The sequence below is a fragment of the Pelobates fuscus genome, chromosome 11 (genome assembly GCF_036172605.1).
Source record: "Pelobates fuscus isolate aPelFus1 chromosome 11, aPelFus1.pri, whole genome shotgun sequence".
Taxonomy (NCBI): Eukaryota; Metazoa; Chordata; class Amphibia; order Anura; family Pelobatidae; genus Pelobates; species Pelobates fuscus.
In genome coordinates, this window is record NC_086327.1 from 45,940,397 (window position 1) to 46,012,485 (window position 72,089).

The window sequence follows — 72,089 nt, forward strand, 5'->3', positions numbered from 1 at the left end:
TTATTAGGACAGTCATTTAATTGCATGTCATATCACCTTTTATTGTAAAGCGCTGTGGAATAAGCTGGCGCTATATAAATACCAATAATAATAATAATAATATCAATTAAAAGTCGCTACAGATAAATTCTTTGGTCTAAAGAAAAAATTTGGATGTACAATAAAGAAACAGCTTGTGACTGCAGCAAAATTACTAATCAGAGAAAGTTGATTCACAACAGGAAATTAGGGTGGTGACACATGGGAAAAAATGGGATTACAGCTGTGATTCAACTTTTTAGTTGCTCCTAGTAAAATGTATTAGTGTTTAGTTGAAGAAGGCTGCTAATGAAACATCAGAAGTGCATATTGAATGGATATATTGTCTTATTCTGGATTTTTCCTTTCAATAAAAATGAGACTCTACATTATAGATGGTTTAATGCGGTAAATGGTACACTGAAAACAAGTGCACAGTATATATTATAAAAAAATATATGTAGCATGCTATTGCAAACAGTTGCTTAAATATATAAATAGAACATAGAAATCTAAACTCGATGCATATAGTAAAAATTCTCGGTCTGTTAATTCCAACCAATCATGGCATATAAGTGGCAATCACATACACGAACTATGTTGGCTTGGTGCATGTGAAGAAAGGAGGACAGCCACATTTTATAATGACAAGACATAACTTAGTAACTAACAGGGTTATTCACTAAAGTGAGGATTCAAAATGAATTTACATTTTAAGGCCAAGTAGCTGAACTGGAAGCATACCTGAATTAAAGAAATTTTCAAGTTCAGCTATTTAGACCTTAAATTTCAAATTCACTGTAAATTCTTATTCTTGTGAATAACTCTGTAGGAGAGCAGTTCCGTCACAAAAGTAGATGGTACTAGCAATATGTATGTAGAACCCCTTGGGTTCATCGGAGTGGGTGGAGCAAAACACTCTCCGCAGCCAGAGAATATTTCTGGAGGACCGGTAACAGCTGTCATACCCAGAGCTTAAGGACCACATCCAAACAATTCTGAGACGAATATCCATGAATAAAGATATATTGGAATAGCATTACTACAAAATAGGCCTTGCATTGTTATGCACCTATTTACCCACGTGCTGTATTTTAAAAATTAATCTGTTATCAACTACATACACAATTCCATAAAAATAGATATGTAGCAAACAAGCGACAAATAAATAGAACCGTTAAATATTGCCTTTATGCAGCCGGGGTAGGAAAAATACTCATGACTCTCCATAAAGCTACAAATAAAGCAGGAGACATTGATAGTCCAGAAACGTTCGTCATTTTTAAGTAAAAGACACTAACTTATTGCATGGAGATTTATAAAAAGACATTCACATCATAACACAAATTTAACCAGGTATTGCATGTTCCATATAGCCTCACCCTACGCGTTTCATCACAGCAGGACTTCCTCTTAGTAGACACTTGGGTACCCTCAAGTCCTGCCAGGACAAAACATGTACAGTGAGATTATATTGGAACATTCAACACCTGGTTAAATTTGTGATATGCTGTGAATGCATTTTATTAAGGTACGTTATCTGCAAAAAATCGGTGTCTTTTACTTAATGGTGAGCGTGTCTACCCTTCCCCTTTTGATACCTACAAAAGGAATCTGAAATCTTCAGAATTTTGTATAAGAATGATTTATCAATTTCCTACACATTCAGAGCAAATTAACAAATTATATAAAGTTCACTATTACAGCACCCTTTAAATGGAACATATAGTCCCAAAAATAATAATAGTTATTTCGGCCTATAGGTTTCCTTCCTATGTCCACCTTCCTTTGTGGTGTCAACATTAGAGTTATATAAATATTACTCACCTTGTTCCCAGCACCGTGACCGAGTTTTACTCTAAAACGCCTGTAGTGATTGTAAAAACTAAATATTTTGAGATACTAACCCAGTGGTTGCCAAAACAATCCTCAAGGCACCCCTGAAGGTCCAGGATTTTGGAATTACCCAGTTGTAAAAACAACACCTTAGACACAACTGGGTAATACCAAAATTCTGGACTGGTAGGGGTGCCTTGATGGTTTGAGAACCACCATACTTACCAAACAAATGTGCATCAAACATCATGGTCATCAAATATATATATTTTTTAAAGTTTTTGCATCAATACCTTACAGCAGTTGCTACACAAAGGATATTTTTTCTTTTATAAGGAGTTACTACATAAATATAAACGCACAGTGGCAACCATAAACATAAGCACAAGAACAGATATATACATATTTCAAGAGTTCTTTGACCTGTGGACAAGCATCAGAAGAAGAGACAGTCACCGAACAATCATAAGAAATATTTCTTAAAGTTTACATTATGATTAACACACAAGAACAGCAGCAGCATGGTTCATTCCAACAAAATAAGTGCAATAAACTTTTTGATCAACAGTATTCAACAGTTGTGACCACAATCCTTGAAACACAATGTCTCATTTGTGCTTTCTTGTAATGTTGATGATCGCCTTCTACTGTGTCTTATTCAACAGCTTAAGGTTTTGGAGAGCTCGTTCTGCAGGAAAATATATTTCCAGTCCTGTTTTTGCTTGCAACCAGGCCTCCGCCCTCTCTTTGATTTGATCAACTGTTCTAGGATCTTGAAAGAATATTAAGAAAAATCTGTGAGAGATTTGATTTACAAATGTTATGATCAATTACAAGTGAAATTAGTTATCATTAGCAACCTATGACATTATGAAAAAGTATTGTTGGAGCTGTGGCTCAATTCCAGACAAAAGAAAACTCTCACCGACACAAAGGACAAGAACGAGCAATAAGTTGCTCCACGAGCTTTAGCAAGTTTATAGGTATGTTTATAACTTTTTTTTATTGAATTTTTCTCTTATACAAAAACACACACACAAAATAATACGTGCAAGTGGCCTTTTATCTCCTATATAACAGTAACTTCTATATTTCTTCCCTTTTTTCTTTTCTTTCCCCATTTTTTTCCTTTCCTTTTTCTTTTTTTTTACCGGTTTACTTTCAGAATTATAAAGTACAGATTATTAAATCATTATAGTGTCAGTAATAAATTACTAATTTTCATTACATTTACACACATAAAGTCACCTAACTATCCCTTGAGAGAGAGTCACACATTGAAATCTATTTATTAACCTTATCTGATTATAATCATACATGCTTCTAGAGGGTTTTAATGTTTTTTTTTGCCAATATTCCCAGGTGATCTTTCTCTTTGTTTGTTCTTTTTTTTGGCAGCCCTTTTCCATTGCCAGATGATTTGCTCGATTAATGATGTCTCCAGTTTAGGAATGTTACTTGTTTTCCAGTTTTTTCCGCAATCATTAGTTTTACTGCAGCTAGTATATGTAAAGTTATAGGAAGGATATCTTTCTGTGTATTTTTCATCTTTAAATGTAGTAGAGCCAGTTCTGGGCTTCTTTCTAGTTTCCTATTACTTATATCTTCTATAAATGTGAATACATTTTCCCACAGCTTCTTATTAATGGACAATTCCACCACATATGCATCATACTTCCTTTGTCTTTTCCGCACCTCCAACAGTAAATATCTGAATCTCTGCTAATATCTTTCAATTTCTCTGGTCTTGCCGGTACCCAGTACCATCTGTTCTGTACCTTATACTGTGTTTCTCTTAAGTTAATGGTATATATTTGTATGTGATGTCAAGGGATCTTTCCCATTCATATTGATCAATCTTGATCTTAAGATCTTGCTCCCACTTTTTTATGACTGTAGGTTCAGTTCTAGATTACATTTGTCATCTATGTTTATAACCTTTTTTTTTTTTTTTTAATTTTTATTTTAGTTGTGCATGTTGTATACAGGTTACCTGCATTGCCACAATAGCTGATGCAGGCGTTTCATTATACATTGAACAGTGGTATGGCAAACATATTTCGGCACATTTTTGTATTTATAGTAGTAGAAAAGTAATTGAGCTGTATTTCGTTTAAGAATGTAAGAAAACAGGCTATCTCTAGCAAGTCTGAGATTAACCCATAGACCGGACTATGTATACTGGGGGTATTGTACCATCAAGTTACAGGTAGGGCGTATGAAAAAGCAACTTTGTATGACAAAACCAGTACAATTTATGATTATTTACTTTGTGGATTACGCCCGGTCTGAGGGAGTTACAGTAAAGATATTCATAAAACAGTAGCTGATCAACTCAGCTAAACTAGGCCGACTACCCTTCTCAGGAGTGGCATCGGTAGGATCCGTTATTTCAATGGGGCAGACACGGCCATGAGCCTCTTGTGAACAACTAGTGAGGGTATGAACATTAGTTAACAAGGTACAAGAGGCGAACACCCGCTCTAGTATGTGACTTAATGCTGAAATCAGTGATCGGGGTGGGGGGGTAGGGAGAGGGGTACGTAGACCCCAAGGCCAGCAAGTGAGAGTTAGAATGTACGTGTCTCTAGGGACGTGTATCAGACCACACATTATGCAGAGTTAAATATCCAAACATTGAGAAAAATAAAAAGTATAACATATTAAACATGAACTTGGATAATAGCATTGGTGTAAACATTGCGTGGTAGTGTAGAATGTTCAAGTTGTCCCGGTGGCATCCGTGTTGTTTCTTTGGGTAGTCGGGACAAACGGGCGGATTGTAGCCAGGTCCCATGTCTGCTTCGACCTAGGCGCTGGTGGCTGCGGCCCCGTCTCGGCGGGGGGGGAGTCCGAGTTGTTGGAGTATATTGCCCATTTCAGAGATGTCGGTAACTTTGAGAGTCCCAGTCCCATGAGGGATCAGAAGGCTTCGTGGTGCCCCCCATCTGTAAGGTTTCTTCTGCTCTAACAGAACTGTGGTTAGCGGTTTTAGGGACCTCCGCCATGTCATGGTGGCCCGGGATATGTCAGGATAGAACAGCAGGGAATGTCCCTCAAATTGGAATGGGGAGGTGGTGCGGACCGCTGATAGGAAAGCCTGCCTGTCCGGGCCGTGCTGGAAACGTACGATTACATCCCTGGTAGTTTGCTGGGAGTTCATCTGCGGTTGTGGTAGCCTGTAGCACCCCTCCAACATCATGGCTTTGGCTTGTTTTGGAGCGAATAGGCTGGAAAGCAGTCGTCGAATGAGGTGGGGGAATTCTGCCATTGTAACACTCTCAGCCAGGCCCCTTATCTTTACATTATTCCACCGCCTGCGATCTTCCATAGCTGCAACTTGGTGCTGGATTTGGGTCAGGTCATTTTTTGTCTTTGTCAGCTCGGTCTCCAGGCTGTTGATGCGAGCCTCGTGTGCTGCTGTGCTGATTTCTGTGTCATGCAGTCTCACTGACACCCCGTGGATTTCCTCTTTGAATGAGTTGATGTCTGCCGCAATATGTCGGCGTAAATCATCAAGGAGGACTTTCAGTCGATCTTCAGTGACTGGGGGGCTGCCCTGTGCCTTAGGCTTGCCTGCTCTCTGTGACTCTATTGTCAGTTCCAGGTTTGAGAGGGAGTCTTCACTGGATGATCTGGACGGTGCGTCGGAGAGCGGCGCCATGACAGGCCTGGAGGATGCTTGCGGCCTCCACAGAAGTTCGCCAATGTCGGCGGTGGATGGGTGTTTTTCCACCCGATATTTTTTGCTTTTTCGCCCCATTACCTTGGTAGGTCGGTGGGGTTGATGTGGGGTCGACGTGGTCTGGGTTTTGGGGCAGTAATTGCTTATTTTTCCCCCGGCTTGAGCGGAGCTCCCAAGGGACACGTCCGTTCCGTGCGGCTGCTGGCTCCGCCCCTCCGTTTATAACCTTTTAATACGTTGTAAAATGCTATCTTGGGGGCCAGTCTGTAGTCATACAGTGTTGGATGAACTAAAACACTCAAAGCCAGGCAACAAAAACACATTTTAAAACTAGCTGGAGTGCTACAGGTTGAGTACTGTAGCATATCTATATAAAACAACTTAAAATCAAAACATTTTTAGATGTAGTTTTACTCTTGCACATACCCATTTTTGCTTCATTATCATGACTATTAAGGTGCTTCAGTATGGTTTGTGCTAAGATCACCTCCTTTGCATGCTCTTCTTGAGCCCTCAATGTGAGCGCCGCAAGCAGCTCAGCATTGTTAGAAGTACTTTTGTAATATAGCATGTGGGCAAGTTCCAGTGAATGAGTTTTACGCCGCTGAGAAAAGACCTGAAAGACATCAACATTAAACACATGACAAAGACTTACAATGGCAAAAATGGTGGTCTGTACAAGTGAAAAACGTCACAGTAAGAACTACTTCAAGGTAATTTGATAAGTTAATTTAACAACTGGTGAAAAATTATTTTGGGGTACCGGTTTTAAATATCCTTGATGGAAAATTGTATAAAAGAGGAAAAACTAACAATTGTATATTTCCTGTTTCACACACACAAACATACTGATCTGAACTCATTGTGCAAACGTAAACATTATCCCAATGGACATTATCCACTGATCCAATTGACCAATTCCAGCTCTCAGAGGTGACAGAGCATTCCGTCCAAACAGGCACTATCCTGCCATCAGTATGAAGATATTGGGGTTATCACTGGGAACTCCTGTTTTATTGTAAGAAAAAAGTTCAACTCAAGCTTTGTTACAGAATAGTGACAAAGCTCTGCACTCAACACAACACTATTTTGACCACCATTTCATATCTCTGGTGTCAGCTCATCTAAACAGCATGTTTAATGAATAAGCTCCATACAGAAACAGCTCTTTTTTACCCGAAAATAAGACCGGGTCTTATATTATTTTTTACCCTGAAAACCACACTAGAGCTTTTTTTCGGGGGATGTCTTGTTTCAGGGAAAAATGGTAGCAAGCATGCACTAGGAGTTCCTCCGAACATAGACCAGTTCAATAGTACATGGAATCCAACGAATCTACGTTCAGGGAAACTTTCCCGAACATAGATTAGCTAACTCACAAAAGGAATCCCGCAAATCTATGTTCGGAGATGTCCCCAAACATAGATTAGCAAACAAGCAACTTGCAACTGGGGCTTATTTTCATTGTAGGGCTTACATTACGAGCATTTTTTGAAAATTAGCTAAAGCTTATTTTTGGGGAAACACAGTACTATGTCAATGTTAAAGATATAAAGCTGTCATACTGAAAATAGCCAATAGATGGCAGCAACATGCCACTCTGTTTTAGTTTCAAATTCCCTTTGCTAATATCGCTACTGATATAAGCAGAGAAAAACCTTTGGGATTAGGATTAAATTGCGGATTAAGATTAGAATACATGTTAGGTTTAGTATTCGGTTTATCGTTACATTTATTTTTAAGATTGGTTTAGAATTAATTTTAGGACAAGGATTCAGATAAGCGTTTGGACTATAAATAGGGCCAGCAAGGGAATCCCTCTGCTGAAATCAGCAAGGGAATGATTCTGTTGACATCACCAGATGGAATCCTTCTAACATTATTTATAGGGTTTTAGATTAGCGTTTGGATTAGGATTAGGGCAAGCAATGGAATCCCTCTGCTGAAATCAGCAAGGGAATTCATCTGTTGACAGCAGGAGAGGAAATTATTTTAACATTATTTATAGGGTTTCAGATTAGCGTTTGGATTAGGATTAGGGCAAGCAATGGAATCCCTCTGCTGAAATCAGCAAGGGAATTCATCTGTTGACAGCAGGAGAGGAAATTATTTTAACATTATTTATAGGGTTAGGATTAAGATTAGAATTAAAGGCACACTCCAGACCCTTAGAGCACTTTAGCTTGCTGAAAAGCTTTATGTGTAAAGTCCTTTTTTTCATTTAGGAAAAAGTGCAGATTTCAATAGAAATTTACACTTTTATAAATTTTACTGTAACATCAAACTACATGTAACATCAAATTAAAATCCATTTTGCCCTTTAAAAACCGGTATATAATATGTGTTGGTAGAATAAAACGTGAAAGCTGTCAACTGAACACACACAGAGCAGAAATGCAAAAATTGCTTTAATCCTTAAGTGAAAAACAAATTAAGCTTGGTCCTTAAGGGGGTTAAATACTTAATTTAATGATCTTACCTTCCAAGTTCGGAAAGTCATAAATCCAACAAAACAGAATAAGAGTAGGGACATGCCAATCTTCAGATCTGTGAGCACCACCATGCCCACATTGACAAAGACAATACATCCGCTGACCACAAGCATGGTGTTAATCAAAGTGCGATCGAAGCTGGATGTGCGGACTTTTATCACAGGGAGAAGCTGTTCCAAGCCTTCAAGCGGTATGTCCTTAAAGCACTTAAGCACCATATGAGAATTCCTAGGACGAGCTGCTACTAAAACACGTTTAAAATAACGCCTATATGGAGCAAAAAGAAAGAAGTTACTTAAGGGAAAAAAGCAATATTAGCAAAAGAATGTTAGGCCAAAATAGCCAAACTGGGAATTTATCCAACTCGGCTCGCTACTTTGGTCTAAAAAAAATGCAATTTCCTTGACAAAAGTACAGTTCCCTGTCAATAATTCAAGGATTATTAGAGAATAAGGTGTAATGGTTAGACACAGACTAAATTTATTAGTAGACAAATATTGTATTTCTATTCTGTGCATACACACACATGGTAGAATTTACTGCTCAGGACTGACCTCTGCCCTGGCAAAAAATTGTCTGCACGTTGATGTAGAGAGGTAAACCAATATTAAAAAAAAAAAAACTCTTACAAAAGAACCCAAGTTAGCAGTTAGTCTGATCTACCTGCAGCTGAAACCTCCTTTCAACAAAAATGCTAAACTAAAAAGTGATGGGGGTCAACATTTATTGGTGAGAGTTTAATATTCAAGAGAAAGCAGTGTAATGATCACATACCTTCTTTCGAGGAGGGCTCCGAGGCACCTGACTATATGCTAAGGGACATAAGAGTTCCCCCTCCTCATCTGCAAAAATCCCTGGATTTTCAAAAGAATGTAAAAGTTGAATGTGCACGGTCTCTCCCATGTTCCCTATATGATAGATGCATTTAAATATATACAAGTGTATACCAATTTGAGTGCAACATAGAGTAAGTTTAATTGTTACCTATTCGGTATATTAAACATCCTGCAAAGCCAACATAAATAAGGATAGTGTAGCTCCCATTACGTTTTGGGAAGGCCTTGGCAAGTATGCCCTAGAAATCGGGGTCAACCACTGCATAATTTAAATTACTTATGAATTACAGTTAACTTTAACGCAACCACACACACACTGTGATACATATAAATGTAATCTTCATGTGTACACTTAATCATATACGCGCATGCAATAATAAAAATTTAAAAACAAGGAGTCCTCTACAACTGCAGGAAAGGTCTATCATTGAACGATTGGAATTCTGTATATGCAAGTATTGGTATAGACAGACCAGATATAGATAGAAACACAGATATATCTATTCTGTTAGAAACTATACTTGCATATACAGAATTCTAAATATATATCGAAATAGAAGTAAATTAATATTACAATATTAATTTCATCTACAAACATAAATGTATGAACGGACACGTCTTGTAACACGTGTAATAAATGTATGAACTGACACGTCTTGTAACAAAATGACATTGTTTAATTCCATAACCAAAACATACCTGAAGTAAGAAAGAGATTACATATTAAGAATCTAAGAAAAGCTCAAGAACTATTACTGTAAGAATAATATATTGTATAGAAAATCTATACAAAGATATAAAAGGAAGGTAATCTTCTATGGCTAGATATTCCAAACATTTTCTATTATATTGTTCTGATATCTTTGGCAAGAAAACAGATAAAAAAAAGTGATACAATTTTCTTTCTAAAAAACAGGAAAGGTGTGTGAACACATCTTTTAACAAAAGAGGAAAGGGAGTATATTACATTCAATTTAAAATGTAATTAGTTCTTCCAATACCTTACATTGTGTTAAATTGACATTTCAAAATATGAAATTTCCCCAACAGATTTGTTGAATGGAAGAACTCTACTTAAACCAAACAGGGTGTACTATTTCAGGGGCACAATACTAGGCTTGTCTGCTACTGTAATAATGATATTATGATATTATAATAATGATAATAATTAATTTCCATCCAAATCCGGCATTATTACACTGATGGCACTGATCTGCCATAACATTAAACCATTGACAGGTGAAGTGAATAACATTGATATCATCACAATAGCAACTGCCAAGGGGTGGGATATATTAGGCAGCAAGTGAACAGTCATTTCTCACATTTCATGTGTTGTTAGCAGGAAAAATGGTCAAGCAAAAAGATTTGAGAGACTTTGACAAGGGCCATATAGTGATGGCTAGACAACTAGGTAAGAGCATCTACAAAAAGGCAGGTCTGTGGTGTGTCCCTGTACGCAGTGGTTAGTACCTACTAAAAGTGGGGCAGGTAAGGACAACTGGGTACCCAAGTCTCATTGATGCACGCGTGGAGGGAAGACTAGTCTGTCTGGTTGTATTACACAGAAGAGCTACTGTAGTTCACATTTCTGAAAAATAGAACGCTGGCCACGATAGAAAGGTGTCAGGATACTAGTGTATCGCACTCAGAACAGTCAGAGTGCCGGAGACGACCCCTGTCCACTGCTGAAAGTTACTTTAATGGGGATGTGAGTGTCAGAACTTGATCATGGAGCAATGGAAGAAAGTTGCCTAGTCTAATAAATCACATTTTCCTATATATAGGATGCTGTATGGGAAGATGGCAGCCTGGGAAACCTTGGGTCCTGACATTCATGTGGATGTTACTTTCAAATGTACCAACTACCTAGAGATTTTTGCAGACCACATACACCCCTTTATGACAATGGTGTTCCCTGATGGCACAGGCCCCCTCCAACAGCATAATACACCCTGCCACACTGCAAAAAATGTTCAGGAATAGTTTGACGAACATGACAAAGAGTTCACGGTGTTGGTTTGGCCTCCAAATTTCCCAGATCTCAATATGAATGAGCATCTGTGGGATGTGCGAGAACAACAATTCAATCCATGGAGGCCTCTCGCAACTTTTTGGACTTAAAGGATCTACTGCAAATATCTTGGTGCCAGATACCACAGGACACATTCAGAGGTTTGGTGGAGACCATGACTTGAGCGTTTTTGCTATTAGGCATAATATTAAGCAGGTGGTTTTAATGTTGTGGACGATCAGTGTAAACTGCCACTGGTTATCAATATTGTTGGAGAAACCATAATCTATCTCCAATGGCACACGTCAAGGTTGTCCCGTTTATCCTTTAATATTCATTCTTGCACTAGAGCCTTTACTTCATCATCTTAAACTTGATTATTCCATCTCTGGCATGTATAATATCTACTTGCAGATGACATCCTTCTCATCCTCACTTGTCCGGCAAACTCACTCCCACACATAATCAGGCCTCTAACGTTTTATGGTGAAGTTACTTTCTACATCAACAATTTGGGGAAATCCCAAGCTTTGCAAATAAGTATTCTTAAAACTAAACTGCATTCCCGTAAACAGTTATATGCCTTATAATGGTAGATTAGAGAAATACATCTTGAACTTATCTGGATATATAGATCAACAAAAGTAGAAGTACTCTTATAATCGAAAACCATCCTAAATTAATTAAACTGCTGATAGCCACCTGCGCCCATGGATGGGGCTGGAGGTGTTGTGGCATGGTGAGCCATTAAATTGTGATCATCCCCATAATCTTGTACTTATTTTGTACTTCTGCCTCTTCTATTTTGTCTATATTTCATAAAGTTTGAAAAATTTACAACTGGAAGAGAAAACCTCCAAGTATTTTCTACAAATCACACTGGCTACCAGTGAGATTGAGTGGCATAGATATGAGCGGTAGCAAAAACACCTTATACAGTATCAGCCCTTTCCCAAGTACTAGCCATGTGGACCCCCGTCTATGGTTTAAACTGAAGGATGCGTTCCTCTCTCTATTTACTATTGCTTTGCAGGTATGGATGCCTGATTCAGGAAATCCCATTCTTCCAAGTATGTTGTTGACTACAAGGTTCTACTTACAGACCTGGTAAAGACAGGCATGCAAGCTGCGCTTTCCCATATACATTTATTGTTGCGAGCCCCATAGGCACTCTAAAAATGTATTCTCCAGACCTACCTCTCTCCACCTGTGATGGAGAATTTATCTTAGGGGTCTCCTCTATCCAACTAGTATGAAATACTTTTCTACACTAGTCAGAATTATCTCTCCCACATAGAGAACTATTTACTAACTTTAGGGTTAAGAACATATTACGTCAGATGGTAACTCAGCTGCAACCAGAGCTGTTAGGTAAAACGTTAAACCTATTTCATTGTGTTATAGATTGCTGGCAAATCTCTCCAGAACTGACAAACTGATGGCCAAATGGGAGCAAAAGTTATGCAAACAATTCTCACAAGAGAATTAGACCTTTCTATTCCTATCTCAATGGGAAGCACGTTGTAAACGGTTAATGAGATTTCACACCTTAATGCTTATTGAGTATGTCTCTTTCATTATTCCTTCTTTACTGGTGTTGTGTTAAAACTATTTGCATACATTTGCATACCTTCTGGACCTGCCCTTACTGCTCTCTGGTCTAGCATCCAAGACACTATTATCTCAGTGACAGGTATTTCCTTAAAGTGGTTGCCAGAAATTGTTATCCTTGATATGTTCCCCCACTTTCAGCTAGGCATGCACAATACTACTATAATAGCATTGAAAACTAGTGTTGCTCAGGCCTGTAAAACTAACATCTCCACCCCCCCTTGTTTCCCAAGAGGAAAGGGTAAATTTTACAAATCAGTCTACAAAAGTATCCCTCTATCTCTTCTACCATTTATCGCGCTTACCTAATAACTGGAGACATTTGCAATAAATGCATATATGTACTCAATGCTTGAACCCTACATTAAACATGATTTATTTAAAGTCTATATAAACTAGATGTCAGAGTTATTATATTAATTTTTAATGTAAATTATCTTAATTACAATCTATATTTACATTGAACATGAAGAGCACCCAGAAATGAGTCTTGCCTTTCTGGAGGGGTGCGAGGAGACCTAGAGAAGATGGAATCCTGGTTCTTGGTAATCAACTGCATTGATAGGGGTCCCAACCGCTGTCCGAGGGCCCAGTATTTGATATATTCATATTTATCAAGATTAACATGAACCTAAAAATAGAATAAGCATTTTAAAACTTTATTTTGTGAGCAATATTAAAAAAAAAAAAAGACATACAAATAATGCTTAAATAAGATAAAGAGATGTGAATGATATATCTGTATAACCCTATTCCATCTGTAAACTTATGTAAAATACAATTTGCATTTTCTCTCAAACTCAAAAAAAAAGTTGTATATGCTCTCATGGTTTAACCCCTTAAGGACACATGACATGTGTGACATGTTATGATTCCCTTTTATTCCAGAAGTTTGGTCCTTAAGGGGTTAATGTAAGAAAAATGACACATACAATATTTTAGCTCTATGTTCAAAGCAGACATGTTCAGAACATAACCAATCCCATCCCCAAACGAAAATAACAGGTGAGAATATTCTCGACAAAGTGTTATATTATGTGCCACAAAAACAAATGAAGCAATCTACAGTCTGTCAACTTTTATTTATTTAGTTTTAAATCTTGTACCTGTACTCCATCCTGAGGATGATGCACTATGAGGGCATAAGCCAGAGCATCCTCTGACAAAACATTGAAATTTGCCTGATCCAGCACTGGCTGCATATGCTCCAAGAGCTCTTTTTCTATGGATAGTTTTTCTGAGTCTGTGAGACTGGATTCCAGCAAAGCATCTCGATCTGGATTAATAGGATCATACAGTGCCTTGAAGGAAGACAATACAAGCAATAGTGAATAACAAACAGAAGAAAGTGTTTCTAATCTGCATCCAGCAGATACAAAAAAAAAAATTAAAACACCATAGAAATGTATGCAACATATGAATTGCGATAATTTGAGGATTTATTGAAAAAAAATTCAACATTCCTTAGTGTATTAGGAAAATGGTATAAAGTTTGTTGTAGTGTGTGCTGGGGATATATAGGGGTGCTGTGTAGGGTATTTATTATGTGATAAGGGATATAGATTGTGTAGAGCAGGGGTACCCAAAAGTTAGACCCCCAGATGTTCTAAAAATACAACTTACACAACCCTTTGTCATTCTAAAGGCATCATGGGAGTTGTAGCTCTACAATATTTAGGTATCTACCTTTTGGACACCTCTGGTGTATAGCAGGTGGGATGGGGCTTACATTTGTTTCTGTATTTAAACTTTTTTTTAACTTACAAACATACACACATAAATATAGTTTAATTCTTTGGTCACCTTTGGGTCAGGAAGGTGGGGGCATCATGCCTATCCCTAGTGATTCAGTGTGGACAACCTGTGGTCTCTCGCTCTGCTGGAAGCAGACCTTGTGTAATGTCTCTCGTAAACTCCATGCTCATAGTATGGTAACGCTTTACATTGCCCGGGGTTCACTTTCGTTATATATCAAGTCTGCACTGAACACAGCGAGATTTTTTCCAGTACTCCAAGGGTAGATTATCAGAGATTAACAACTGTTACAATACTTATTTGCACATTTTACATTTAAAACAAATGTGCCTCTTGCACTGAAAACACATTAAAGCAGCATTGAGAGTGCGCTATAAAGGAAAGTATATAGAGAAATAATTATACTAAATTAACCTGGAAGTGTACATTTCTTTCACAAGTTTTTAAATCATGCATACATCCATCATTATTGAACTGGATGGCACTTCTTTTATTGACTCAAAAGGATGAGAGTTTGACATGACCTTGGGGGGAGTTGCATCTTCCAGAAACTGCAGCTATAGCCAGTGAGTTATAGCAAGGCCAATAAATAAAGATATGCCTAATGCACTTAATTATCCTCAGCTGCAGAGATTGGTATTTAAATAAAAGACTAGATTGAAAGGTTACCTGAAGTTTCTCTAAGATGGAGTGATAAGGTTGAAGGAGTGAAGTCTCCAGCTGATCCACAAATGACAAAAACGAGTTCTTCTCAGATTCAATAGAGTAAAAATCCTAAAAATAATAGGGACAGTTTATTTAGCTTTACCAGTTATCCTTAAAGTTTTTTTTTTTTTTAAAGTTACCTGCCGTAACATGGCAGGTAAGCTTACACTTTAATGGCTATTGGAGTGATACTACAAGCCTTCAGTTATTTATATATGCATAGGGACAGGGAAGAGCCACACTTTCAAGATCTCATATTAAAGCTTTGTCAAAACAAAACGCATAGAGTGTACATGTTTCTGTGCACTAGCATTAAACAACACAAATACAAGGAGCAATACGGATGAGTTCTTCTAACGTCAGCACATTACGTTTGTTGACATTAATTACTGGTATGAGATCCTGTAAGTATTTCCTGGCTTTTTTTGATTGAAAGGGCTACATATTAAAATAACAGCTGTAAATAAAGAATGCAGAGATGGTATCCTACACCACCATAGCCACTAGAATAAGCAATGTACCAAATATACCAACACCCACTGCCATTATCATTCTTGTTACATCATATCTTCTCTGTGGTTGAAGGCCAGGATCATGTCTTGTCCATGGGTATCAAAACAAGTAAAGTGAGTTAACACAGGGTTTTGCCACATTTAAGCTAAAATAGCCAGGGTGTGAATAAAGCAAATTTTGAGAATTTTCTCAATTCACTACAATTCACCCTTTAGCAAAAAAAATGTATAATGCAGCATCGGTTGTGGAACATTATGACACTATTACAGTTAAATATGAAAATAGGTGCACATACATATTGAGGTAAACATTTCACAGCCTAGTTTTTGTTTTACACATCAGTTTATACCCTTAAGTGTATTCATGTGTAGTAGTTGTTAAATGCACAGTCGTAAGTGGTAAAATTAAAGGGACACTATAGTCACGAGAAGCACTACAGCTTAATGTAGTGGTTCTGGTGTTTATAGCCTGTCCCTACAGGCGTTTCAATGTAAACACTGCCTTTTCAGAGAAAAACCTTTTATCTCCACAGAGGGGATCCACGGGATAAACATGTATCCCAGCAGTAGAGAGTCAGGAATACATGTATGTGTATATATATAGTGTTCCTTTAAAAAAATGTTGTTGTTGTTTTTTTTTTTTTAAATTACAGGCTCACAGTTGTCTATTTACCTTTGTGTATGCAATTAATCTCTTACTATATATATTCTGTATAATATAGAAAACCTATTGTAGTTAATGGATTTGTCCAATGACACCTGGGTTCAATTTACATCCAACTAGATTTGCCCTTTAACCTAAGAAGGTCAGCAGCTGTAGGGCAGGATATTTCAACCAATTAATATGTCCAAGAGAAAACACCTAAATGTGAAATATGACAACTGCTTCAAGCCATTCTATTTCAATGATCCCATCCCTATAGGTTTTCTGTAAGAGAACCTAGTTTCTAGGACAGTAAAACTAGATGGTCTTTCTTTAATAATATAACCCCTCAAGGGTTTTATATTTGCACAATGTGCTAGAGCAAAAAATAAATAAAAAAATATATATAATTTTTGAGGGAATAGTAAGACAGCTGTGCAACAGAACCATATCACTTTCATAAAGATATATAATCCTAATAAATCTATAAATACCTCTTATAAGCATAATACATTAATTTCCTTAAACAAGTCACATAAAAAGCTACAGTTTTGCCATTGCTCATTATCAGAAAAGGAATATAACTTTAATTAAGAATTCATTTATTCCGTTCAAAGACATGGTAGCACTTTACTTGGGAAATGCCCAAGCAGATATAAGCAAACTGCTGAAAATATATACATATTTTTAAATCACAAGAAATGGAAAACAAACAGCAGTAGCTAGGAGGTTTCCCAAATTATGCATTTGGCATTCAGACGATATTGATAAATAAAGGTGTTCTGAGAAGACCAAGTCGCTCTCGGCAGACCTTGTTAGGGAAGATGTTAACAATCTACTAACGAGTAGATGAAACTGACGCCTTTTCACAACTTTTATGACTAGCTGGAATCTTGATGCTCCTCCACTAGGGCGCTGGACACTGAAGTAAATGCTGCCACGGAATGGAGTCCTGCACCTCCCGCTACATCAGAGGTTTGTAAAAATTAGCATCTCCAAATTTTCTTTCAGAGAACTGGCATCATCAACAGGAAACATGTTCTTTTGGCCAGCCCTACTATAGCTGCAACTACCTTTGAATGGGTAACCCATGATCTGAATGAGCTTGCTTAAAAGAGCTAAAGTTTAGACACTTCCCCCTGTATAGACACTCTCTTCTTTACTTTAAACAATTCTTCTTGAATAAGGTCTCATGTGAAACGAAAGCAAGCTCTTTCTTTTTTAGGTTAGCAAAATGTTCTCGAGTGTCTTCCTGGCTAGGTTTTCCACACTGCCTTGGTAAGAAACTGTCACAAATACACTACACAACTTGCAATTCTATGGTCAGAGATAGGAAAACAGAAAATAACATATTACTGGAGTTTAGAATGACCGGGTTTAACATATAATGATAAATAGCGAAAATAATAATAATACTATAATGCACTGAATGAGGAACAAAGAGGTATCTACAAAAGGGGAATGACCATGGTGCTAAAACTTCATTTATATATAAAGGTAGACTCTGATTGGTCCACCCATGCGACCCCAAAAAGTGTAGTAAAAAGGTCGCAGTGATGATGTGTATCTCCTATAACTGGAAATGACGATAGGTGTCATATTAGCATATGATTGGCGCATTTGGGAGCACAGATATGCTGGAGCAGCATGTCGATTGGGTAAGTACGGCGACAGTGGCTCCTGATAATCTTCTTCTCTCTGGCATAATCCCTCTCATATTCCTGCTCAGAAATTACTATCTGGTCTTCCAAAGTCCCAGCTGGAGTGTCTTCTGAGACCGGGCTGCCTCTATGACTCCTGCTACTGCTTGGCAAATAAAGACTACAACATCTGGAGATGCTGGGGCAGGATGTTGACCACACAATCTGGATACTATTCTAGAACAGATGGGGATGCCATGAAGGAGACAGCTGATATTTAAAACCAAATTAATCTGCTCATTAGAAAAAAAATACTCCTACAATAGCATCCACAAGAAAGAATGCCCTACCTGAATAATACATACCAAATATACATGAACAGAAAATCTGAAAAATAGATTATAGAATTGAATCAGAAAGAAAATTAAGGAATCTGCAAAATAAAAACCATAAAGTTACAATACTCTTAAAATCCACTGTGTGAGAATTTATCTCAAAATAAAAATCAACAGTAGTACTAGCATAATGACATATTATGGCATTAATGCAGCATAACTATAGCACCAGAAAACATGGCATGAATAGATGAAAAAGAAAGCATGATTGCTAGCTCCCTACCAGCTGCACAGAGTTACCGGGATCCAAACAGAATAGCCTTCAGACTTCAGATATTCCACAGACTGATATACCAACGCAGAATGCCAGAATTGCAGTCTCTTGTTTTAAAGATGTCTAATTTAAGATGCTAATTGCAACGGCTAAGTGTTGACAAAATCCAAACACCTGGTTCTGTATCTGCTCAGAGCACTTTAAAAGGCAGACATAGGAAAATAACTGCACCGAACCTCTAAGTTTCATAATGTGAACCGGTACATGGTAAAGCCGCACAAAAGATAAAAAACAAACAAACATTTTTTTTTTTTTTAAATGCTTCCCTACTCATCACATAGTTTTTAGCAGGCTGACTGAGTTTGGAATCATTAGGAACTGCTCCCACCAATGCATGTGATATAGATAGAGTAGTTCAAAGGTGAACAACCTTTTGACCTATTCCATTAGTGAAATTGTATCACATGACAGGAGGCTTCATATTTTGCACAATCTTCCTTTACTACTTCATAGCAGCAAAGACATATATATTAAAAAAAAAAAAATGGAGACAGGCAGAAAGTATAAGATATGCCTTCCACTCAGTCACTTCCTCTTTCTGCTCCATCACAAGTCAGGTCAGAATATTGTGTGTCTACACTTTGTTGGCTTGTCTTGTTATATTTACTTAATTTTACTTATATACTTGCCTTCTTTTGGATCAACAGCAAAAACATATGTGAGGAAGGCAGAACTTGGACGCAAGTCTCTTTTCAGCTATGTAACTATGTAACTTGATTTCTTTCTTTTCTTACTGTATATGTATTTATGTAGGGTTTTATCTGATAGTGGGGACGCTGTTTTTTTGTTTTTTAGGGTATAGACTTGGGATGTCTGGGTACCTACTTTATCCCCTTTATTCCATGTCAGTTTTTTTTCTCTTACAGTTTATGTAAGTACATGATACTGATTTCATTCTTAGAGGGCGAGTCCCTCTCATAAAATGTTTTCCTTGTGGCTGTGCTCGCCACTCCACACGCACTCTCCCACCGCCACAGATTGTGTGGCGCTGTGGAGATTTCCCACCTGTCAGGTTCCTGCGTTCGCGCGCTTACATGTGTGCCTGCATTCGCCTATTCTCTCCTTTCAAATCTACCAAACGCATATATCTATGTGCGCTCGGTGGTTTGTATTTTCTACTCAATCTACCGAATGCGTATTCAAACCAATGCGCATTCGGTGGTTTGTATTCTTCCTGGTTGACCCTTTGGACTGTTCTACGCCCAAACCCACATCCTCAGCGTTCGGTAGTTTCCCTTTGGGTTGTTCGTTCCGTGAACTAACTCGTTTATGAGTTTTCTGTGTTAGTTTTTCCTCTGTTTTTTCCTGTATTACTGTTCTGTCCGCTTTATTACAAGTGACCATTCGACAGATTTCCTGCGAACGTATTTCGCAGGTTTTTTTCAGCGACCACTTTGGATTGTGCCTCGCGAGATCCGTGGGGGCCATTTAACCCTTGCCGGTTGCTAGCAATTAAACAGGGGTGAGCCTCTGATGTATAAATGTACCCTAGCTTATGCTAGCTGCTGCATTTACTGGAATACTTCTATACTAATTTTTTTGACACCATGGGCCAACGCTGTTTGACCCGAGAAACATTCGCCACCCACACTCGGGAGATTGGACACATGCACTTCTGGCTACGGAAGGCACTGTACAAGGAAGTCTGCAAGTGGCTGAGATCAGAGTGAACTCCGGATAAGGTCGCCTATACCCCAGAATTTGACCAGATGATGCTGGCATTCATGGCACGAGGGGGTAGAGACCCAAGGAAAGGAATCGATAAAGGGTTCAAGGGAGCCCAGGATAAGCTCCTCGATGCTGTCGGGCCACTTGCCCGGGTTCTGACCCTAACGGATGAGGCATACACCCAGGCTGACTTCTTTCAGCAGACAACACGCGACGGAGAGCACAATGTTCGTGAGTATACCCAGAGGTGTTTTGCTTCCTGGGCAACACAAATGTGGTCCTCTTTTCAGAGAGACGCTGGGCTGCCTTATTCTGAATTGATGGCAAAATGGTAAACCGTGGGGCTAAAGAATTGGGCCCACAGGCATGACTAAATAATTCAGGGAGCCTTTCATCAATGCTAATGCTTAGTCAGAAGAATCTGCTTAACCCTTGGGGGTCACAGTTTAATTTCCCCAGCAGTGTTGACTCAGCCCTTTAGCCCTTTGAGGTAGATAAAATGAATACCATTAAATTGGGTAAAAGTTACATCAATAGGATGCTCTTGGAGACCAGAAAATATCTGAATGTCTCTTTCTTGGTTAAACATTTTTACATACCACCATTTCAATTGCGGCACCTCTGGCAAAGGAGGAGACTGGTTTACCCACCTGTAGCAGTAGACGACGGCAGTCGTCCCTTCTAACGGTTCCTCTGGAACAGGACACCATGGCAATTCACCTGCCTCCCCTTCGGGCACAGTTCGGCATCACAGCGCTTTACGAAAGTTTCTGAAACCATTGATGGCTCACTTACGGAGTCAAGGCATACTATGCCTGGCTTACCTGGAAGACATTCTACTCTCCGACCAGAATCACAACCACCTTTTTTCAACGGTACCCATGACGTAGTGTAGGTAAATCCGACAAGGTAGCTTGACGGTATACATGCCTGGAATTGTTGGCAGGCGCCTCGGCTATCCGAAATCTAATGAAAGGGAGATCAGATTACTGTATCCTGCTGCGCATGGACAATTTCTCCGCAGTTCGTCACATCAACCACTTAGATGGCATTTGTTTTCAGACACTGAGACACCTCACAAAGGAAATCTTCGACTATTGCCTACCATGCAATACCACATTGATGGCGGAACATCTTCCTAGGGAAACCTCTCGACACTGGAGGGACAACAACGACTGGCACCTAGCTCCATACATATTGGCAACACTGAACAACTTGAGGGGTCCGTTCACGATCGACTTTTCGCATCTAGCATCAACCGCCAACTACCGATTTTCTATAACTGATTATCAGACCCAGAGGGTGCCGCAGTAGATGCATTCCTGCAGGCATGGCTGACCGAAGGGTCTTACGCATTTCCCCCTTTACTATATTCGCGAGAGTGGTTCACCACATCAGATCGCTGGAAGTGGCAAGCCCCCTGGTGGCGCCCCAGTGGCAGAGTCAACCTTGGTTCCCAGATCTCCTCGCACTGTCATACCAGGACCCTCCGCTATTAACAGACGATCAGATTATACTCACGGATTCCATGGGGAATCCTTGTCCCATGCTAAAAGAAGGACTTTAGTGGCCTGGAGTCTATTGGGGATGTTTGATGCACCGATGACTTATCGTCAACGGCTAGAGATATTCTCTGGGACTCATGGGCTCCTGGAACGAGGAAGTGTTACCTCTCAGCTTGCTATTCACGGGTCAAGTGGACGAATTTCAGACCTTTTATGTGAGGGTCTTTTTCAGCTTAAAGACACAAAGATCTTCTACATCATTCGTAGTTCCCAGTTTTGAATGAATTCAACGGTACTTCATCTTTCCTGGAATTTAAACTGTCTTCGTTATTCCGTATGGTTCTTCAGTGGATCGTGTGATTTGTCTTGGTCCCCCAGGTAAATCAATAATAAAAACCCATCAAATATTACTCAGCACAATATCTATGTAATTGCAAAATACTAATCAGTCTCTTCAGGTAACGTGATTCTTAACCAGACAAAGGCAGGACTTAATAAAATAATGTTTATTATGAGCCAAAAATAGTCACAGTGCACACAAAATATATGATAAACAATTTATTTACATCCACAACAGATAAAAACAAAAAGGATAAAATAACAGAAGTCCTAATTACTCACTTAGGTTTTCAAAGTAAAACTTCTGCCCAGGGGTCTCTGACAAGGAAGGATGATGGTGACTCACTCAAAATTAGATCTTAGCCCCAAGCAAGTACACCAACACCTCTCCAAATCATTGGATATATACCCTGTGGATTATCAAGTATTGCCCAGGGGCAGAGTTAAGGCGTATATATAGAAATAATAAGTGACCACCTCCCTTGTTCCAGACCAACGTCAATCCAAATGGAAGCATTTGGCTCTATCTCCTCTTATGTACCTGCCACAGAACTAATAATTGCATCTATGAATTTGTTATTAGTTTCCAATCCCATAGACACGTTGCACGCCCCACCCGCGATCCATGTTTAGGCTTAATTAAAAGACTGGGCATGTTTCATTCAAAATATGATAAAAATGAGGCTTAATTATTAAAGGGACACGAAAGTCACCAGAACAACTACAGCTAAATGTAGTTGTTGTGGTGAATATAATAGCTCCCTTCAGGCATTTTCCTGTAAACACTGCCTGTTCAGAGAAAAGGCAGTGTTTACATTGCCTCTAGGGACACCTCCAAGTGGCCACTTCTTAGATGGCCACTGGAGGGGCTTCCTGGCTCAGGGCTGCACAGTAAGCAGCCCTGCCATTCAGCACCCCACGCTCTGCATGGAGACGCAGAATTTTTCTCATAGAGATGCATTGATTTAATGCATCTCTATATAGAGGTCCTGATTGGACAAAATGGTATTTGGCCCACCCTGTGCCGATTTTAGCCAATCCAATGCTTTCCCTATGGGAAAGAATTGGATAGGCAAAAAAATCGGCCATTTTGATGATGTCACAAAGGGGGCAGAGCCAGCGTCGGAGGACCCGTGCGGCGCTGGAAATAAGGTTCCCTGATCCTATAGTGATCCTTTATGCTGTGGGTAAGTATAAATGTTTCTCTTGGATATGGTACTGGAACACCAGGGTTTTCATGAAACTAATACCATTATCATATCAAAGGATTGAACTATCAATTGAGAGTTTCAGGCCATATGGTCAAAGTCAGTAGTTTACATTGAAACTAGACATACAGGCGACTCGAGTGTAAAATGTCTCACCTTGCAGGGCCTTTGATAGATCAAGAGGGCAATCCTTTTCATACCTTGCAGAAGCCCCTTTTGATCAAAAGAGCAATTTCTCTCTGCCATTTGTCCTCTACCCAGGGGTCAAATTATTGATGCACTACACAAGTTATATTAAATAGCAATATTCCATAGTGTAATAATAAATTATGCACCCTTGTCATGACAGCCGTTATCAAGAGGAAGTGTCTCAATGGAAGGTGTATCTTATACTCTCTGCCATGCTCTGATTGGTTCCCTTTTTTCTCTATATGTCTATGCTGCTATGGAGTAGTAAAGGAAGATTATGCAAAATACTCGCCTCCTGTCGTTATTAAAATCAAGATTAATAGTACACTAAAGCTAGCATAATCTTCAATTATCTTTCCATCACTAGTGCTGCCATTAGACAGATGGAACACATTTGCTTTTGAGTTTGAAATTAGTCAAGTTATTTCAATTCGCAGATCATATGATGAAACTCAGTACAGGACACAATATGATCTGCAATGTATGGCCATTTCTTGTAACATACATTTGTTTTAGATCCTAAGAGAGTTAGTCACTTAAGTGGGAATTCAAAGTGGATTTCAAATCTAAGGTCAAAATAGATGAAATTGAGAAATTCTCTGTCAACTATGCCCTCAGTGTGGCTAAATATTGTAAATGCACTTCTACTTCACTTTAAATTCTCACTTTGGTAAATAATTGCTTTACCTTAGACAGCAAGTTTTAAAAATGTTTTTTTATATACTTTAGTTTATTTAATGTGGAGTGTACTGTACTTTATGTATTGTAATATGGCCCCTGAAAAAAAACATTTGATGTAAGCATATTGAGATGAGTAAAAACAAAGAGAACGTTCTCTTTGTTTTTACTATGTATTTTAAGCTGTTGGATACTAAGCTACTGCTGCTGTAAGCGCGGTGCTTTATCTTTGTAAATGAGTTTGCTTTATCTTTGTATATGAATTTTGTATCACACAGCTATGTTACATTGCTGCCAGCCTCCCCACGTTTGTCTTATTAAGACTTGATAAGTATGTAGGGGCAGCAACCCTTCCTGTCTCATCAGAGAAATTTGCCTTTTAGCTGATACCAGCAAGGTGATTTGTATGTGTTATAGCCCTATTCAGGGTAAAGTATGTAGGGGTTTATAAAACACCCCTTCATGTCTCATTAGAGACGTTTAAACTTTTTCTGATACCAGCAAAGTTTATTGAATGTGTAGAAGCCCTATAAAGGGTTAAATGTTAAAGGGTTTATAAAACACCCCTTTCTGTCTTACTTTGTCTGATATCAGCAAAGTTTATTGTATGTGTAGAAGCCCTATAAAGGGTTAAATGTTACAGGGTTTATAAAATACCCCTTCCTGTCTCACTGGAGATTCTTGGCTGATAGGATATCTAATGGCTAGTGTAGGAACTCACCTATTGAGGCTTGCCTTGACGTGGCTGGTGAGCTTATATATTCAAATGGCCATTGGAATAAAACTAAAGAGCCTCCATTTTGTTTAAATGCACATGGGAATTTAGGCCAGAGCGCAGGTAACGTTCTCTTTTACTATGTATTTTAAGCTGTTGGATACTAAGCTACTGCTGCTGTAAGCGCGGTGCTTTATCTTTGTGTTTATATTGAGATGAGTGCTTCCTTTTTGTTCTATAGGTTATACTTGACATCACATGGCATTATGAAAAAAAAATCTCAATTTTATCAGCACTGAAGTGACACGAACTTGTATGTCCAAGTTCCAATTCCAATAAATATCCCTGTCTATGTGACACCTAGTGTGCCACTCACAGCATCAATCACCACAGAGACAGGTAAAGTTTGTGGCATTGCTAGCAATAGCTGTATGGGAGCAGTACCTTTTACGCCAGCATGCCCTGCTGATCTCAAGTCAGTGGAGATCAGTGTGCACAGAATTTGAAAGTGTAGTTCCATTCACAGTGATTGACAGGGCATCTAGACAGAGCTAGAAGTTCCACTTCAAAGCCCTGTTTTTTAAATATTACAATAACTGACCACTGAGGAAGCAGAGACAGCATCCCACCACAATAATTACCCGTATTTATCGGCGTATAACACGCACTTTTTTCCCCTGAAAATAGGGGAAAAATCGTGGGTGCGTGTTATACGCCAATATCCCATAATTACTTACCTGTCCTGAAGCGTGGGCCGGCTTCACAGCGCGCACCGCGGTACAGGAACTTTAATTTCAGGTTCCGGTTTCCGGCGGGACTGAAAGGAAGTGTGCACAATAGTGCATGTGAGGGGTGGAGTGTGTGAGTGGGAAGTCTGTGTTTGTGTGAAGGGTGCATAGGGTCTATGCTGTGTAAATCTATCTTAATGTCTACCCTTCCCTTCTTACCTTTTACCAGAGAGAAGGGGCATAATGCTGAAAGCCCTGGTGATCCAGTGATAGCATGTTCACTTTAGTCTGCAGCTCCTCATGCTGCAGGCTGCGTCTCCTGTCTTCCTGCAAGCACAGCACTGTAACATAGCATTGCCATGGTAATGCGCGGCAACACTCTTACCAGCCTGCTCGCGGGAGGAACACAGGGCCTCCCAGACCCTTCCCTCCCTCTGCTGGAACTAAGTGACAGCGTGCCGGTGAGTGAGATCTTTGATCTCCTCACCAGCCCGAGAGAGCTTACAGCAAGGATCTGCCCTGCTGGCCTTGGTCCACAGCCATCGAGGCACACTGGGCGTTTTTTGCAGAACCTACCTCCGTCCACCTAAAATCCCAAACCGCCCACTAGCGGTTGGTAGGGACCAGGTTGACTACCCCGGGTCTAGACGATTATAACAGTTGCACATACCTGAAGCAAATGATGTACTAGCTGGCATTTAGTGTAAGGGATGTGTCTCTCTTGATATTGCACAGTCCAGTCCTTGGGCTCAATTGGCTTCCACATTTTTCTGTATTCTGCCATTTTAGTAGTCAGTGACCCCATATTTCGGGTGAATGATTGTCCTATTCCCATCCCCATTCGAAGGGGAACCCAGGCTGCACATAGCATGACGATGGCCAAGAATATCCCTGAGAAAAAGCAAGTTGAAAGAAATGAAAAAAATTGAATGTGTAATTCGAAAATGTCTACAAATAGGGTTGGCAATCACATAGGCAGTGACTTGCAGTCTTCACAAGTTAAAGATACACCCGAGGGAACATAAACACTATAGCTCATTCTACCTCTTGAGGGCACTTTGACAAAAATTGGTGGTCTCCCAGTAACCATAACCTGCTTCCTCTCCAGTCATTATATGATAATGTGGATTTTACACTTCAGCATTATCCATATAAGTTCTGTCCAAGCTGGGTGGTGGTGATTGACTTAGAGCACCAAGTGCTGGGATGGCCCAGCGCAGATGTGAGAAAGGCTGAACTTGATGGAGAAACATGTCTCCTTTCAGCTATGTAAGTACCACACTGGAACTCCTATACAAGTTGGACATAATTGATACATGTATTGCTGAAGTGTAAATACTACATTATCAAATCAGATGGTGTGAACTCTGGATGGCAAGAAAAAAGCCTTTTTTGTGTGTAAAACTAAATGAAACTGCCTTACTGTAAGAGTAGATGGTGAACACGAATCAAAAAACAGAATATTTATCAGAGGCTGGTATTAAAAGCTCTTACTGCTCCAACTACAGGACAACTGGCATTCCACTTATATTACTAAAGATATATTTTTTAAGATTAAGATGGTCTGCATTAAAACAGACCAGCAATTATTTCTTGAAATCATTTTACATAATACTAAACCCACTGTTTCAAGGCTTTATGAGCCCAGACGACACAGATCAGCTGACACAAAGCAGATGGGCAGTACTAGAAAAGTGCTGCTCTGTAGCATTTATATGCTGCATTAGTAAGTTAAAGGATCACTGCATTGACTTTAAAAATATATATTTAGTAGATATATCCACAAAAAACATGGCCATATTCGTTTCTGTATGTTTTCTTTGGGGTATATGGGAAAAAAACTGCTTGCAAAAGCAACTACAGCCTTAGCAAGCCTACCCTATTTTAGTCTATGCAAGGGAATACACCAAGATGAAGCTTCTTATTGAGAAACCTCTTAAGTAAGCTATAAGCGATCACGGCTATTCTACACTTCTTGAGTTGTAGTAAAGCTAATTGGGAATAGGGGAAGACAGGTGTGCTCTAGTGTAGCGGAGCTAATGGAAGTGGAAGAAAACCTCCCTGGATTGTGGAGTGCCAGCCAGGCATGTGTTTCTGTCCAAAATTCTACAGAAATTGTCACTTTTAAACAGTCACATATGTAAGAGGCTGCAAAAACAAAGTACTTAAGAAAGCTGAAGGGCTTTATGTGTCTGGAGTTCTATTTTTTAGTGGCATTGTCATCCCATCCCACATCCCTCCAAAATGAGTATTTCATAAGATAAAGTCTTTGTGAAATCCTATGATTGACTATGTTGGGATTTTAGTAGGGACTAATTATTTTTTTTTTTTAAGTATTTTTCCTACACCTGACAATGCTTGACACAAGGCAGGGCTACTGCCGGGAAATCTTGTAATTTCACACAGCAGTCATTAGTGACGGCTGTAGAGAAATAAAGCTGCACAGCACTGACGTTAGCTCCTGGAAGCTGAAGAAGAGTGGCAGGAAGAAGATTGCGGCTCCCATGAGGAGACGGTTTAGGTAAGTAAATCTCACCTTTCCCTGCCCCCGAACTCCAATTGCAATTATGCAAAAAAACCTAGATGATGACAGAGACACTAACTAAATCTGTTTTAATCCTCTTTGTATGACTGAGTGGTAGTTGACGAGGAATGTGGCACACCTACTGCATTATAACATTTTCCAGCCGTTAAGTAATCTCATGGTTTGACCAACCTTCATTAGAACACTAGTATTTAAAGTTCTCGTGTCATTAAATAAAATCATTGTTTTGTTGCAACTGAAAATATTTCTTTGCTGTTTTATTTTCTTTTAGGGTGGTATTTTTCCTCTCTGGGTGTTGCACTGACAGACTCTGCATTGTCCTTTGTGATTGTTTTTTTTACTTTGACAGATATATGGTCACATGCTCTCAACACAGAAGATTACTCAGCCAGATGTTCATTCTATATTGTTTGTTTTTTTTCTTTTTCAAACTGGAAAACCTTTTTCTGGACGAGAAAAACAAAACAAAAAACCAGCCCTGACTATGCGTCCATGCACATTCACATGCAAGATGTCCCAAAATAAATAAATGTAACTCGCTAGTTAAACCTCGCTATGCATCATCCCTACGGCAAGCACAATATAAACACACTGAAAAATGCTAACCTCTGAGCGAGCAGAGCTGACATTGAGGTCACGAGCATGCACAGTGTGAAGCCAGCCTCTACCTCCGTCGCTTCCTACTACGTCACACGACCTTGCTGGAATGCTGCGCCGAGGCTTCAGAAGCCGGTGTGCGCATGCGTGAAGTGTTCCCGCCACTCGCTCGTGCCAGGAGTTTTGCTGCTTGGACATTCCAGGAAAAGGAATGGGGGGTGTGTGTGTGTGTGTTAAAAGTATCGATTGTAAGCAGGAGTGATGATATTTCACTTCATGTATGTGTTTGCATGTTTAAAAGAGAAGACAAAATACTTTGGCCGAGTATTTATAAATAAAAAATATTTACTAGATTGACCTGACTGAATCAGCTTTGTTCAGATAAAATGTAGAATCCTGGAGGTATTACTTTGTTTAACCCTTTAAGGACACATAACATGTTTGACGTTATGATTCCCTTTTATTCCAGAATTTTGGTCCTTAAGGGGTTAAAGTCTCACCATATGATTCAAATTAAAGGGACACTATAGTCACCAGAACAACTACAGCTAATTTAATTTGTTCTGGTGAGTAGCAGTGTTTACATTACAGCCTAGTGATAACTTCACTGGCCACTCCTCAGATGGCTGTTAGAGATCCTTCCTGGGTCATGGCTGCCTAAATTGCATCCAAACATTCAGTGTTTCCTCCTTCTGCATGCAGACACTGAACTTTCCTCATAGAGGTGAATTGATTCATTTAATCTCTATGAGGAGATGCTGATTGGTCAGGGCTGTGTTTGAATTGTGCTGGCTCTGCCCGTGATCTGCCTCCTTGTCAGTCTCAGCCAATCCTATGGGGAAGCATTGTGATTGGATCAGGCTGCCACTTCTGATGTCCGCAGACAGCTTGTTTTTCTGAGTCTAACAGCATGCAGATTTACAGCTTCTGGCTTGAATACAGTAAGATTTTTATTAGATTTATGGAGCCATGAGGGGCCCAGGGGGGCTAGATGGTGGTTTTAACACTATAGGGTCAGGAATATATGTTTGTGTTCCTGACCCTATAGTGATCCTTTAATATCGATTGGCACTGTCTACTAAAACAATGTTTTCAACAGTCATAAGAAAATTAATTTACATGGACACTATATTCAAAGAGGCAGTTACGCAACACATAGGTAGACGCATTTTGGGGGGAAGGCGGTAGTCACCAGAACAACTACAGCTTATTGTGTTTGTTTTGGTGAGTATAATCATTCCCGTCAGGCTTTTTACAGTAAACACTATTTTTTGGAGAGAAAATGCAATGTTTACATTACAGCCTAGTGATAACTTCACTGGCCTCTCCTCATATGGCTGCTAGAGGTGCTTCCGGGGCAGTGCTGCACAGTGTGCAGTACTGCTATTCAGTCTCTGCACCCTCTGCAGGAAGACAATAAACATTCCTCATAGAGATGCATTGATTCAATGCATCTCTATGAAGAGAGGGTGTTTGGCCAGGGCTGTATTTGGCTTGTGCTGACTCTGCCCCTGTTCTGCTTCCTTGACAAGCTCAGCCAATCCAATGATTTCCTATGTGAAACACCTCTTCTGACGATGTTAGCCAAGCAGACAGATCAGGGGCAGAGCCAGCAGCAGCAGACTGGAGTAAAGGTAAGATTATACTATATAAGAGGGGCGCGGGGGTGTGTGGGGGGGTGGGGTAGGGGTCAGATGGTGTTTTTAACACTGTAGGGTCAGGAATACATGTTTATTTTCCTGACATTATATTGTTCCTTTAAGGGTGTGAATTAGGGTTGCCACCTTTCTTGGGAAGAAGATACCGGCCATGTTAATTTGCATATTTAAATATGTATGTGTGTTGTCACTGGACACAATGTCACGGATATTGCGTAACATTTGGAAAAGGAAAGCTCCCTAAATTGCTAAAATACTAATTACAATGTGTACTATGTCTGACTGTGTGTGTAGCATTGTGGATGTTTAACCCCTTCAGGACCGGCCTGTTTTTGCGATGTTTGTACGTTAAGGACCAGAGCAGTTTTAACACTTTTGTGGTGTTTGTGTTTAGCTGTAATTTTCCGCTCTCTCATTTACGGTTCCCATACAAGTTATATATTGTTTTTTTCACGACAAGAAGGGCTTTCTTTACATACCAGTGTATATATATTATGTCATATATTGTATTTAAAAAAAATAATAAAATATGGTGAAAAATAAAAAAAAAAAACATGTTTTTGGACTTTTACTTGAAAAATCTTTTACTTATCTACAAAAGCTAATGAAAAAAACTGCTAAATAGATTCAAAATTTTGTCCCGAGTTTAAAAACACCCAGTGTTTACATGCTTTATTGCTTTTTTTTGCAAGTTATAGGCCTATAAATACAAGTAGGAAATTGCTGTTTCAATATATATATATTTTAAATGTATCAATAGTGACATTGTTACACCGTTATCTGTCATAAATCCCCGAAACACACCTAACATGTACATATTTTTTAAAGTAGACAACCCAGGGTATTCAAAATGGGGTATGTCCAGTTTTTTTTAGTAGCCACCTAGTCACAAACACTGGCCAAAGTTAGCATTTATATTTGTTTGTGTGTTAAAAATGCAAAAAACGCTAACTTTGGCCGGTGTTTGTGACTAAGTGGCTACTAAAAAAAGCTGAACATACCCCATTTGCAATACCTTGGGTTGTCTTCTTTCGCAAATGGTATGCCATCATGGGGCTAATTCTCATTCCTTGGCTACCATACGCTCTCAAAGGCAACCTAACCAATCTGACAAATTTCAATAAAAAAAAAAAAAGTAAAATCAAGCCTTATATTTGACCCTGTAACTTTCACAAACACTATAAAACCTCTACATGTGGGGTACTGTTATACTCAGGAGACTTCGCTGAACACAAATATTAGTGTATCAGAACAGTAAAATATATCACAGCAATAATATCCTCAGTGAAAGAGCTGTTTGTGTGTGAAAAATGCAAAAAACTTCACTTTCACTGACAATATCATCGCTGTGATAGGTTTTACTGTTTTGAAACACTAATATTTGTGTTCAGCGAAGTCTCCCGAGTAAAACAGTACCCCCATGTACAGGATTTAGGGTGTCATAGAAAGTTACAGGGTTAAACACAGTGCTAGCAAATTAAATTATCTGGACTTTGGGCCTGGGTTGGCAGGCAGGTCCCTCAAATTGCAATCATTAAAATTACTTAATTAGGTAAAAATATTGCATAAATATGCACGTAGAATTTTAATATATATACATATTTATATATTTGACGTCTACGTGTATATTTATGAAATTATTTATGTAATTATGTATGTGGACATATGTATATTTCGTATTATTTTTATTTATTTATTTATACATAGATATATATATCATTACATTCTAAGTATATTTTGATATAAATATATATATATCAATATCAAAATACTGTTAGAATAAAACTGAATATATATATATAATTTTTTTTTAATTATTAAAAATTATTTTTATTTTTTGTTATTTATTTTTATTAACATATTATTTGTATTTTATAATAATATATATATACCATATATATTGTATATATTCGTGTGTAATTTAAATATAAGTGTATTTTTATAATTATATACGTATATATAAATATAAAAATACACTTAGTGTGACATTATATATATGATATATATACATATATTATATATAGGTATATATAGATATAATACATGTATATATAGCATATATATACACATATTATTTTTTTTTTTTTTACACAGATTTTTTTTTTACACTTTATTTTGGATTTTTCACTTGCAGGGAGACTGCCTGTCAGCACAGACAGTCCCCCTGCAGGCAGACACATGGACACCTATTGCGGTCATGTGATCGAGTGATCACATGGCCGTGGGGTCCTGATCTGCCGAAGGGGGACTGCCTGGGCAGACAGGCAACCCCCCTGGACCGGGTGGAGCACTGATCGCCGCCGTGGGACCGACGGCGATCAGGTAAGTAGCCCAAAACCGTTATGACGGTTCAGGACCGTCAGCGGTCCAAACGCACGTTTTACCGCTGACGGTCCTGAACCGTCAGCGGTCGTTAAGATGCATTTTGCCGCCTCCCCCTAAAATGCTTCTTTACCTATGTGTCACGTAACTCTCTCTTTGAATCTCTTGTCTTCTTTAGCCATTTTCGTATTCCTTACCCTCCACATAATCATACAATCTACACGTACAGGTACACTGTCATACAGACATACTGTCATACAAAGACTCACAGACACTCTCATACAGTGACATACAGACATAGGGTTTCAGATCCTGTCCTACAGACATACAGCCATAGTGTGACATACAGAGACTGCCCTACACAAACATACTGTCATGCAGTGATATACAGACATCTAGAGACAATCGTACACAGACATATAGTGACATACAGACATAGTCATAAACACACAGACACTGTCATACACAGAAAAAAAGAGATACAGAGACATACATACTCAGGCATACAGTCATATATGCAGTCACAATTGAGATATAGAAATAAATGTTGCTGTATATTTCTATTTATTTTTTTATGTCCCTAAGTGTTCCCATCTTCATCACTGAGTAGGTCTGCTCTCTCCCCATAAACCCTTCCTGCAGAGAGACCTGGGTGTCTATTTCTCTGTGTCCATTCGTGGAGGGGGGGCTTGCATGCCTTAGTGCCCTTCTCTCTCCCCCCCCCCCTTGGCCCCGGTAGGCAGGGACGTGTCTTCCGCGAGGCAAACAAGGCGTCTGCGTTGGGCAGCACTTTGCAGGGGTTGGCAAAAAAAACAACAGGTAAGTAGTCCTCTCCAGCTCTCCTAGGGAGGCTGGGTGGATTTACAATTAAATTAATGGGACACTATAGTCACCTGAACAACTTTAGCTTAATGAAGCAGTTTTGGTGTATAGAACATGCCCCTGCAGCCTCACTGCTCAATCCTCTGCCATTTAGGAGTTAAATCCCTTTGTTTATGAACCCTAGTCACACCTCCCTGCATGTGACTTACACAGCCGTCTATAAACACTTCCTGTAAAGAGAGCCCTATCTAGGCTTTCTTTATTGCAAGTTCTGTTTAATTAAGATTTTCTTCTCCCCTGCAATGTTAATAGCTTGCTAGACCCTGCAAGAGCCTCCTGTATGTGATTAAAGTTCAATTTGGAGATTGAGATACAATTATTTAAGGTAAATTACATCTGTTTGAAAGTGAAACCAGTTTTTCTTTCATGCAGGCTCTGTCAATCATAGCCAGGGGAGGTGTGGCTAGGGCTGCATAAACAGAAACAAAGGGATTTAACTCCTAAATGACAGTGAATTGAGCAGTGAAATTGCAGGGGAATTACCTATACATTAAAACTGCTTTATTTAGCTAAAGTAATTTAGGTGACTATAGTGTTCCTTTAAAAAAATAATAATTTGGGAGAAATGTGTATGTAAGTGTGAATTATTATTATTATTGCAATTTATATAGCGCCAACAGATTCCGTAGCGCTTTACAATATTATGAGAGGGGATTTAACTATAAATAGGACAATTACAAATAAACTTACAGGAACAATAGGTTGAAGAGGACCCTGCTCGATCGAGCTTACATTCTATAGGAGGTGGGGTGTAAAACACATTAGGACAGGAATTTGCAATCAAATAAGGTGGACTGCCCTTTAGGAGAGGGCAAGAGACAGGTATGTGAGGTATTGGTTAGTCTTGGAGGCCATAAGCTTTCCTAAAGAGATGGGTTTTAAGGCACTTCTTAAAAGATGCAAGACTAGGGAAGAGTCTGATGGCGGTAGGCAGGCTATTCCATAGGAAGGGAGCCGCCCGTGAGAAGTCCTGCAAGCGTGAGTTGGCCGTACGAGTGCGGACAACGGACAGGAGGTGGTCACGGGCAGAGCGGAGAGACCGAGAAGGGACATACCTATGGATCTGTGAGGAGATATAAGAGGGGCTAGAGTTGTTCAGTGCTTTATAGGTGTGAGTTAGTACCTTGAATTGACTCCTATAGCACACAGGAAGCCAATGTAAGGACTGGCAGAGGGGTGAGGTGTGAGAGAAACAACTAGAGAGGAAAATCAGTCTAGCAGCAGCGTTCATTACGGACTGTAGGGGTGCAGTACGGCTTTTGGGAAGACCAATCTGGAGAGGGTTACAGTAATCCATGCGTGAAATTACTAGAGCATGGACAAGCTCCTTGGTAGTATCTGGTGCAAGAAAAGGGCGGATGCGGGCTATGTTTTTAAGATGGAATCTACAGGATTTGGCAACATGCTGGATGTGAGGCTCAAAGGTGAGACCAGAGTCAAGTATGACGCCAAGACAGTGCGCTTGCAAGGATGGACTGATGTTGGTACCACAAACTTGAAGGGAGAGCGAAAGAGGAGGATCAGTATTAGGAGGAGGAAAGACAAGGAGCTCAGTTTTTGAGAGATTGAGTTTCAGAAAGCGGGAGGACATCCAGTCAGAGATGGAAGAAAGGCAAGCAGTGACACGTTGCAGGACGGCAGGGGAGAAGTCCGGGGAGGAGAGATATAGCTGGGTGTCATCAGCGTACAGGTGGTAGTGGAATCCAAAAGAGGTAATAAGTTTGCCAAGAGAGGCAGTATATAGAGAAAATAGAAGGGGACCAAGGATGGAGCCTTGGGGGACTCCAACCGAGACAGGGCGAGGGGAGGAGGTATCATTAGAAAAGGAGACACTGAATGAGCGTTGGGAGAGATAAGAGGAAAACCACGAGAGGACAGAGTCACAGAGACCAAGCGATTGAAGAGTTTGAAGAAGGAGAGCATGATCAACGGTGTCAAAGGCCGCTGAGAGGTCAAGAAGAATTAGTATGGAGTAGTGGCCTTTGGATTTAGCTGCAATTAGGTTGTTAGTGACTTTGATAAGGGCAGTCTCTGTAGAGTGGAGAGGGCGGAAGCCAGATTGATGTGGGTCAAGGAGAGAGTTGGAATTGAGGAAGTGAGACACACGGGTAAAGACAAGTCTGAGTGAATGAGTGAGTGCATGCGTCTGTCAGTGTGTCCCCAAGTAATAGTGTGTGTATGTCATTGTTTGTCAGTGTATATGAGAGTGTGTGATTGTCAATGAGTGTATGCGTTTGTCAGTGTATATGAGAGTGTGTGATTGTCAATGAGTGTATGCGTCTGTCAGTTAAAGTGCAGCCTTGACAGGAAGGGGTGGAGAAAATTTAAATTAGGGGGGGTGTCAGAGCACTGTCCTGCCGAGGGCAGCACGAATCCTAAATACACCACTGCCGGTAGGTCTCCTATCTTTATGTAGCGTGGCCGAGCGGAGCAGTGCGCACAGGGAACAGTTTCCTGTTCCCGGTCGGACTGAAAGGAAGTGAGCACTGAGTGCTCACTTCTTTTCAGTCCGGCCGGGTACATGAAACTGAATCTCCGGTACCGTGGTGCACACTGCTCTGCTCGGTCACGCTACATAAAGGTAGGAGACCTACCGGGGACCTAGGTGGGAGAGAGAGGGGCACATTCGCTCCATAAGACGCACAGACATTTCCCCTCACTTTTGAGGAGGGAAAAAGTGCGTCTTATAGAGCGAAAAATACGGTATGTATCTGTCCCTACTCTGCCTGTCTCAGGGAGCATGGGCAGTGATACATTTAGATCTGGGAGATACTGTCTCAGAGTTCCATCAAACAGAAATACCTTCCCCTATATTGCCAGTATTCCTGTAATACCGGCACTGGCCACAAAGCCTCAAATACCGGCTGTGCCGGTAAAATACCGGTCAGGTGGTAACCCTAAGTGAATTTGTATTTGTTGCCACCCAGGACATGTGAACCACAGATTCACCCATTTGACTACCGGGGACCCTAACTCCCACTGTACCACCATGCTTATCCATAACTCACAAGTCTCCTATTTAGGATAAATAGTCTCTTTTTTGTTTTTTATCCTAATGTCCCTCTTTTCTAAGAGCTCCATATTGTTGTTGTGTCTGAGTGTTCAACAGAGCGCCACAGCAGTGATACTTACAGTAATGTGTCTTTGAACTACAATAAATGTGTTTAGGAAATCAGGCTGTGTAAATAAGATACATTGTTTTTGTTCTAAAATACATTTTAGATGCATACATTTTTATTAGTAAGTCACCTAAAAGTTCACTGAACAGCCCTACTCGCACCCCTAAAATGATAGTGTCCCTCTGTCCATTTGTTGAGAGATATGCGTTTCCCCCCTTTCTGCAGAAAGCTCAGTAGAATGGGAGCAAAACAGAGAACAAACACACCACACACATATTCCACTCACCCAGCAAATTTCTTACACACATTGCACACAGCCAGCAAAAAAAAAAAAAAAAAACATGACATAGTGAGCAAACTTTACACACAGCCAGAAAACATCACACACATATTACAAATACCCTGCATGTTGCATATTCACACAATTTGAAGGGGAGGCAGACAATGAAACATTTAGGGCTATTCACTAAACTTTGAATTTTCCCAAATTAAATCTGAATGGAAGAATAGAGGCAAAGGATAGTGACTATAGATGAGCTGCATCATTTTTGGGGTACCGCTTTAGTCCCTTTACTATGACTTAACGGTAAAACTTCAAGTTAACAAAACTTGCCAGAAGGCAGTACTACCACTGTCAAACTCTGTTGTGGGAATAAGGCCTTATCTTACTCATTTGCAAATGGCAGATGAAGCTTAGAAGATGGCAGTGCTCAATGAGACAGCATCAGGTAAGTATAACTCACCTCTGTTGTACTACCCGGTCTCCTCAACCTGAGTGGCAAATTTTCATGTGCATTCATTTTCGTAAAAATACGATTTCGTCTGAAAATTCGTGTTTTTACATATTCGTTTACTAAAACGTAAACGAAAGCCCTACAAACGAAATATAAACGAAAGGGCAAATGACGAATGTATTACCGTTTCGTTCGTTGACTCCGTTCTGCAGGGGAATTTACCCCCACATCATGGAGAAATAAGTGTGCATGCGCAGAAAAAAAAACAAGGAGGGAGCCGGCAGCGCTATCAGCTCCCTCTTTGTAATAAATATTAATTTACAAGGGATGCCGCGAGTAGGGGTATGTCGCCTAAACAAATTTAAAACTACTAGTGACTGGGCAGCTTTTGTTGCACAGTGACTAGTGCAACAAACCTCCCACCCCTACTTGTGCCAGGTCCCCCCGTGTAGTAAGGGGCATGTCGCCTACTGCTCGCTGTCATTTAAAACTGGATATAAAAATCAGTATTTTACATCGAAGTGATAGAGCGCTACGGTAAGAGTACATGTAACCAAAAGTTATAGTAAAAACTATAACAATGTTGCAATATGAAAAGTAGCTATTTAGATCTAAATAGTTACTTTTTACATGTACTCTTTATACTTCTATACAAGATACATTTATGTCCAGTTTTAAATGACAGTGAGCAGCCAGTGGCATAAAACTAAATATAAATCAGTATGGGGGTCACTATGACCCCCATATTGATAAAAGGGAGGTTTAATCCTCCTGCATGCCGCGAGTAGGGGCCTGTCGCCTAAACAGTGAGCAGCCAGTGGTTGGTCCCTAATAAATTAAAGGGGGACCTAATTTCCCCCCTGGTCTGCACCCATGAGTGGCAGGTGGGGACTCTAATGAAATAAGTGATGGGGGGGACCTAATGTCCCCCCCATGTCCCCACCCATGACCGATTGGTGGGGACCACAAATAATAAAGTGACTTGGGGTCCCCAAGCTCCCCCCCAATAAAAATACCCTACCTACCCCCTCAGTAAAAGGGGGGGGGGCAATAAACTATACCTGTAAAATAAAATGTCATACTTATCATTCTTCAGCTCCAAAAAAGGCCAAATAAAAATCCATAAAATCCATATGGATTTTACAGTGTCGCAACTGTAAAAATAAAATTTAAAAAAGTGAAAAAAAAAAAATCCAGACGGTAAAAAAAGAATCCATCTTCACCCATGGAGGGCACGGCACAGAATGAGCTCCGCAGGGCGGGGCAAGGCTTATAAAGCCTTCCCACACCCTGCAATTAGGCTCAGAGCGCTCTGATTATTTGGTTTAAGCCAACCAATCGGAGTGCTCTGACAGGTAAATGAAGAGATTGTCAGGTAAGTGAAATCCAAGTGCTCTGAGTCATTTTACACAGCGTGGGAAAGTTCTTTGGAATTTTCCCATGCTGTGTAATTTGACTCATAACACTTTGATTGGTTGCTTTCTTTTTTAAAAGGTCCAAAGAACGTTCCCACGCTGTGTAAAATGAGGTCCCCTCCATTATTTATTTAGGATCCCCACCCGCCGCTCATGGGTGGGGACCAGGGGGGATTTTAGGTCCCCCCTTTAATTTATTAGGGTCCCCACCCGCAGCTCATGGGTGGGGACCTGGGAGGACATTGGGTCCCCCCCATTATTTATTTATTTAGGGTACCCCATTTACCCCATGTCACGGATATTGCGTAACATTTGGAAAAGGAAAGCTCCCTAAATTGCTAAAATACTAATTACAATGTGTACTATGTCTGACTGTGTGTGTAGCATTGTGGATGTTTAAGATGCATTTTGCCGCCTCCCCCTAAAATGCTTCTTTACCTATGTGTCACGTAACTCTCTCTTTGAATCTCTTGTCTTCTTTAGCCATTTTCGTATTCCTTACCCTCCACATAATCATACAATCTACACGTACAGGTACACTGTCATACAGACATACTGTCATACAAAGACTCACAGACACTCTCATACAGTGACATACAGACATAGGGTTTCAGATCCTGTCCTACAGACATACAGCCATAGTGTGACATACAGAGACTGCCCTACACAAACATACTGTCATGCAGTGATATACAGACATCTAGAGACAATCGTACACAGACATATAGTGACATACAGACATAGTCATAAACACACAGACACTGTCATACACAGAAAAAAAGAGATACAGAGACATACATACTCAGGCATACAGTCATATATGCAGTCACAATTGAGATATAGAAATAAATGTTGCTGTATATTTCTATTTATTTTTTTATGTCCCTAAGTGTTCCCATCTTCATCACTGAGTAGGTCTGCTCTCTCCCCATAAACCCTTCCTGCAGAGAGACCTGGGTGTCTATTTCTCTGTGTCCATTCGTGGAGGGGGGGCTTGCATGCCTTAGTGCCCTTCTCTCTCCCCCCCCCCTTGGCCCCGGTAGGCAGGGACGTGTCTTCCGCGAGGCAAACAAGGCGTCTGCGTTGGGCAGCACTTTGCAGGGGTTGGCAAAAAAAACAACAGGTAAGTAGTCCTCTCCAGCTCTCCTAGGGAGGCTGGGTGGATTTACAATTAAATTAATGGGACACTATAGTCACCTGAACAACTTTAGCTTAATGAAGCAGTTTTGGTGTATAGAACATGCCCCTGCAGCCTCACTGCTCAATCCTCTGCCATTTAGGAGTTAAATCCCTTTGTTTATGAACCCTAGTCACACCTCCCTGCATGTGACTTACACAGCCGTCTATAAACACTTCCTGTAAAGAGAGCCCTATCTAGGCTTTCTTTATTGCAAGTTCTGTTTAATTAAGATTTTCTTCTCCCCTGCAATGTTAATAGCTTGCTAGACCCTGCAAGAGCCTCCTGTATGTGATTAAAGTTCAATTTGGAGATTGAGATACAATTATTTAAGGTAAATTACATCTGTTTGAAAGTGAAACCAGTTTTTCTTTCATGCAGGCTCTGTCAATCATAGCCAGGGGAGGTGTGGCTAGGGCTGCATAAACAGAAACAAAGGGATTTAACTCCTAAATGACAGTGAATTGAGCAGTGAAATTGCAGGGGAATTACCTATACATTAAAACTGCTTTATTTAGCTAAAGTAATTTAGGTGACTATAGTGTTCCTTTAAAAAAATAATAATTTGGGAGAAATGTGTATGTAAGTGTGAATTATTATTATTATTGCAATTTATATAGCGCCAACATATTCCGTAGCGCTTTACAATATTATGAGAGGGGATTTAACTATAAATAGGACAATTACAAATAAACTTACAGGAACAATAGGTTGAAGAGGACCCTGCTCGATCGAGCTTACATTCTATAGGAGGTGGGGTGTAAAACACATTAGGACAGGAATTTGCAATCAAATAAGGTGGACTGCCCTTTAGGAGAGGGCAAGAGACAGGTATGTGAGGTATTGGTTAGTCTTGGAGGCCATAAGCTTTCCTAAAGAGATGGGTTTTAAGGCACTTCTTAAAAGATGCAAGACTAGGGAAGAGTCTGATGGCGGTAGGCAGGCTATTCCATAGGAAGGGAGCCGCCCGTGAGAAGTCCTGCAAGCGTGAGTTGGCCGTACGAGTGCGGACAACGGACAGGAGGTGGTCACGGGCAGAGCGGAGAGACCGAGAAGGGACATACCTATGGATCTGTGAGGAGATATAAGAGGGGCTAGAGTTGTTCAGTGCTTTATAGGTGTGAGTTAGTACCTTGAATTGACTCCTATAGCACACAGGAAGCCAATGTAAGGACTGGCAGAGGGGTGAGGTGTGAGAGAAACAACTAGAGAGGAAAATCAGTCTAGCAGCAGCGTTCATTACGGACTGTAGGGGTGCAGTACGGCTTTTGGGAAGACCAATCTGGAGAGGGTTACAGTAATCCATGCGTGAAATTACTAGAGCATGGACAAGCTCCTTGGTAGTATCTGGTGCAAGAAAAGGGCGGATGCGGGCTATGTTTTTAAGATGGAATCTACAGGATTTGGCAACATGCTGGATGTGAGGCTCAAAGGTGAGACCAGAGTCAAGTATGACGCCAAGACAGTGCGCTTGCAAGGATGGACTGATGTTGGTACCACAAACTTGAAGGGAGAGCGAAAGAGGAGGATCAGTATTAGGAGGAGGAAAGACAAGGAGCTCAGTTTTTGAGAGATTGAGTTTCAGAAAGCGGGAGGACATCCAGTCAGAGATGGAAGAAAGGCAAGCAGTGACACGTTGCAGGACGGCAGGGGAGAAGTCCGGGGAGGAGAGATATAGCTGGGTGTCATCAGCGTACAGGTGGTAGTGGAATCCAAAAGAGGTAATAAGTTTGCCAAGAGAGGCAGTATATAGAGAAAATAGAAGGGGACCAAGGACGGAGCCTTGGGGGACTCCAACCGAGACAGGGCGAGGGGAGGAGGTATCATTAGAAAAGGAGACACTGAATGAGCGTTGGGAGAGATAAGAGGAAAACCACGAGAGGACAGAGTCACAGAGACCAAGCGATTGAAGAGTTTGAAGAAGGAGAGCATGATCAACGGTGTCAAAGGCCGCTGAGAGGTCAAGAAGAATTAGTATGGAGTAGTGGCCTTTGGATTTAGCTGCAATTAGGTTGTTAGTGACTTTGATAAGGGCAGTCTCTGTAGAGTGGAGAGGGCGGAAGCCAGATTGATGTGGGTCAAGGAGAGAGTTGGAATTGAGGAAGTGAGACACACGGGTAAAGACAAGTCTGAGTGAATGAGTGAGTGCATGCGTCTGTCAGTGTGTCCCCAAGTAATAGTGTGTGTATGTCATTGTTTGTCAGTGTATATGAGAGTGTGTGATTGTCAATGAGTGTATGCGTTTGTCAGTGTATATGAGAGTGTGTGATTGTCAATGAGTGTATGCGTCTGTCAGTTAAAGTGCAGCCTTGACAGGAAGGGGTGGAGAAAATTTAAATTAGGGGGGGTGTCAGAGCACTGTCCTGCCGAGGGCAGCACGAATCCTAAATACACCACTGCCGGTAGGTCTCCTATCTTTATGTAGCGTGGCCGAGCGGAGCAGTGCGCACAGGGAACAGTTTCCTGTTCCCGGTCGGACTGAAAGGAAGTGAGCACTGAGTGCTCACTTCTTTTCAGTCCGGCCGGGTACATGAAACTGAATCTCCGGTACCGTGGTGCACACTGCTCTGCTCGGTCACGCTACATAAAGGTAGGAGACCTACCGGGGACCTAGGTGGGAGAGAGAGGGGCACATTCGCTCCATAAGACGCACAGACATTTCCCCTCACTTTTGAGGAGGGAAAAAGTGCGTCTTATAGAGCGAAAAATACGGTATGTATCTGTCCCTACTCTGCCTGTCTCAGGGAGCATGGGCAGTGATACATTTAGATCTGGGAGATACTGTCTCAGAGTTCCATCAAACAGAAATACCTTCCCCTATATTGCCAGTATTCCTGTAATACCGGCACTGGCCACAAAGCCTCAAATACCGGCTGTGCCGGTAAAATACCGGTCAGGTGGTAACCCTAAGTGAATTTGTATTTGTTGCCACCCAGGACATGTGAACCACAGATTCACCCATTTGACTACCGGGGACCCTAACTCCCACTGTACCACCATGCTTATCCATAACTCACAAGTCTCCTATTTAGGATAAATAGTCTCTTTTTTGTTTTTTATCCTAATGTCCCTCTTTTCTAAGAGCTCCATATTGTTGTTGTGTCTGAGTGTTCAACAGAGCGCCACAGCAGTGATACTTACAGTAATGTGTCTTTGAACTACAATAAATGTGTTTAGGAAATCAGGCTGTGTAAATAAGATACATTGTTTTTGTTCTAAAATACATTTTAGATGCATACATTTTTATTAGTAAGTCACCTAAAAGTTCACTGAACAGCCCTACTCGCACCCCTAAAATGATAGTGTCCCTCTGTCCATTTGTTGAGAGATATGCGTTTCCCCCCTTTCTGCAGAAAGCTCAGTAGAATGGGAGCAAAACAGAGAACAAACACACCACACACATATTCCACTCACCCAGCAAATTTCTTACACACATTGCACACAGCCAGCAAAAAAAAAAAAAAAAAATACATGACATAGTGAGCAAACTTTACACACAGCCAGAAAACATCACACACATATTACAAATACCCTGCATGTTGCATATTCACACAATTTGAAGGGGAGGCAGACAATGAAACATTTAGGGCTATTCACTAAACTTTGAATTTTCCCAAATTAAATCTGAATGGAAGAATAGAGGCAAAGGATAGTGACTATAGATGAGCTGCATCATTTTTGGGGTACCGCTTTAGTCCCTTTACTATGACTTAACGGTAAAACTTCAAGTTAACAAAACTTGCCAGAAGGCAGTACTACCACTGTCAAACTCTGTTGTGGGAATAAGGCCTTATCTTACTCATTTGCAAATGGCAGATGAAGCTTAGAAGATGGCAGTGCTCAATGAGACAGCATCAGGTAAGTATAACTCACCTCTGTTGTACTACCCGGTCTCCTCAACCTGAGTGGCAAATTTTCATGTGCATTCATTTTCGTAAAAATACGATTTCGTCTGAAAATTCGTGTTTTTACATATTCGTTTACTAAAACGTAAACGAAAGCCCTACAAACGAAATATAAACGAAAGGGCAAATGACGAATGTATTACCGTTTCGTTCGTTGACTCCGTTCTGCAGGGGAATTTACCCCCACATCATGGAGAAATAAGTGTGCATGCGCAGAAAAAAAAACAAGGAGGGAGCCGGCAGCGCTATCAGCTCCCTCTTTGTAATAAATATTAATTTACAAGGGATGCCGCGAGTAGGGGTATGTCGCCTAAACAAATTTAAAACTACTAGTGACTGGGCAGCTTTTGTTGCACAGTGACTAGTGCAACAAACCTCCCACCCCTACTTGTGCCAGGTCCCCCCGTGTAGTAAGGGGCATGTCGCCTACTGCTCGCTGTCATTTAAAACTGGATATAAAAATCAGTATTTTACATCGAAGTGATAGAGCGCTACGGTAAGAGTACATGTAACCAAAAGTTATAGTAAAAACTATAACAATGTTGCAATATGAAAAGTAGCTATTTAGATCTAAATAGTTACTTTTTACATGTACTCTTTATACTTCTATACAAGATACATTTATGTCCAGTTTTAAATGACAGTGAGCAGCCAGTGGCATAAAACTAAATATAAATCAGTATGGGGGTCACTATGACCCCCATATTGATAAAAGGGAGGTTTAATCCTCCTGCATGCCGCGAGTAGGGGCCTGTCGCCTAAACAGTGAGCAGCCAGTGGTTGGTCCCTAATAAATTAAAGGGGGACCTAATTTCCCCCCTGGTCTGCACCCATGAGTGGCAGGTGGGGACTCTAATGAAATAAGTGATGGGGGGGACCTAATGTCCCCCCCATGTCCCCACCCATGACCGATTGGTGGGGACCACAAATAATAAAGTGACTTGGGGTCCCCAAGCTCCCCCCCAATAAAAATACCCTACCTACCCCCTCAGTAAAAGGGGGGGGGGCAATAAACTATACCTGTAAAATAAAATGTCATACTTATCATTCTTCAGCTCCAAAAAAGGCCAAATAAAAATCCATAAAATCCATATGGATTTTACAGTGTCGCAACTGTAAAAATAAAATTTAAAAAAGTGAAAAAAAAAAAATCCAGACGGTAAAAAAAGAATCCATCTTCACCCATGGAGGGCACGGCACAGAATGAGCTCCGCAGGGCGGGGCAAGGCTTATAAAGCCTTCCCACACCCTGCAATTAGGCTCAGAGCGCTCTGATTATTTGGTTTAAGCCAACCAATCGGAGTGCTCTGACAGGTAAATGAAGAGATTGTCAGGTAAGTGAAATCCAAGTGCTCTGAGTCATTTTACACAGCGTGGGAAAGTTCTTTGGAATTTTCCCATGCTGTGTAATTTGACTCATAACACTTTGATTGGTTGCTTTCTTTTTTAAAAGGTCCAAAGAACGTTCCCACGCTGTGTAAAATGAGGTCCCCTCCATTATTTATTTAGGATCCCCACCCGCCGCTCATGGGTGGGGACCAGGGGGGATTTTAGGTCCCCCCTTTAATTTATTAGGGTCCCCACCCGCAGCTCATGGGTGGGGACCTGGGAGGACATTGGGTCCCCCCCATTATTTATTTATTTAGGGTACCCCATTTATTTTAAAAGGCGCAAGGGGGCACTATGCCCCCCCCCCATTTTAGTAATGTGTGTTCCCCACCATCACTGTAATTGTGAACGGGATATTAATGTATCTTGTATAGAAGTGTTAAGAGTACGGTACGAGAATGTGTAAAAAAAAGTAGCTATTTAGATCTAAATAGCTACTTTTTCATATTGCAGCATTGTTATAGTTTTTACTATGACTTTTGGTTACATGTACTCTTACCGTAGCTCTCTATCACTTTCATGTAAAACACAGATTTTTATATCCAGTTTTAAATGACAGTGAGCAGACACTGGCTGCTCGCTGTTTAGGCGACATGCCCCTACTACAAAGAGGCACCTGGCACAGGTAGTGGCGGGAGGATTTAACCTGTGCCAGGTCCCACTTATTGTACTAGTGACTAAGCAGCAATAGCTGCCCAGCCACTAGTAGTTTTACATTTATTTAGGCGACATGCCCCTACTTGCGGCATGCAGCGAGTAGGTGTATGCGGGAGGATTTATCCTCACTTATCAATATGGGGGTCATAGTGACCCCCATACTGATGTATATTTAGTATGCAGGGGGTGGGTAGGAATGGTTTATTACAAGGAGGGTGCTGGTAGTGCATTGCTGTTTTCATCCTAATGGATGAAAACAAATTATTTTTTAACGAATTTCATTTGAAAACAAATGGTTTGCAGACAAAATTCATGATTGACGAATGACATTTTTTATTTAGTACGAAATCATTTGTAGGAAACGAAAATTTCACTGGTGCACATGTCTAGTGGCAAAGTCACCTTCTTTGCAAAATATATATTTTTAAAATATTTGCTCTAAAGCAGCACTGTCATTTGTTTGTCTTTAGCTTTTTTCTGTCCTTATGATGCTTGTATACGCCTCCTTGCCATTTGCCTTTAATTACAGTTCTTACCTTCAATATCCAGGCACCACCATTTTGTTTCCTCTTTCAGTGTGGCAGATCAAAGTGGTTCTGTCACTTCTCAGTATTTATTTTATTTCTTTTCTTAAATAATGATAGAATCTTTATTAAATATTTTTTGGACTAGTAGAATAACTAATCTGAGGTGGTCCATCCAAAGCAAAGTCCTTTTTTATCCATAACCAATCAAAGATTTTTTTACTGAAAACTTTCATAGGCAAAACTTTTTCCAAATCATACATGGGGAATGTCATTGATCGCACAAAGATCAATTAAAAGGACACTCAGCACCATAACCACTGTATGCAGTTTCTAAACAAAATTAAATGAAATAAAGGATTTATTTTACTTACCTTCTACTCCAAGGTTTTCCTCCAAGATGACGGTCCAATCCAATTCTCCTAGTAGAAAAGCATGGAAATCGTAGCCGTATGTGTAGCGCTCACTGCGATGCTCCAAAGATTCTGCCATAGAGAACCATTGAATACAATAATTCTCTAGGGCAGACCATGATGGTATTGTGCATGCGTGGGGTAGAATGTGAGAGCTTGGAAGTAACAGTCCAGGATCTCATATCCAGAGGGCTTGGAAGCGTTGCTTTTAATTACTAACAAATTATTTTTTATAGCCTGGGACTGAGGGGAAACTCTTGTAGACCCCCAATCCCCTAGTCACATTCCATAAAAAAGTCAATGTCTCTAACTACCCCCTCAATAAATAAATCTTGTTATAAAATGTATTTACCAGCAGTAGTTTTGTTTTAATTCTTTTGTTCTTCAACCCCAAAAAAGGCCATGATATGCAATATGAGCAAAAGCACTCCTGACAGTCAAATCTCGAGAGAAGTGATACTTCTCTTCCCACCCTCTTCCTCCTTTTACAGTGCAGGTGAATGTTTCATCCTGCAACTAAACCATATCCAATAAATGGGTAGATAGCCAGATGGAGGACTTTGCCATTTTTAGTGGGGTTTTACCCTTGCTTTTCTGCTTTTCCAGCAGGTTAAACAGAGAAAACAACACCTTGACTACTACAGCTTGCTGTAGTAACAGGACCGGTGCAAGGATTTTTGCTGCATTAGGCAAACAACATTTTGCTACCCGATTCGCTTCACCCACTCATGCAGACTGACGCAGACATGCGTCAGTCTGCACACACACACACACACACATACTGACTTATGCAGGCTGACACACCCTGACCCATGCTGACACACACACATACTGACCTGTGCTGACACACACATACAAGGATCGCTTCCTAGCTGAACCCGGGGAAATGGCAGCACTTCTGCCCCAGTCACCATGGCTTGACTGGGGTCCTCCTCAAAGTTCTTACTGGAACAGGGTAGTGAAATAGCTCTATTCCCCCCAGTAACTGGACAACACACAGTTCTGGGAGTACAACTGCCTTTATTGAGCCAAACTCTGCATTTTATGCACAGATCCCAGCATTGGGGCTCCATACAATGCAATGCAAGCCCCGCCCAGGTGACTCTGTGTCTGGGAGCTAATTGAGTCAAGGACCGGTAAGTTAATTATCGCCCAGATACAGAAAGCCAAACCTAAAAAAACGCACATGTCCTATATCCCCATATGTCCTACATCCCAGAATAGCCCTGATCTGAGCGCTCAAGTTGTCCAAATAGCGCTCAGACCCATGCAGTGTAGGGGAATCGTCACTGGGGTAAAGTTCTGACCATCCGCACACGTGGTCCTATGCCCAAAATAGTTCCAGTGCGATTAGTGCTTTGGCTGGTCAACTGTCGGGGGCTCTTGTGGACGAAATACAGGGTGTTCCACCTGGCTCTCAGGGAGCGATTGCTCCTCACAGTCTCGGGCACCTTCCCTCCAAAAAGCTCTCCTGGCAGGTCGGCAAGGGGGTCATAACACTTGACCAAGGTGAACGGGAACTGCAGAGTCCTCTAGGCAAAAATGGTTTCATAGCGATCGCGGGTTAGTTTGTGCAAATGACCACCAGGGAGTGAGTGTGAGGGTGAATTCGGGAGGGGGAAGGAACCGAACCAGGGGCTCAGAGGAGAAGTCTCTGGGGGAGGTCGGGCAGGTTAACTCCCGAACGGGGTCTCTGGACCATAGTGGGTAGACAGGAGGCCACTGTCAGGCTCTCTCCCCACGCGCCTGACTCCTCCTCCCGAGCGACGGGTTCTGCTGGCCACGCGCCATCTGACTCCTCTCCGTGAGCGGCGGCTTCAGGTAACCACTTGCCGCTTGCGGCTACTTAAGTTTGCCGTCCACCGCGAGCAACGGTTTCTGATACTTGCCCGCCGCTCGCGGCTGTCCCCTCTTCCGTGTCTTGTTGCACAGTTGTGGTCTTTTGATAGCCCAATAGTATACTCTGTCTGTTTCTCTGATTGTCTTTTTACCAAAATACTGGCTTTCTCTGACCCTTGACCTCAGCTTGTCTTATCCATTATTCTGTCTCTCTGGTTCCCTCTGATTTTGGCTCAGTGGCGGATCCAGAGCCTGATCTCGGGGGGGGGGCACTTGTAGATTATTTGAATAAATAATCCAGACACAATAACCACTACAGCTCAGTGTAGTGGTTATGGTGCCAATAGTGCCGAGACCTCCTCCCAGAGTAAGTAGTCAAACCGTTTAAGAACAGTTTGACAACTTACCTGAGGTCTGCTGGAAAATGGGGCTGTAGTAGGGCATAGGAGCAGTGGTGTATTTGAGGGGTGCAGTGTGTGTGTGTGTGTGTGTGTGTGAGAGGGGGACAGTGTGTGTGTGTGTGTGTGAAGGTTGCAGTGTGTGAGTGAGGGCTGCAGTGTATGTCAGGGGTGCAGTGTGTGTGTGTTGGTGGGCAGTGTATGTGTGGGTCACTATGTGTGTGTGACAGTTGCAGTGTATGTGTGAGTGTGGGTTAATGTATGTGTATGGAGGGGCAGTGTATGTGTGTGGGGGCAGTGTGTGTGTGTGGGGGCAGTGTGTGTGTGTGGGGGCAGTGTGTGTGTGTGGGGGCAGTGTGTGTGTATGTGGGGCAGTGTGTGTGTATTGGGGGTAGTGTGTGTATGGGGGGTAGTGTGTGTGGGGGCAGTGTGTGTGTGTGGGGGCAGTGTGTGTGTATGTGGGGCAGTGTGTGTGTATTGGGGGTAGTGTGTGTATGGGGGGTAGTGTGTGTATGGGGGACAGTGTGTGTGTGTATGGAGAGCAGTATTGTCAGGATCGTGACAGGGATCCAACACGCAGAATGCAAACAAGAGAAGGTACGTATACCAGACTTTAGAATGGCCGGACTAACGCAAGGAGTAGACAAAGAATGGTCAGAGACAAGCCGAGGTCGAGGGAACGAGAAGGCAGGTAAGCGAGAGACAAGCCGAGTCAAAAGGATAAGAGAAGAACGCAGGGTCGAAAGTACAAAGCCGAATCAATAACCAGATACACAAGATAAGAAAGAGCACTGAGTGACTAGATTAGCTAGAACCACGACAGGGCAATGAATCATTGCAAATACATCTCTTTTATACCTTGGTTCTTTAATTGTGTACCACGCCCCCAACATGTCCTGATTAGCGGTTTCTGGCGGTTCATGACGTGATTGACGTCATGACGTCGGCTACTGAGTGCCGCGTCATAAAAGGAGGCGGGGTTATCGCAGCCGGCGTGTAAACGGCCTGAAAGACTGAAGTGTTCGGGTGTACCAGCCCCTTTCTGAGGAACAACGTCTAGGTGTCTAACCTCCTCTGAGGTAGACACCACAGGTACCATGACAAGTATGTGGTATGGTGCAAATAGTGCCAGGACCCCCTCCCAAAGTAAGTAGTCTAACCGTTTGACAACTTAGGAACAGTTTGACAACTTACCTGACTGAGGTCTGCTTGGAAATGGGGCTATAGTAGGGCATAGGAGCAGTGGTGTGTGTGAGTGGTGCAATGTGTGAGGGGTGCAGTGTGTGTGTGATTGTATGTGTGTGTGAGGGAGACAGTGTGTGAGGAGTGTGTGTGTGTGTGTGTGAAGGTTGCAGTATGTGAGTGAGGCCTGCAGTGTATGTCAGGGGGGCAGTGTATGTGTGGGTCAGTGTGTCTGTGTGATGATTGCAGTGTATGTGTGAGTGTGGGGCAATGTGTGTGTATGGAGGGGCAGTGTATGTGTAAGACAATGTGTGTTTGGGGGCAGTGTGTGTGTGTATGGGGGCAGTGTGTGTGTGTGTATGGGAGCAGTGTGTGTGTGTATGGGAGCAGTGTGTGTGTGTATGGGAGCAGTGTGTGTGTGTATGGGGGCAGTGTGTGTGTATGGGGGCAGTGTGTGTGTATGGGAGCAGTGTGTGTGTGTATGGGAGCAGTGTGTGTGTATGGGAGCAGTGTGTGTGTATGGGAGCAGTGTGTGTGTATGGGAGCAGTGTGTGTGTATGGGGGCAGTGTGTGTGTGGGGGCAGTGTGTGTGTATAGGGGCAGTGAGTGTATGGGGGCAGTGTATGTGTGTGTGTGTGTGTAGGGTGTGTGATAAGAAGGGTAGGGGGGCTTTTTTAAAAAAAATAATATGTATTGTTTTTACAAATTTAATTAAAACAAATATACATTATGTCGATCCCTGGTGGTCCCAGTGGTGAGAGTGAACTTTAGCCCGCACTCCAAGGCTAGAGTTCACTCTCGTGAGAACCGGAGCGTTGCCATGGTAACAGCGGCAACGCTCCGTGCTCACGAGAGAAGGACCCGGAGGAGCTGCAGGCTGAACTCCTGGGTCCTCTCTCCCTCCCCTGCCGGCTGCCAGCATGGTGCCTGCGGACTGGGGAGGGAGAGCACTGATCTCCCCTCCGGTCAATGAAGGCACGTTGCAGGGCCAGCGCCTGCATGTGTAGGCAGGGGAGAGGGAGAGCCTCGGTTTTCTCAGGGGAGGGCAACGGGGCAATTGGATCCGCCACTGCTTTGGCTTGTATTCTGACTACTCTCTGTGTGCACAGCCCGGCCACTCTAAGGACCGGTACTGCACTTCCTTTTGTCTTTGTTCTGTCAGCGCGTCTGAAATGGCAGTATTTACATCAAAAAGCCTACAGGGACAGGCTATAGATACCCCTTAAGGACACATGACATGTGTGACATGTCATGATTCCCTTTTATTCCAGAAGTTTGGTCCTTAAGGGGTTAAACTAAAGTCAGAGCTATAGCACTAGTCTTCTTTGTCTCATAAAGAAATGTAATGGAGTTCAACTTTTATCATAAGGAATATGCTAGATGGTTAGTTGTGAAAGTATACCTTCACTGGTAAATTTATGTTAGCCATATGTGTATAGACAATTGCACGTTCACATATAGCAGTATATTTTATTTATTACATTATCATATATCATAGCTATTTAGCAATCACCAAAACAAATTAGGATTTGTTTTCTCCTTGCTGTTTAAATAAATTGACCAAAAAAAAGACAAAATAAATGTTTTTCCTGTGGCAATAAGAAATACAGTATATGGGATGCCTGTTCCACTTCAGCAAGTTACACGTTCTCAAGAAAACAAAGAGTTCTGCATATTGTCAAGCCATCATATTTATTCCCATAAGATTTGACCTAATGTTTGGTTATTTTGGAATAATCACATTCCCTTGAGTTGCTACTATGCACTTGCATTCACATTTGCTTGTTGTACTAAATAATTTAAGCAAATGACTGCAGTCAGTGGATCTGCTTGTTATGCTATAGTTAAGACTAAAGCTGTGAGGTTGAGAATTTTGCAGTTGCCTGCACAGAATATTGGACACAAAAGATAACAATGAAAAATGTTATAAGCACTTTAAGCTGAGTTATTGTATTGTTGTGATCTTTTTATGATTTTATTTGGATTCCTTATAATTAGCCTCCTTTTTAATCAATATTTATGACCAATTATTGTTATAAGTATATCTTAGCTTGCTTATCAGCAACCAGCAATAAGGTGAAAGTTAAACTAGGCCATTTTAAGGACTGGTTACATCTTGTATCCTGTAATTGCTATCCCATAATGTCTTCTTAAAGAGCCTCTCCAGACTCCTAAAGCACTTCAGCTTGCTGAAATGCTTTTTTTTTTCATTCTGCAAAAAAGTGCAGATTTCAAAAGAAATGGACACTTTTAGAAATAAATCTGGTTACACCCCCTTGGCCTTCAAGCACTCAAGGACCCTGTTACTTACTGGTTTGGTTAGCTCAGTGAAGCTAAACTCAAAAGGCAGCAATTTCCCAGAGCACCTGCCTTGCAATGACATCTCTAGAGTTGCATTGAGAAGGTTGTGATTGGATAGTCACAGAAAGTCTGGGCAGGCTTAGAAGGGTAGGTTTTACAGGCTGCATTTTACCATTTTCAAAAATAGGCAACCCAGCGTATTCCAAAAAGGGGGTGGCAGCATATAATTACAGCATTCAAGTCCAGCAGTGGTATTTGCATGCAAAGTCAGCTAACAACGTAATTTCTATCACCACAGTAGCATACATTTTATTTACAGTTCATTCAGGGCTGCCATCAGAAATTTTGGAGCCCCTAACACTGCTCAAGGTCTGGGACCCCATGGACCCGCCTCCAAGCCCGCCCTCAAATTCTGCCTCCAAACCCCACCCACAGAAATACACACACAGACACAAACACACGCACTGATACAAAAAGGACACAGATACACACGCACACACAAAGATACACACATACTGACACACATACATACTAACAGACACACAGACATATACAGACACACAGACATACATAGTGACATACAGACACATACTAACATATATACAGACACACACACGCATAAGAACATTCATACACACACATACATACTGACAGACATACATACATACATAATTACATAAGTACATAATGACATACAGATACATACATACACATACTGACAGACAGACATACATACAGATACATACATACTGAAATACATACACATACGTACATACACATACTGACATACATGCAGATACATACTGACAGATATGCACATACAGAGATATATATATATATATATATATATAAATACATACTGACATACACACACATAGCTAATTTTTATAACTTTTTTTGCAGGAGAGTGGCTGAGGCTGTTGGGAGTTGGCATGGCTCTTCCGTCCTCGCGGTCTGTCTCTCTCCCCTCCCGCGCGGAGGGAGCTGGGAGGAAGTAACAGGCAGTCACTTTCTCCCAGCACTACTTTGTGCCTGCAAATTTTTTAATTGCACGGCCGTAGCACTGACTGGGAGATATACGGCTATTGCACGGCCGTAGCACTGACTGGGAGATATAAATGCTTGGACCACCCGGTGAAGCTGCACTGGCGGCAGTTCCGCCACTACACGTGCAGCCCGGGGCCCCCAGGCCCGCCGGTCCCGTGACAACTGCCATGGTTGTCACCCCTGATGGCGGCCCTGCATACATACATACAGATACGTACGTACAGATAGATACATACATACTGACATACACACACACAAACAGACAGACATACTGACATACATACATACTGAAATACATACATACACATACATACATGCTGACATGCTAACATATAGACAGACATACAGATACATACTGACATACATGCACATACACCCTGTTCCAAATTATTATGCAAATGATATTTTTCTCATTTACCTAAATAATTGATGTAAATAACAGTCAGCATAATTCTCATGTTATCAACTATTAAGAGTACAATTCAAATTTTATCAAACAAACCTCCTAATGATAACAGTATTTTTTTTAAACATATAAAACTTACAATGCATTGTTCCAAATTATTACGCACATTAAGTTTTGTGACGGAACCAATCTCGCCACATTGTATTGGAGGAGCCTGGTTGCCCGCCTGCTGCCTTTGGACTATGGGCCAGACTGTAAAATACTTATTTGCCCTGCAGAAAGGCTTATTCATGCCTTTTCTGCCGGGGTGTTCGGTAGATTGTATCTACCGAACAAGCTACCGATTGCCAGGCCACCCGGGAGCTGGAGTGTGCCCTCAATTTACCTCCGTGAAGCTGCGGTTAACCGCAGCTTAATTGACTAATCCAGGGGGGTCTTTGTTCGTCGACCGAACATGTGGCGGCGGCCATTTTACAAGTACCGTACGGCCAGCGGTGTTCGGCACCTAACTTATGGAACTATAAACGGACACTTAATTGCACGAACACCGCTGAGCCGTCCGTCTCCTGGTTCCTGTTCGTGGGGATGTAGCCGAACAGCCATTCATTCGGTATTCTTATGTGAACTGTAGTAACCCAGATAGCAATGCCATGGAGCCTATTCGTGTGATTAAAGACTTTGGCTCCATGGCGATTAAACTGTATTCGTGTAGTCTGGGTGCCATTCACCTAATAATGTGCACCCAGACCTGAGCTATCTGGGGATATGTAACATGTCCCTATTTAATGTGTAACAAGTAACTATATATATTTTAAAGCATATTACTGTGTTTGTGTCCCCACATGCATAATGGAGTCTGGCCTTTGTCCTGGGAGATAATTGAATTACTTCATTAATTATCTCCAGGGCAGGGAGGATGAAACCAAGATGCATTGTGGGAAAGTATTGTGGCTGTGTGTACGAAAATGATACATGTCTGTCTGCTGTTACAGTCTTCCATCTGGTCCCCTAGGGGAGTGTCCACCAGGTGGGAGACCTGCATAAATACAGGGGAAGGTAGCCCTCAATAAACAGACCACTGCTTGACCTACAACACGGAGCCTTGTCTCGTTCTTGGGGGGGATTCACTGTATGCTGCTGGAGATTGACTGCTAGGAGTGTAAGCTGATGTCTGCTTTTCCTGTTCGTCTGCTAGCAGCTATTCGTGAGGTTCCAGCTGGAGTGCTACCTTATTCCCTGGTATGCAGTTCGGGAGTTTGGTGCATTCATTTATATCCGAATTCGTGAGTTTTGGTGCTTTTACAGTAGCTGTGCCTTTTTGTGAAAAGGGGATTATCAATACAAAAAGAGAAGTCCTGCGCTTAAGCTGCAAGGACTACAACACACATCAGCCCCAATATATAGTAAAAACCAAAGAAAAGAAAATGTTACTTGCGCTTTTTCCTTAATCCCTATGTATATTTAGACAAATGGAGGTCATTTAGTTGCTCCAATGGCCATTGGAGGGATGCCCGCCTGCCAACGTCAAGGCAGACCCCCCCTAAGCGGGTCCTAACACTGACCCTTCAGCCTGCTTCCTTGAGCTTCTGGCAAAGATATCTCTAATGAGACAGAAAGGGGTATTTTTTATATACACCCCTTTACTTATTAACCCTTAATAGGGAACACATGGGATGGGTAGCAGCATTGTAACCAGGCTGTGTGATACAAAGTAAATACAAATACAAAAAGAGAAGTCCTGCGCTTAAGCTGCAAGGACTACAACACACATCAGCCCCAATATATAGTAAAAACCAAAGAAAAGAAAATGTTACTTGCGCTTTTTCCTTAATCCCTATGTATATTTAGACAAATGGAGGTCATTTAGTTGCTCCAATGGCCATTGGAGGGATGCCCGCCTGCCAACGTCAAGGCAGACCCCCCCTAAGCGGGTCCTAACACTGACCCTTCAGCCTGCTTCCTTGAGCTTCTGGCAAAGATATCTCTAATGAGACAGAAAGGGGTATTTTTTATATACACCCCTTTACTTATTAACCCTTAATAGGGAACACATGGGATGGGTAGCAGCATTGTAACCAGGCTGTGTGATACAAAGTAAATACAAATACAAAAAGAGAAGTCCTGCGCTTAAGCTGCAAGGACTACAACACACATCAGCCCCAATATATAGTAAAAACCAAAGAAAAGAAAATGTTACTTGCGCTTTTTCCTTAATCCCTATGTATATTTAGACAAATGGAGGTCATTTAGTTGCTCCAATGGCCATTGGAGGGATGCCCGCCTGCCAACGTCAAGGCAGACCCCCCCTAAGCGGGTCCTAACACTGACCCTTCAGCCTGCTTCCTTGAGCTTCTGGCAAAGATATCTCTAATGAGACAGAAAGGGGTATTTTTTATATACACCCCTTTACTTATTAACCCTTAATAGGGAACACATGGGATGGGTAGCAGCATTGTAACCAGGCTGTGTGATACAAAGTAAATACAAATACAAAAAGAGAAGTCCTGCGCTTAAGCTGCAAGGACTACAACACACATCAGCCCCAATATATAGTAAAAACCAAAGAAAAGAAAATGTTACTTGCGCTTTTTCCTTAATCCCTATGTATATTTAGACAAATGGAGGTCATTTAGTTGCTCCAATGGCCATTGGAGGGATGCCCGCCTGCCAACGTCAAGGCAGACCCCCCCTAAGCGGGTCCTAACACTGACCCTTCAGCCTGCTTCCTTGAGCTTCTGGCAAAGATATCTCTAATGAGACAGAAAGGGGTATTTTTTATATACACCCCTTTACTTATTAACCCTTAATAGGGAACACATGGGATGGGTAGCAGCATTGTAACCAGGCTGTGTGATACAAAGTAAATACAAATACAAAAAGAGAAGTCCTGCGCTTAAGCTGCAAGGACTACAACACACATCAGCCCCAATATATAGTAAAAACCAAAGAAAAGAAAATGTTACTTGCGCTTTTTCCTTAATCCCTATGTATATTTAGACAAATGGAGGTCATTTAGTTGCTCCAATGGCCATTGGAGGGATGCCCGCCTGCCAACGTCAAGGCAGACCCCCCCTAAGCGGGTCCTAACACTGACCCTTCAGCCTGCTTCCTTGAGCTTCTGGCAAAGATATCTCTAATGAGACAGAAAGGGGTATTTTTTATATACACCCCTTTACTTATTAACCCTTAATAGGGAACACATGGGATGGGTAGCAGCATTGTAACCAGGCTGTGTGATACAAAGTAAATACAAATACAAAAAGAGAAGTCCTGCGCTTAAGCTGCAAGGACTACAACACACATCAGCCCCAATATATAGTAAAAACCAAAGAAAAGAAAATGTTACTTGCGCTTTTTCCTTAATCCCTATGTATATTTAGACAAATGGAGGTCATTTAGTTGCTCCAATGGCCATTGGAGGGATGCCCGCCTGCCAACGTCAAGGCAGACCCCCCCTAAGCGGGTCCTAACACTGACCCTTCAGCCTGCTTCCTTGAGCTTCTGGCAAAGATATCTCTAATGAGACAGAAAGGGGTATTTTTTATATACACCCCTTTACTTATTAACCCTTAATAGGGAACACATGGGATGGGTAGCAGCATTGTAACCAGGCTGTGTGATACAAAGTAAATACAAATACAAAAAGAGAAGTCCTGCGCTTAAGCTGCAAGGACTACAACACACATCAGCCCCAATATATAGTAAAAACCAAAGAAAAGAAAATGTTACTTGCGCTTTTTCCTTAATCCCTATGTATATTTAGACAAATGGAGGTCATTTAGTTGCTCCAATGGCCATTGGAGGGATGCCCGCCTGCCAACGTCAAGGCAGACCCCCCCTAAGCGGGTCCTAACACTGACCCTTCAGCCTGCTTCCTTGAGCTTCTGGCAAAGATATCTCTAATGAGACAGAAAGGGGTATTTTTTATATACACCCCTTTACTTATTAACCCTTAATAGGGAACACATGGGATGGGTAGCAGCATTGTAACCAGGCTGTGTGATACAAAGTAAATACAAATACAAAAAGAGAAGTCCTGCGCTTAAGCTGCAAGGACTACAACACACATCAGCCCCAATATATAGTAAAAACCAAAGAAAAGAAAATGTTACTTGCGCTTTTTCCTTAATCCCTATGTATATTTAGACAAATGGAGGTCATTTAGTTGCTCCAATGGCCATTGGAGGGATGCCCGCCTGCCAACGTCAAGGCAGACCCCCCCTAAGCGGGTCCTAACACTGACCCTTCAGCCTGCTTCCTTGAGCTTCTGGCAAAGATATCTCTAATGAGACAGAAAGGGGTATTTTTTATATACACCCCTTTACTTATTAACCCTTAATAGGGAACACATGGGATGGGTAGCAGCATTGTAACCAGGCTGTGTGATACAAAGTAAATACAAATACAAAAAGAGAAGTCCTAAAGATTATCGCCTAAACGGATTTTTCCCCTTTTATGCTGAAACGGTCCGTAACAAGTTTCAAAAACACTTTGTGAGTTTTTGGACAGTTTCTGCTTAAATTTGTTTGCAAGATGTCAGAATAGCTTCCCAGAGCTGCTGTTTGGATGTAAACTGCCTCCCACCCTCATAGATCTTTTGCTTGAGGATGCTCCAAAGATTCTCAATAGGATTGAGGTCAGGGGAGGATGGAGGCCACACCATGATTTTCTCTCCTTTTATCTCCATAGCAGCCATTGATGCAGAGGTATTCTTTGCAGCATGAGATGGTGCATTATCATGCATGAAGATTATTTTATTATGGAAAGCATTGTACTAGGGAAGAAAGTGGTCAGTCAGAAACTCCACATACTTTGCAGAGGTCATCTTTACACCTTCGGGGACCCTAATGGGGCAGAACAGCTCTCTTCCCATCATTCCAGCCCAAAACATGACTCCACCACCGCCTTGCTGACGTCGCAGCCTGGTTGGAACAGGGTGGCCGTCCAGCCATCTACTACTCCATCCATCTGGACCATCCACAGCACTCTTCAGTGAACAGGATTGTTTGAAAATTAGTCTTTATGTATTTTTCTGCCCAATGCAGCCGTTTCTGCTTGTGAGCATTGGTTAGTGGTGGCTGAATAGAAGGTTTATGCACAGTTGCAAGACTCTGGAGGACTCTACACCTTGATGTCCGTGGGACTCCAGAGGCACCAGCAGCTTCCAATATCTGTTTGCTGCTATGTAATGGTATTTTAGCAGCTGCTCTCTTGATCCGATGCATGGATCTGGCAGAAATCTTCCTCAATGTGCCTTTATCTGCACGAACCCATCTGTGCTCTGAATCAGCCACAAACCTCTTAATAGTGCGATGATCAGGCTTAAGTATTCGTGAAATATCTAATGTTTTCATACCTCGTCCAAGGCATTGAACTATTTCACCCTTTTCGGCAGCAGAGAGATCCTTTTTCTTCTCCATATTGCATTAAATGGTGCTCTGCTTACTAATGTGGAACACCCTCCTTAAGTAGTTTTTCCTTAAATTGGGCTTACCTGGCAATCTAATTATCACAGGTGTCCGAGATTGTTTTCAGTGATCAAAAGAGCCCTGAGACACAATGCCATCCATGAGTTAAACTGAAAAACAAAATATTTAATATTTGTGACACTTAAATAGAATTTGCATAATAATTTGGAACAGGGTGTACAGATATACATACTGACATAAACACACATAGCTAATTTTTCTTACCTTTTTTTGCAGGAGGATGGCTGGGGCTGATGGGAGTCGACGTGGCTGTTCTGTCCTGTTTCTCTCCCCTCCCGCGTCGAGGGAGCTGGGAGGAAGTGACCGGCCATCACTTCCTCCCAGCACTACTTTGGGGCTGCATTTTTTTAAAGGGGCCCGGTCAGCGTGGCGGGTGTGCAATAGCCACCTGGTGGGCCCTACCAGCATGCGGGCTCCGGTGCAGCTGCACCGGCAGCAGTTCCATTGCTACACATGGGGCCTGGGGCCTGAGGGATATGATACACTTAATATCTGAAAACTCATGCTATAAATCCCAGTTACTTATGTTTCTGTTACAGTTTTCAAAGTGCACCAGCTCACGGTGGCTACACACATCAGGGGCTCACATAACGGCCTATAATACCCTACTTAACTCCGCCACACGACCAACTGCCCTTGACAGATGAAGCACTAAGGTCTCAAGTGGCATACCTCTTGCTTTTACCCTCTATTTTTATTTTACCATTATTGCCGATTGTTTTCAAATATTGCAAACTCAAAGACACCGAGGCTCAACCGCAAAGGAGGAATATCGCATGATAGTTTAAGTTATGTCGGGCTGTGGGTCTAGCTGTGCGTGATGGCACTAAAAATATAAAATGGGTGCAGTTCATCTAGACAACTTATGTATAACCACCAAGCTTGCGTACATTTATGACGCTTCTTTTATATATGTCAAAGTACCTCATGATTTGTTAACATGCACCTAAAAAATAAAGAATATTAAAAAAGAAAAGAAAATTAGGGCACATCTTTAATGTGACCTTATAATCACCTCCCAAATCTAGCAAAAAATCCATTTGGGTATTGCTGTACTTGGAGGCAATAACATAATATGAATCAGGGATCTTCACAGGAGTAGGAAATCACACATTTGAAAAAAAATAATTAAAAAAATAGTTAAATGAAAACTATCAAAATACTTCTACTTAAATATCCTGATGGGTGTGTTTTATATAAATACATCGTTCTGTGTATTGATTTTGGATTCTCTGACTGCTATTAATGTAAAATTGTCAGCATGCCTAATCTGGCCAAGGTTTAGTTTTAAAACTGCAATTCACTGCTTGCCATGTTTGTCATATAGCTTCCAAAAATGTATTGAAACACTAGACATATCAGGCATTTTCGCAAATGGAACTAATAAGTGAATCAATTTTGAATTATTTTTTAGTATTTTGTTCATAGCTAGTATTGTGGTAAGTATACATATTTCATATCAGACACAAGGCCTATCTGCCTTTTAAAAAAACAGTATATACAGGCATACCCCACTTTTAAGTACACAATGGGACCAGAGCATGTATGTAAAACGAAAATGTACTTAAAGTGAAGCAATACCTCTTTTCACTTCCCAGTGCATGTACTGCATTGCAATAGTAATTTACAGGCATAACTGATACTGCAACTGCAGATTTCCAGTGATTTTTATTTCCAGTGATTTATTTTGTGATTTCCAGTGGGCTTTTATTCAGTTAAAACAAACAGTAAAAAAAAAAAATAATCATTCCAGATTGTACCATTTATCTTTAATGTTTTAATCATCTGACAACCTTAAACTGGGAGGAAAAGTAAAATAAAACTGCCCACTGGGCCATTTTCTGTGAATACAGTGCCAATTTGTATTTGTTAGCAGCTTAGTTGCACACTTTGTTTAGAAACACCTCTTCATCACTTTAAGCATTTATGGTTTAAACTTTGAATCCTCAGAATTGTGGCTAATGCAGCTAAGCTGCTACGTCATAGTTATAGAAAATGGCAGGGTAAACCCTTTCACTGGATGGCAGTCAATTGCAGAATATGGACAATGTATGGGAAGAAAAAAATATATATGTTCAGCTAGTGATACCGGAGAAACTGACGGAAGCCAAGCACAGAGAGATGGACACAGGTTTCTTCAGGAAGGAAGAGATTCTTTATTCGATTCACCGACCGGGACTCAGAGGGACTAATGTCACCAAAAAAACAGCAAAGTCTGAGCCCCGAACATACAGTGTAGGTCCCTTAAATAGGCATATAACTCCTCCCATAATCAGCCCCACCCACATGTACTCTTACCCAATTAACCGAACAAAGACTAACTTCCAATTTGACCACATGGCTTGCCCAGCACAATGGAGGAGGGGAATTCTCTATATCCTGTATTTCTGCACATGCTCCGTACACTACTGATTGTATCGTTGCCACGTGCAACCAACCGACTGATACATCAATATATGCAAGTGCACATACCACGTGGCAATCTTGTCCTAGTAAATTTATTTTTACCGCAATTCCACCACATTCCCCCCTTTGATGCTTCTGATATTTTCATAATAACAGATGCATCACTTAATCAGAGTTTGCTTACACCTCAAGTTGCCATAAACCAGACTAGACTTTGCGACTTTCTAAAGATACGAATCCCTCAGCATTCCTCTTCCTGTACCTGTTCTCCTTGATCTAGAGCCTCATACCTATAAACAGCCATTATCTGTGCAGTGGCCTTTCTCTCTGCTATATTCTCTATAATGCTCTGCACTACCAAAGGAATCAGACATGGCAGGAGAAGGCACAGCATCAAGATTAGCACGACTCCACCTACCAATGCCTTGAGTCCTCCAAGCTGCTCATACCAATTACCAAACCAACTACTCGGATTATACCCTTTCCATACTTGAGTAGGCACATGTGCTAGTTTAACCATATGGCTAGTAAGCTCAGCTATTGCTTGCCCTTCATCATCTATTTGAAGACAACAATTGCTTAGATTAAACTTACCACATACACCTCCCTCTACTGCCAATAGGTAATCCAAGGCTAATCTATTTTGGTAGACGGTTGTCCTCATCCTAGTGTTATGCTTTGCTAGGAGATTGAGCGCTTGCGATGTTTCATTGGTAATTATCTCAACCAATGCCTGTAACCTTATGATACGGTTGAGCATATAAATTGGGGTTCTATATCCAAAAGTACCATCCTCCGCCCACGTAGCTGGCCCATAATAATCTATAATACGCTGGGAAGGCCACTCATTATCTTCCCAAGTACCTATCTCTAGGGGTCCTCTTTTCTTTCTATGATTCACATCATATACTTTAACTCCCAAAGTCTCTCCTGTTTCAACTGGCAACAAGAATAAGGATGGTTTGAGCATACCTAATACACATGCCCCTTCCCAGTCCTGTGGTAACTCCGAATAGGCTTTCTTACCACAGATCCAGTACAAATTTGCCGGGGCTTTCCAACTAGATGTAGCAGATAAGTCAAACCACACATCCTTTAAATTGGTATAAATTGCAAACGGATTAGGTGGTTCTGAGACATTTGAAGCTGACCACCAAGTTGTATCTTTTGTGTCATCATCATAAGCTTTTTACCCTAGACAAGTCAATTCTCCTACAGATGTATTAAAAATTATTCCTTTCCTTGCTATGCAAACATAACCTACAATGGAGGTCTTTAATCGACACAGATTTACCTCTAACACTCATTTGATAATCAGTTTGAGAAGATATTATCTGTTCAACTGTCTCAGAACCGGAATACATTACCTCCTTTCCTTCCCAAGGCCATTGGTCTCCCATATTAATACCTCCACACACATAGCAGTTGGTTACATTAAGACTACCAGCAATGCTCTCGGCTAAATCAATAAATAAGTTCTTAGCATTATGGGGGATCTTATTTTCCACACTCATCTCCTCATAGAAGAAATGGAAGACCTGATGAGTCTGGGTTGCCACAGTATCGGTCTCTATCCGTATAAATAATATTGTCCCAGGATCCAAACCTGTTCCATATATCTGGAACCCAAATAAGTTTCCAAACCTATCTATAAATAGTTCTGGGTCATTGATGAGTATATGGACTGGGTTACACTCCATAGACTTACAATATGGTTTGGTAGGCAACTTAGTAACAATCATATCCTTATCTACTGTCTGTCCCCAGGTTGCCCACCCTACACAGGACCAATATGGACAATAATTATAATCTTTATTTGGGCACTTTGGATCCATATATTTGTTCTTACTACTGGGGCAAATATATTTATCATTAGACCCATACGTTCTTTCCCATTTAAGATCACCACATACGTTCCACGGTTTTCTACCACCTGATATCGCCTTACATGCATCAAATAGCAGAACACCTGAAGAATGTACGGTTTCTAGTATGGTCTTATTTATCAGGGTCCCCTGTGAGTCTCCATTCCGAATAGTCAACCAAATTGTACGGGGTTGATACTCTGGACTGAAACACTTACGTTCTCCTGCTCTTAGATGGCATACACTATAATCTATACCCAAGTATCTACACTTAGATACATGTCCCTTACACTCATATTGTGAATGCCAAATAAGGGTCTGGGAAATGTGATTGCCTGTTTTCGTAGTCTTAATGCAAACCTCACAGCCTGGTGTGTCGGTACCTCTACCTTCCTGAATAATTAAAAACACACATATATACATTATCAAACACATCACTCCTGACATCTTTGTCCTGACTCTTCGACCGTGCGATGGCACCTCAGCTTCCAGGATGTGAGGGCTGCAGGGAATGGAGTCCTTCCTGATCCTCACTTTCCTTCACAGAGATCCCTTCAGGACACTCTGACTATGTAACGTAGGTAGGTGGTCAGGCTTTATTATGGCCGTCAAAACACCTACTTGCTGATCTCTTATGATTTCTCTAGAAGTCCCAATATTTCCTCGTCACTCCGACTGAGTTGCACGCTTCAACCGGATCTTGCAGGGATTCTCTGGATCTATTGTAGCTTGCCAAGAATCTACTGCTGCTGGTTTAACCCTGGAGTGATGAATCCACGGAGTCACTTCGGCCACCTTTATAGCTGTTGGGGTAGACAAAAGAACAACATAAGGACCCCTCCACTTTGGCCCCAACGGTACACTGTTCCACTCCTTTATCCAAACTTGATCTCATGGATGATAAGAATGGACAGGTGGATAAATATTCACAGGTAACCTATCTTGTACCCATTTCTGTACCTCCTCCATTGTTTTACTCAACTCTACAACCTGCTGCCGGGTAATTCCTTCTCCCAACTGACTTAAATCCCCCCTTAAGTTACCAAGTACGGGAGGAGGACGCCCATACATAATTTCAAAAGGTGAGAGACCCATCCTTCTGGTAGGTGTACTACGAATGTGCAACAGAGCTATTGGCAAAAGAACATTCCATTTAAGTTGGGTTTCTTGACACATCTTTGCCAATTGGTTCTTAATAGTTCTGTTTATTCTTTCCACTTTCCCAGAACTCTGAGGTCTATATGCCGTATGAAGTTTCCACTTAATACCAAGCATATGAGTCAGTTGTTGTAGGCACTGGTGAACAAAGGCTGGACCATTATCCGATCCTATAGAACATGGTAGTCCATATCGGGGTATTATTTCCCGCAACAAAAATCACACAACTTCTCCTGCTTTCTCTGTACGAGTAGGACCTGCTTCTACCCATCCTGAGTAGGTACACACAACTACTAGTAGGTAACGATGTCCACCGGATTTAGGCATTACCGTATAGTCTATTTGAAGATCGGACATATGGAGTCCCCCCATATACTGGACTCCCGGTGGTTTCACTGGACCTTGCCTTGCGTTATTCTTGGCACATAATACACATCTTTGTACAATGGCTTGAGTCAAGTTGGACAATCTTGGTATGTAGAAATGCTTCCTAAGAGATTCTTCCATACTATCTCTCCCGGAATGTGTCCCATTGTGATAATTCTGGACAATTTCTACGGCTAGCGATGCCGGAATAACTATCCTTCCATCTTCTAACTGATGCCATTTATTCTCCAAGTATTTTCCAGCTTCAGTCTTTAACCACTCTTCTTCTGGAGCTGTATAAATTGGAGTCCATTGGGACAGAGGGGTCGGTATAAGAGCAGCTATACACTCCACATATTCCTGTTGTCCCGATTCATCGGCACGCTTAGCTGCATTATCTGCCATCCGATTTCCTTTCACCACATCACCATCACCTTTCAGATGCGCTTGACAATGTATGATACCAACTTCTTTCAGTTCCCACACGGCTTCCAAGAGTTGTAATATCTCAGCTGCGTACTTGATTTCTTTACCCTCTGAGTTCAGTAGTCCACTTTCTTTATGCAAGGCTCCATGGGCATGAGTGGTTAAAAACGCATACTTTGAGTCCGTATAGATGTTCACCCTCAATCCTTCAGCCAATTGTAACGCTCGTGTGAGTGCGATTAATTCTGCCTTCTGTGCCGATGTTCCTTTTGACAATGGCCGAGCTTCTATCACCTTGTCTATAGTTGTCACTGCATATCCTGCGTAGCGAATCCCTTCTTTCACGTAACTACTGCCGTCCGTATAGTACTGGATATCGGGGTTTTGGATGGGAAAATCTACTTGAGAACACTTCATCCATCACCTCCAGGCAATCATGTTGACTCTCAGTAGGTTGTGGCAAAAGGGTAGCTGGATTCAAAGTATTTACAGTCTCAAGATGCACTCTCGGGTTCTCAAATAACATAGTTTGATACTTAGTCATGCGGCTATTGCTAAACCAGTGATTGCCTTTATAGTCTAGCAACGTCTGTACTGCGCGCGGGACTCGCACATAGAGTTCCTGACCCAGAGTGAGCTTATCAGCTTCAGCTACCAGCAGGGCGGCGGCAGCTACGGCTCTTAGACAAGGTGGAAGACCACTGGCCACTGCATCCAGTTGTTTGGACATATATGCAACAGGTCGTTGCCATGATCCCAAGTACTGTGTCAGTACTCCCACAGCCATCCTTCTTTGCTCATGTACATATTAGTAGAATGGACGTGTATGATCAGGTAGACCTAATGCTGGGGCGCTCATCAATGCCTTCTTCACATCCTCAAATGCTTTCTGCTGTTCGATAGTCCACAGGAAGGGATCGTGTTCTGTACCTTTTATAGCTGCATAAAGGGGTTTCGCCAATATCGCATAACTGGGAATCCATATCCTACAGAAGCCTGCTGCCCCCAAGAACTCTCGCACTTGTCTTCTATTCTTGGGTGTTGGTATTTGGCATACAGCTTCTTTTCTCTCTGGCCCCATTATCCTTTGACCTTCAGAGATATGGAATCCCAGATACTTGACAGTTGGCTGACACAACTGGGCTTTCTTGCTGGACACCTTATATCCTGCCTTCCAAAGAATGTGCAGTAAATCATGTGTTGCTTGCTGACATATCTCTCTTGTAACTGCCGCTATCAACAAATCATCTACGTATTGTAGTAGTACACATTCTCCTGGGATGAACTTGAAATCTAGTAAGTCCTGACTTAATGCTGATCCAAATAGGGTAGGTGAATTCTTAAACCCTTGGGGCAATCTTGTCCAAGTCATCTGGCGTTTTGAGCCCGTTACAGCATTTTCCCATTGGAATGCAAAGATACACTGGCTTTCTGTAGCAATTCGAAGGCAAAAGAAGGCATCTTTGAGATCCAGAACTGTGAAGTAAGTAGCCCCGCCCGGAATTAAAGCAAGCAGGTTATAGGGATTGGGCACAACTGGATGTATACTTACTACCGCATCATTGACTGCTCTCAAGTCCTGCACAGGGCGATACTCATCTGTCCCGGGCTTTTGAACAGGCAACAATGGGGTGTTCCAGGGGGAAGTACAGAATTTTAGGATACCATACCTTATGAACTTATCCAAATAAGACTGTATGTTCTTCTTTGCCTTTTGTGGAATATGATATTGTCTTAAGCTCACTGGATAAAACCCAAGCTTTAGTTCAATACGAATAGGTGGGATATTGTGAGCAAGTCCTGGTGGGTTATTCTCTGCCCATACTCCTGGTACATTAAACAAGGATTCATCACTCTTAGGGTTTTGGCTGGTCAACACTGTATAAAGTCGCCACTCTTCTTCCTTTGGTACTGATATTGTCATTATACCTGAGGGTCCATTAAACTTCAAGGACGTCGTTCCGTGAGGCAGAAATGTTATCTGTGCTTGTAATTTCGACAACAAATCTCGCCCTAGCAGTTGGACTGGACATTCAGGCATGTAAAGGAACTGATGTTTTACTACGTGGCCTCCCAGTGTACAGAGTCGACTATTAAGAACCGGTTTAGCGGCACTCCTTCCAGTTGCTCCTATTACTGTGATAGTTCTTCCTGAAGGAGGAGCGACTAGGTCAGTCACCACAGAATGTTCAGCACCAGTGTCGATCATGAAAGAACTCCTTTTTCCACCTATTGCTACATCGACCATAGGCTCCGCTCGGCCAAGGGGGATGGAGCCCGGTTGGTATCAATAGTCCTCCATGACAGTGTCAGCCAAACCCACAAAGTCCCTATCTTCTCCCTCTCGGGGTCTCTGCACTGCTGGATAATACCTATCTCCACTAACGCTACCTCTGTTATTCCCACCATTTCCTCCAGGGCCTCCTCTTCCTCTCGCTCTGCCTCTATAATTATTGCTATACCCTGCCCTTGTTCTATCTCTCTCTCTCTCATGTTGTTCCCTCTGTGGACACTCACTTCTCCAATGCCCTTCTTCCCTACAATACGCGCATTGGTTCCTACTTAAAGGCTCCCTATTCCACTTATTCTCGCCTTTCTCGGTTCCCCTATACACTTCCTTTTCCCTTCTATCTACGCCTGCGATAGCTACTGCTAGCATATCTGCTTTCCTTCTCATCTTTCGCTCTTCTTCCTTTTTCGTCTCTGTCTCCCTATTCATATATACCTTATTCGCTATCTCCATTAGTTGAGTTATAGACATCCCTACAAACCCTTCTAACTTTTGCAACTTTCTTTTTATATCTCCGTAGGCCTGGCTGACAAAGGCAGAGTTAACCATCCGGGAATTCTCAGGAGCCTCTGGATTAAAGGGGGTATACAACCGGTATGCCTCCAATAATCGATCATAAAAGGCATTGGGCGACTCATCACATTTCTGCAATACCTCAGCCGTCTTCGACATATTAATCGCCTTTTTCCCTCCGGCTTTCATGCCAGCAATAATAGCGTCCCTGTAAGCTTTTAAATGGGCCATGTCTGCGCCATTGACATTCCAATTCGGATCAGTATTTGGGTAGTGGGCTGCGGCCCATGCTGCCGGGTTGGCCTGATTCTGAGTACGGGCCACTTCTTCCAGCGCTTTAATTGCCGCCTGATTTATCCGTGTTCTTTCCTCGTTATTGAACAATGTCATAAGCAATTGCTGGCAATCAGCCCAAGTGGGATTATGTGTCTGGATTATGGAGGTAATTAAATCTGTCATGGCTTGAGGTTTATCGGTGTAGGAGGAATTATGGGTCTTCCAGTTAAATAGATCAGTTGTAGTGAAGGGAACATAAACAAATACGGGATCAGCGTGTTGTAACTGGCCATCACCGTTAATATGTGTCGGGCCTGGTGTCAGTTGGAGTGGCATTTGATAATGTCGGGGTTGGAGGGTACCGGTCAGTTGTCGGGTTAGTATGGGGCTTCGTTGAGGAATGTCAGTTATGGGTTCCGGTTGAGGGGTAGTAAGACGAGGGGAAGGGGACACTTTCTATTTACTGAAGGGAAGTTCAGTAAGTAGAATGTTCCGGGCCGGGCTGGGAGGAGCCTGACCAGGAACTAGGAATGACGTCAAATCCGGATAGGTGGAGTTAATAGGGGCAGGTACCGGAAGGGGAGGATTTAAAACAAGAGGGCTAGACTCTGAGCTAGAGGAGGGGGTAGGTGGAGACAACGGGGCAAGGGGAGTAGTGTTACCAACAGCACCTCCTCTTCCTCTTCCTGTAGAGGAGGAGTAAGGGGGCGGCATGGGGATCTCTGACTCAGGGGGCGTGTCCAGAATGGGCGTGGTTACGGCCTTAGTGGACAATCGAGTTCTGGCCACCATGAGGCGACATTGCTCCTCGTGGCATACCCGGATCCATTTTGGCAAGTCATTTACGGCCTGCTTCCAACAATCAATATACGGAAACTGGCCGTAAAGTTCAGGCCTACCCGATACAGCCACGTGTACGCGCTGCACCAGATTAGGATCAAAGCTACCACGTGGTGGCCATGCAGCCACCAAAGCAGGCCATTCCCTACTACATAAAGTAGTCAGGCGTGTTGGAGACATCTTTACCCCAAAATCATACACATTATATCCCTTCTTAAAGTTTTTTAACATACATCCTAAGGGATCATTAATCTTTGAATCCGACGCACCCATACTTAACAATGGAACGTCGTCTCCAATAGAGACAAACAAACACACTTCCAACGATCACACCCGTTCCCTTGGCAACAGCACCACGTGGTACAGTTACTAGGCCAAATGCACACAACAAAACATACAGGGAATTCCCGTACACACACAGCTGTTACACCAGTCACTAAATAACTATTACTGTACCTTTTGGCGAAACTATGCAATCACCCACGTTATAATTCTCAGTATCTGAATTACCCATCTATAACACACCCCAGTGTGTCTTCTTTACAAACAGTAGTTATAGTACGGTTAGCATTGGTTAGATTAGACAATTTTAAAGTCACAGTTCAGTTAGTAGTGGTTATGGTGTTAAACATACAACATAAACAACAATTATTAGTAGTTATTTACAGTATCAGTAGTTATTATACATGGTTATGGTACCGTGCGCTATAATACAGTTACACACTATTCACACTCTCGCTAGACGGCAGAGCTCACGCTATCTAGCAAGATATACACTCTACTACAATAATCTTTAACACATTTATAATTTCCCAACTAATCTATTGGCCAGTACCTAGTTGGACTACCTAAAACTATTTACATCCGTTTTGGTTAGCCATCTCTGCCCAAGCACCACATATAGCGAACTAGAGTGCGGAATTTACAACAAAACCCTTTTAGTCTATGTACTCTATCAATAGTCTAGCGGGTTCCAAATTTACACGCCTTCCCACTTAGCCAAGATAGGTTGAGATCTAGCGAACCGAATTTACACAGGCGCCGCTTAGTCTCCCGGTCCCTCCAACCTAGCGAACGAAATATACACCCTAGATACGCTAGTCTAGACAAGACACCGGTGTCCAGCTTGGGCTATTTACACAGGACCCAGCCTGACTCCAAACCAAAATTAAACGGGCTGACTACAGGGCGTTTAATTACGAGCGGTGCGCCTTCGCTCCTTCCCTCCACTGGAGGGGGCCAATTCCATACACAATTCAAACCCCTTATGGGCCTACCGCACAATCGGTATCCAATACCCCTAGTGGGTCCACCGTCTAAAACAGTAGTCGTCTTACCTCCTCGTTCCTGAACCTGAGTTCACACTCATCGACGGGGACACCCCAGCACTTACTACGTAGAGGCCGATGATCTCCTGGACAACAGACCAGTGGCGCCGAGACGAAGGGAGGTCCACGCAGAAGTTCAGGGGTGCAGCCGTAGGGAGCGTGGGCAAAGATAGACCGTCTCACGCCTCTGCTTCTCAGCTACCGTTGAACGATGAGCTTCCCGGCCAATGCACCAAATGATACCGGAGAAACTGACGGAAGCCAAGCACAGAGAGATGGACACAGGTTTCTTCAGGAAGGAAGAGATTCTTTATTCGATTCACCGACCGGGACTCAGAGGGACTAATGTCACCAAAAAAACAGCAAAGTCTGAGCCCCGAACATACAGTGTAGGTCCCTTATATAGGCATATAACTCCTCCCATAATCAGCTCCACCCACACGTACTCTTACCCAATTAACCGAACAAAGACTAACTTCCTGTTTGACCACATGGCTTGCCCAGCATAATGGAGGAGGGGAATTCTCTATATCCTGTATTTCTGCACATGCTCCGTACACTACTGATTGTATCGTTGCCACGTGCAACCAACCGACCGATACATCAATATATGCACGTACACATACCACGTGGCAATCTCGGCCTACTAAATTTATTTTTACCGAGATTCCACCACACTAGGAATAGGCATTATACATTTGAGATGATTAACCTGTGCCATGTCAGAAGGTGTAAAAAGTTCTTGCCCCAATGACACTGAACTGAGCTGCTCCGGGCGAGAATAGAACCTTCCATTTCCTGTTCACTCGCAAACAGAAGAGGCGCGGGAATGTCTGTACTCGCGAGGCACCTTTAAGTACACTCGCGGGTATGTCTGTACTCGCGAGTGTATGTAAAGTGAGTGTATTTAAAGCGGGGTATTGTTTTTGGGTGCACTTAAAAGGAAAATGTTAAATTACGGTGGGACAAACAATAGAAAAAAATCCCTCTGTCACGCAATGACTGCATCTGGAAAAAATGATCAATCATGAAGGGGTTGTTCAGACATGTTTCTATATCTTTAAATGCTCGAGCTTATTCATACAGGAGGGAGAAAAACACCCAAAGAGTACAAGCAAACTACAATGGATACCTCCGAATGGTCCCTGTTGGGAGTGTGGGTCTGGAGCTGGCCCT

At 41.7% G+C, this 72,089-nt stretch overlaps 1 protein-coding gene across 1 annotated transcript; it reads right to left on the reverse strand.

Annotated features, from left to right (window-relative positions):
* Positions 1-428: 428 nt before the first annotated feature.
* On the reverse strand, positions 429-28,698 carry TMEM143 (transmembrane protein 143). Its single transcript, XM_063435834.1, has 8 exons — positions 28,598-28,698; positions 26,117-26,337; positions 14,917-15,021; positions 13,599-13,793; positions 12,987-13,123; positions 8,019-8,298; positions 5,966-6,155; positions 429-2,626 (listed from the first exon to the last, which is right to left on the reverse strand). The coding sequence occupies exons 2-8, from the start codon at positions 26,315-26,317 to the stop codon at positions 2,499-2,501; spliced, it is 1,236 nt and encodes a 411-aa protein (XP_063291904.1). The 5' UTR covers positions 26,318-26,337; positions 28,598-28,698; the 3' UTR covers positions 429-2,498.
* Between the last annotated feature and the right edge of the window lie 43,391 nt (positions 28,699-72,089).

What these genes read in the sequence shown, in the direction of transcription:
- TMEM143 (XM_063435834.1), bottom strand. Translation starts at nt 26,317, where the DNA reads ATGCTATGTGCAGCCTGGGTTCCCCTTCGAATGGGGATGGGAATAGGA. An exon ending in TGACTTTCCGAACTTGGAAG is followed by an intron (nt 6,156 to 8,018) that starts GTAAGATCATTA and finishes GATGTCTTTCAG; the next exon opens with GTCTTTTCTCAGCGGCGTAA. An exon ending in TGATAATGAAGCAAAAATGG is followed by an intron (nt 2,627 to 5,965) that starts GTATGTGCAAGA and finishes TATTCTTTCAAG; the next exon opens with ATCCTAGAACAGTTGATCAA.